This window comes from Felis catus, chromosome C2, assembly GCF_018350175.1.
Source record: "Felis catus isolate Fca126 chromosome C2, F.catus_Fca126_mat1.0, whole genome shotgun sequence".
In the NCBI taxonomy this organism is placed as follows: domain Eukaryota; kingdom Metazoa; phylum Chordata; class Mammalia; order Carnivora; family Felidae; genus Felis; species Felis catus.
In genome coordinates this window covers 46,201,907-46,273,995 of record NC_058376.1, presented here as the reverse complement: position 1 = coordinate 46,273,995, position 72,089 = coordinate 46,201,907, and the positions used below count along the sequence as shown (strand labels likewise).

Sequence of the window (72,089 nt, the reverse complement as noted above, 5' to 3'; positions counted from 1 at the left end):
AGAAACAACAATAAAAAGAAAGTCTAGACTAGAGAGTTGTTCACACATACATATTTCTTACCAAGATTCTACCCTAACTAGTCCACAACTCAGATTGAGAAATACTGTTCTAGATTTGATTGGTGTTTGTTTTTACCTACGTAAACATTGATTCTTTGAGCACAGTCTAGGATAATATTGTCAGTGACTTTATTAGCTAGGTATTATAAAATGATGAGAAAAAATTTATAAACATGTACAAGAGTGAGAATCTATGAATTCTTTAAATTAATATGTTCCTAATAAAGGGTATTTATATTATATTATTATATTATATTATATTATATTATATTATATTATATTATATTATATTATATTATATTAATTATTATATTATTATTATTTTTTTATTATTTTCAAAGTGTAGTTTAATCCATATTCAGGAGTGGTCCAGACAACTGGATTAACTTAGCATTGTGCTATCATCTTTTACCTATAAATATTCATTAAATAATACATAATGTAACTTCATAGTTTACTTTTTAAAACTTTGCAGAACATCTTGTCTAAAATGTGAGCTTTGCAGAGATGTGTATTTTAGGTCTTTCCCAACATGACACCGAAATGAGAAAAATGATGTACAAAAATAAAAAAAAAATGTGTAACAGAAATGAGAATGGGAACACATAATGGTTTCAGAATGGGAACAGGAGATTTTAGGGAATTTCTGGAGGGGATAAAGTAGTTGGAAGTTTAATGAAAGACACATCAGAGCAGGGGACTGTGTAGATGAAACATGTATGAGAGAAGGCTGCACAGGAAGTCTGAGTTTCTAAGACCCCCAAAGCTTGTCTGCACATACCCAACCTAAAGTAGGACCAGACAGTGTATATTCCGCACTCATATACTCACGGATTGATGCCAACGTTTTCATTCAAAGAAAAGCTCAGGAATGGAAACAAATCCTTATGATTACAGAAGAAACACACACCAGTTGTTGATATTACCAATATACCAGTCTTTGAATTGTAACATTGTATGAGTGAGCAAAAACTTATATATAATTTATAGAAATATCAGAATGATGAGAATATTATAAAGCAGCAAAAAATAACAGAGGAGTTATTTGACAGAGGATAAGGTGGATCCTAAGCTTGTCTCCTCCCTTGAATACAGCTAGATAGTTATCAAATCATTCTGAACACCCAAGAAATCAATTGTAGATCTGAGAGAACAAAAATTGTAAGTCTAGAATTAGAAAAGTGACCACTTTTGGAAGTTCAGAGAGTTGACTTGAGGGAGATAGGACTATGGATACAGCCGCGGGGAGGGAGGCTGCTTACTGAGGGCTACTGCAAAGTAGTATAAACAGCAGAGTACAAAATCTGAATTTTTAGAAGGGGGATGTGCCTGGCTTAAACATGCTTAGGTGGCCAAGTAGGGTGGAGTCCCAGGACTGACAGCATGGTCTGAGGATCCCCTGGGTCACAAGAAGAATGGATGGTGCCAACATGCTACACTGTTCCCAGGCATAGGAGCAGGGACTCCTACTGAGGAAGCAAGCTGGGGTGCTGGCATTCTTCTCTGTTGCACTGTAAACTTCCAACTGCTGTGGGGTTGTGTGACCAATTACTTTGCACAGGCTGGAAAATGGTAGAAGTGTGGTGAGACTCTACTCAAGAGGAATAGCACAGGTCTGCACTTCAGGAGTCCCTTAAATTTGGAGTTTTGAAGCTCAGTCAAGTGCATGAGAAAAAAAGCTCAGACACAGGCAGAGTGAACACAGGGTTCTGATGAAAACCAAGGACACAAGAGGGATGATTGATTGCTCTTCTTTGAGGTTCCTAGAAGAGTGGGGCGTGTACACTTTAAGCTCTCAAAGTCTTGGAGGTTGCAATCTCTGATGATCTCATGAGAGAAGGAGGCTCCAAAAACTCTAAAGATAGAGAAAGTCATCCCCAGTTTTTCAGCGATCTGGTGTAGTTTGTATCGTGTGGAAACTATAATTTCTCAGAAAGATTAAAGGAACCAACCTGGCATGTCAGCTGGACAAGGAATTCAAGTGCTTTCTCTTCATCTTAACACTGCTTTTCTTTCTGTTGGCTTTGCTCTGGGGCAGGCTTTCCTCACATGTTATCCCTAGGTGCTGGGAGCCTTGTGAAATGGGGAAATCACTCCTTCGTCACAAGGCTGTGGGGAAGACAATTAAATGAGATAATGTGTGGCAAGTGTTAATTCTTTCTGTTCAGATAAGGTGTGTCATTTCTGTCTCCTGCTGGGACCCTGATTGGTACAGTGAAGTAAATATTGTTGGGTCACGCCGCACCTCGGTCCTCGGACAATTCTGGGACCCGTGCGAGGTTTCCCAGACGGAGAACGGATTCTGCTGAGAGGAGATTGAAGCTGAGACAGCAGACAAGGGTATGGACCATGTCTTTTTCCTCTGGCTGCTTTGGAGATTTAATCTTTTTCAGTGGATTTGAGCAATTTAATGATGATGTCTCTGCAGATTTCTCGCCGTGCCTGCACGAAGTGCACGTGTATGACGGTCTTTGAGCCCCGTACTCTGGCCCGTGCTTTGTGTCTGAATTAAAGACTTTTAGGAGACAAAAATCAACAGGAAGATAGAATTCCTTTGTTCACATGAGAAAACAGAGAACCCGACACGAGCGAAGGCATGAAGACTGGAAAGTGGAGGGTGCTCATAGGAGGACAGCATATTAGGGCCAGGACACTCTCTCCCTGGGGCTGGCCCTGGGAAACCCACTTCAGAGCACGAGAGAGAGAAACAAACCAGGTGTTTCAGAAATTGTTTTATGTGTTTGTTAATAAAAGAATTTATTAATTCTTTATTAATAAGGAGGAAAAACCCTTTCCTGATTTCTGGCATCATAGGTTCATTTTGCCTGCTTTGGGACTCTATGTCCCATGTGGAATCACATGGCAGATAATCCTGTGTGTCCGGCTTCTTCCATGCAACATCAGGTGAGCAATCTATGCCGCCCATTTGGGGGAGGACCAAAGCTGGCTGTTGGGGGTGATGAACTGGCTTAGCCTGACTTTGTAGAGTAGAGGCAAAAAAACTGATTTAATGAGCCTGATCCAGTGATACAACACCTGGGCCAAACAGCCATCGACTAGAACATCGTGTTTCACCATGAGCTGTTTACCTGGTGAGTTCACAAATTAGAGGACGAAATAAAAGGATCTGAAAAACAACCTTACTGCAGCCAAAGGAAGAAGCGCTGTGGGTGTTCTGATCACCCAAGTGAACTATCTCTCCTTCCCTGTACCCTGGCGAGATGGGAGGGACCAGATCTGGGTGAAGGTCTGGATGGGGGGAGAGAGAGATGGAGGGAGGGAGGGAGAGATGCTGGAGCCAGGAACACCGGTGTCATAAGGGAGTCAGGGTGGAAGGAGCAGTGGACGATTCTCTCAATAGATGCTGAAAAAGCATTTGGCAAAATACAGCATCAATCCTTAATAAAAGCCCTCAACAAAGTAGGTTTAGAGGGAACATACCTCAGCATCACAAAGGTCATTTAAGAAAGATCCACAGCTAATATCATCCTCAATGGGGAAAAACTGAGAACCTTTCCCATACGGTCAGGAAAAAGGCAAGGATGTCCACTCTCACCATTACTATTTAACATAGTATTGGAAGTTCTAGCCTCAGCTATCAGAGAACAAAAAGAAAGAAAAAACATCCAAATCAGCAAGGAAGAATTCAGACTTTCACTGTTTGCAAATGACATGATATTCTATGTAAAAAATTCAGAAGACTCCAAGAAACAATTTCTAGAACTATTACATGAATTCATCAAAGTCACAGAATGTAAAATAAACATGCAGAAATCTGTTGTATTTCTATACACCAGTAGTGAAGCGGCAGAAAAAGAATCAAAGAATCAGTCCCATTTGGCGATTGTACCAAAAATAGTAAAACCCCTAGGAATAAAACTAAAGCGATAAAAGATATATACTCTGAAAACTATAGAAAACTTATGAAAGGAATTGAAGAGGACACAAGAAGTCGAAAAACATTCCATACTCATGGATTGGAAGAACAAATATTGTTAATATGTCTATACTACCCAAAGCATCTACACATGTAATGCATTCCTTATCAAAATACCACCAGCATTTTTCACAGAACTAGAAAAAACAATCCAAAAATTTGTATGAAACCACAAAAGACCCCACATAGCCAAAGCAATTCTGAAAAAGAACAACAGAAATGGAGGCATCATGATTCCAGATTTCAAGCTATATTACAAAGCTATTGTCATCATGACAATATGGCACTGACACAGAAACAGATAGATAGATCAATAGAACAGAAAACAAAACCTAGAAATGGACCCACTACTATATAGTGAACTAATCTTTGACAAAACAGGAAAGAATAGCCAATGGACAAAAGACAGTCTCTTAAACAAATGCTGTTGGGAAAACTGGACAGCAACATGCAGAAGTATGAAACTGGACCATTTTCTTACACCATACACAAAAATAAATTCCAAATGGATGAAAGACCTAACTGTGAAACAGGAAACCACCAAATCCTAGAGGAGGACATAGGCAGCAACCCCTTTGGCTTTGTCTATAGCAACTTACTAGACTCATTGCTGAAGGCAAGGGAAACAAAAGCATAAATGAACTATTGGGACTAAGATAAAAACCTTTAGCAGAGCAAAAGAAACAATTAACAAAACTAAAAGACAGGGTATGGAATGGGAAAAGATATTTGCAAATAACTTATCTGATAAAGTGTTAGTATCCAAAATCTGTAAAGAACTTATCAAACTCAACACCCCAAAAACAAATGACCAAATTAAAAAATGGGTGGAAGACATGAATAGTCATTTTTTCCCTGAAGACATCCAGATGGCTAAGAGACACATGAAAAGATTCTGAACATCACTTATCATTAGGGAAATACAAACCAAAACCATAATGAGATACCACCTCACATCTGTCAGAATGGTTAAAATTAACAATGCAAAAAACAACAGGTGTTGGTAAGGATGCAGAGAAAGGGGGACTCTCTTGCACTGTTGATGGGAATGCAATGTGGTGCAGCCAGTCTGGAGAACAGAATGGAGACTCCTCAAAAAATTAAAAATAGAAGTATCCGATGACTCAGGAATTGTACTAGTAGGTATTTACCCAAAGGATACAAAAATACAGGTTCAAAAGGGTACATGCACCATGATGTGCAGCATTATCAACAATAACCAAACTATGGAGAGTCCAAATGTCCATTAACTGATGAATGGATAAAGAAGTATATATATATATATATATATATACACACACACACACACACACACACACACACAATGGAATATTACTTGGCCATCAAGTAGAATGAAATCTTGCCATTTGCAATGATGTGTATGAGCTAGAATGTATTATGCTAAAGGAAGTAAGCCAATGACAGAAAGACAAATACCATATGACTTCACTCATATGTGGATTTTAATGAACAAAACAGATGAACACATGGAAAGGGTGTAAAGAGAAGAGAGGTAAACAAACAACAAGAGACTTAATGATAGAGAACAAACTGAGGGTTTATGGAGGATGGTGGGGGGGTGAATGGGCTAGATGGGTGATGGGTATTAAAGAGGACACTTTTTGTGATGAGCAGTGGGCGTTGCATGTAAGTGATGAATCACTGAATTCTCCTGAAACCAATATTGCACTCTATGTTAACTAAAATTTAAATAAAAAGTAAAAAAAAAAATAACAAACTACAGACCTAGGCAATAACATGGATTTTCAGAGAAAATCAGTATCTAGACTCTAATGTATTCAGTCCCTTTCCTGACCCTTGAGGGTATCCCTAAGGGAGGAAAAAATAGAGGACAGATGACTTGGTCTAATCTTGTGACCTGCACCTCCAGAAATACATAGTAATATTTGTTTTAAATACTTATGTGTTTTGTATCTTTAAACAAACATCTAATTAAAGGGCTTTTTTTCTGGTATTGTGCCATATAAGAATAATTTGCTTTAGGTGTATGATACTTGTGATTGTCTTGAAAGAAACAGGAAGGTGAACTGGCCAGCAGCAGACACCCCAGACCCAGTAATCTCTTGGGGCTCATTACAGGATTGAAAATGAGTGATGCACTCTCACTTCATTTGAAGTGTTTGTGCTGACGGATTCATTTCAAATGTATATATATTTCCTAAGTACTTATTTAGGACCTCATGTGTGTAAGCCACTGTGCTAACACTGCAAAAGATTGGAAGAGTACTAGGACTATTGAATTATGATCAAAAAAAATTTATGGGTCAAAAATAAGTACTAATGAAGGCCATTTGTGACCCCCAAAATAAATAAAATACAGTGTTTCAAACGAGTGAGCATTTCTACACTTTTCAAGGTAATTAGGAAATGCATCATAAAAATCTTTGAAGAAAGGGCACCATTTCAATTGTAATGAAGATGGGTGCACTTGGGGAAGCATTCTTTGTGGAGAGACCATATAAACAAAACTGTGTACCTGAGGAGGTGTTCACAGGCTTTCAGTAACTCATTTTGGTGATAACACTGAGTCGATAAGAATTGTGGAGGAAGAGAATGCAGAGATAAATCAAGATTTTCTTGGATGGACCTTAAATAATGCCATGGTGAGATACTGCAGGGATATATATACACACACACACATACACACACATACACATACACACACATTTAAGATGTTTATTTTTATTCCCACCTGAGGTCATTAATGTTAGGTCATATATAACTGCTAAAATTTTTGAATGCTGATCAACACATAGCAAATATGTAATCTGAACAAGAAAGATAAATAGATTTACATGTGTTTACATATCATGTAATATGTACATATAAAGAAGAAATAAACATGGATACGTGTATAGAGAGTTCGCTTCTTTTGAAATTCATAGTCTGTATTTATTTATTTAATGTTTATTTTTTAATATGAAATTTATTATCAAATTGGTTTCCATACAACACCCAATGCTTATCCCAACAAGTGCCCTCCTCAATACCCATCACCCACCCTCCCCTCCCTCCCACCCCCCATCAACCCTCAGTTTGTTCTCAGTTTTTAAGTTCTTATGTTTTGGCTCCCTCCCTCTCTAACCTTGTTTTTTTTTTCCTTCCCCTCCCCCATGGTCTTCTGTTAAGTTTCTCAGGATCCACATAAGAGTGAAACCATATGGTATCTGTCTTTCTCTGTATGACTTATTTCACTTAGCATCACACTCTCCAGTTCCATCCACGTTACTACAAAAGACCATATTTCATTCTTTCTCATTGCCACGTAGTATTCCATTGTGTATATAAACCACAATTTCTTTATTCATTCATCAGTTGATGGACATTCAGGCTCTTTCCATAATTTGGCTATTGTTGAAAGTGCTGCTATAAACATTGGGGTACAAGTGCCCTTATGCATCAGCATTCCTGTATCCCTTGGGTAAATTCCTAGCAGTGCTATTGCTGGGTCATAGGATAGGTCTATTTTTAATTTTTTGAGGAACCTCCACACTGTTTTCCAGAGTGGCTGCACCAGTTTGGATTCCCACCAACAGTGCAAGAGGGTTCCCATTTCTCCACATCCTCTCCAGCATCTATAGTCTCCTGATTTGTTCATTTTGGCTACTCTGACTGGCGTGAGGTGGTATCTGAGTGTGGTTTTGATTTGTATTTCCCTGATGAGGAGCGATGTTGAGCATCTTTTCATGTGCCTGTTGGCCATCTGGATGTCTTCTTTAGAGAAGTGTCTATTCATGTTTTCTGTCCATTTCTTCGCTGGATTATTTGCTTTTCAGGTGTAGAGTTTGGTGAAATCTTTATAGATTTTGAATACTAGCCCTTTGTCCGATATGTCATTTGCAAATATCTTTTCCCATTCCATTGGTTGCCTTTTAGTTTTGTTGGTTGTTTCCTTTGCTGTGCAGAAGCTTTTTATCTTCATAAGGTCCCAGTAGTTCATTTTTGCTTTTAATTCCCTTGCCTTTGGGGATGTGTCAAGTAGGAGATTGCTACGGCTGAGGTCAGAGAGGTCTTTTCCTGCTTTCTCCTCTAGGGTTTTGATGGTTTCCTGTCTCACATTCAGGTCCTTTATCCATTTTGAGTTTATTTTTGTGAATGGTGTAAGAAAGTGGTCTAGTTTCAATCTTCTGCATGTTGCTGTCCAGTTCTCCCAGCACCATTTGTTAAAGAGACTGTCTTTTTTCCATTGGATACTCTTTCCTGCTTTGTTAAAGATTAGTTAGCCATACTTTTGTGGGTCCAATTCTGGAGTCTCAGTTCTATTCCATTGGTCTATGTGTCTGTTTTGTGCCAATACCATGCTGTCTTGATGATGACAGCTTTGTAGTAGAGGCTAAAGTCTGGGATTATGATGCCTCCCACTTTGGTCTTCTTCTTCTTCAATATTACTTTGGCTATTAGGGATCTTTTGTGGTTCCATACAAATTTTAGGATTGCTTATTCTAGCTTCAAGAAGAATGCTGGTGCAATTTTGATTGGGATTGCATTGAATGTGCAGATAGCTTTGGGTAGTATTAACATTTTAACAATATTCTTCCAATCAATGAGCATGGAATGTTTTTCCATTTCCTTATATCTTCTTCAGTTTTCTTCATAAGCTTTCTATAGTTTTCAGCATACAGATCTTTTACATCTTTGGTTAGATTTATTCCTAGGTATTTTATGCTTCTTGGTGCAATTGTGAATGGGATCAGTTTCTTGTCTTTTTGTTGCTTCATTATTACTGTACAAGAATGCAACTGATTTCTGTACATTGATTTTGTATCCCACGACTTTGCTGAATTCTTGTATCAGTTCTAGTAGAATTCTAGTAGAATTCATGTATCAGTTCTACACTCTTTGGTGGAGTCTGTCAGGTTTTCCTTGTATAATATCATGTCATCTGTAAAAAGTGAAAGCTTGACTTAATCTTTGCCAATTTTGATGCCTTTGATTTCCTTTTGTTGTCTGATTGCTGATGCTAGAACTTTGAAGACTATGTTAAACAATAGCGGTGAGAGTGGACATCCCTGTCGTATTCCTGATCTCAGGGAGAAAGCTCTCAGTTTTTCCCCATTGAGGATGATATTAGCTGTGGGCTTTTCATAAATGGCTTTTGTGATGTTTAAGTATGTTCCTTCTTTCGCGACTTCCTTGAGAGTTTTTATTAAGGAAGGATGTTGAATTTTGTCAAATGCTTTTTCTTCATCAATTGACAGGATTATATGGTTCTTTTGTTTTATTTTATTAATGTGATGTATCACATTGATTTGTGAATGTAGAACCAACCCTGCATCCCAGGAATGAATCCCACTGGATCATGGTGAATAATTCCTTTTATATGCTGTTGAATTCACTTTGCTAGTATCTTACTGAGAATTTTTGCATCCATATTCATCAGGGATATTGGCCTGTAGTGTGTTCTCTCTCTCTCTCTCTCTCTCTCTCTCTCTCTCTCTCTCTCTCTCTCTCTTTTGCTGGGTCTCTGTCTGGTTTAGGAATCAAAGTAGTGCTGGCTTCATAGAATGAGTCTGGAAGTTTTCCTTCCCTTTCTATTTTTTGGAACAGCTTGAGAAGGCTAGGTATTGTCTCTGCTGTAAATGTCTGGTAGAATTCCCCAGGGAAGCCATCTGGTCCTGGACTCTTACTTGTTGGGAGATTTTTGATAACTGATTCAATTTCTTCACTGGTTATGGGTCTGTTCAAGTTTTCTATTTCTTTCTGTTTGAGTTTTGGAAGTGTGTGGGTGCTTAGGAATTTGTCCATTTCTTCAGGTTGTCCAATTTGTTGGCATATAATTTTTTATAGTATTTCCTGATAATTGTTTGTATTTCTGAGGGATTGGTTGTAATAATTTCATTTTCACTCATGATTTTATCTATTTGGGTCATCTCCCTTTTCTTTTTGAGAAGCCTGGCTAGAGGTTTATCAATTTTGTTTTTTTTTTTTTTTTAAAAACCATCTCTTGGTTTCATTGATCTGCTCTACAGTTTTTTTAGGTTCTATATTGTTTATTTCTGCTGTGATCTTTATTATTTCTCTTTTTCTGCTGGGTTTGGGGTGTCTTTGCTGTTATGCTTCTAGTTCCTTTAGGTGTGCTGTTAGATTTTGTATTTGGGATTTTTCTTGTTTCTTGAGATAAGCCTAGATTGCAATGAATTTTCCTCTCAGGACTGCCTTTGCTGCATCCCAAAGCATTTGGATTGTATTTTCATTTTCATTTGTTTCCATATATTTTTTTAATTTCTTCTCTAATTGCCTGGTTGACCCATTCATTCTTTAGTAGTGTGTTCTTTAACCTCCATGCTTTTGTGGGTTTTCCAGACTTTTTTCTGTGGTTGATTTCAAGTTTCCTAGCATTGTGGTCTGAAAGTGTGCATGGTATGATTTCAATTCTTGTATACTTATGAAGGGCTGTTTTGTGACCCAGTATGTGATCTATCTTGGAGAATGTTCCACGTGCACTTGAGAAGAAAGTATATTCTGTGGCTTTGGGATGTGGAGTTCTAAATATATCTGTCAAGTCCATCTGACACAATGTATCATTCAGGGCCCTTGTTTCTTTATTGATACTGTGTCTAGATGATCTGTGCATTTCTGTAAGTGGAATATTAAAGTCCCCTGCAATGACCACATTCTTATCAATAAGGTTGCTTATGTTTGTGATTAATTGTTTTATGTATTTGGGGGCTTCCGTATTCAGTGCATAGACATTTATAATTGTTAGGTCTTCCTGATGGATTGACCCTGTAATTATTATATAATGCCCATCCTCATCTCTTGTTACAGCCTTTAATTTAAAGTCTAGTTTGTCTTATATAAGTATGGCTACTCCAACTTTCTTTTGACTTCCAGTAGCATGATAGATAGTTCTCCATCCCCTGACTTTCAATCTGAACGTGTCCTCAGGTCTAAAATGATTCTCTTACAGACAGCAAATAGATGGGTCTTGTTTTTTTATCTCTCTGATACCCTATGTCTTTTGGTTGGAGCATTTAGTCCATTTATATTCAGTGTTATTATTGAAAGATATGGGTTTAGACAGCAAATAGGTGGGTCCTGTTTTTTTATCATTCTGATACCCTATGTCTTTTGGTTGGAGCATTTAGTCCATTTATATTCAGTGTTATTATTGAAAGATATGAGTTTAGATTCATTGTGATGTCTGTAGGTTTCATGCTTGTAGTGATGTCTCTGATAATGTCCTTGCAACATTTCACTCAGAGAATCCCCCTTAGGATCTCTTGTAGGGCTGGTTTAGTGGTGATGAATTCCTTCAGTTTTTGTTTGTTTGGGAAAACCTTTATCTCTCCTTCTATTCTGAATGACAGACTTGCTGGATAAAGGATTCTTCGCTGCATATTTTTTCTGTTCATCACATTGAAGATTTCCTGCCATTCCTTTCTGGCCTGCCAAGTTTCAGTAGATAGGTCTGCCACTAGTCTTATGGGTCTCCCTTTGTAAGTTAGAACCTGTTTATCCCTAGATGCTTTCAGAATTTTCTCTTTATCCTTGTATTTTGCTCATTTCACTATGATATGTCGTGCAGAAGATCGATTCAAGTTATGTCTGAAGGGAGTTCTCTGTGCCCCTTGGATTTCAATGCCTTTTTCCTTCCCCAGATCAGGGAAGTTCTCAGCTATGATTTGTTCAAGGACACCTTCAGCCACTTTCTCTCTCTCTTCCTCTTCTTCTGGAATTCCTACGATACGGATATTGTTCTGTTTGATTGCATCACTTAGTTGTCTAATTTTCCACTCATACTCCTGGATTTTTTTATCTCTCTTTTTCTCAGCTTCCTCTTTTTCCATAACTTTATCTTCTACTTCACCTCTTCTCTCTTCTGCCTCTTCAATCTGTGCTATGGCCACCTCCATTTTATTTTGCACCTCATTTATAGCATTTTTTAGCTCCTCATGACTGTTTCTTAGTCTCTTGATCTCTGTAGGAATAGATTCTCTGCTGTCCTCTATGATTTTTTCAAGCCCATGGATTACTTTTATGACTATTATTCTAAATTCTTGTTCCGTTATATTGCTTAAATCATTTTTGATCAATTCGTTAGCTGTTGCTACTTCCGGGAGTTTTTTTTGAGGAGAGTTCTTCCATTTCGTCATTTTGGGTAATCCCTTCAGTGGCTCCAAACTGCAGGGCACTTCCCCTGTGCTGTCCAGAGTAACTTGTGTTGGTGGGTGGGGCTGCAGTCAGACCCAATGTCTGTCCCCAGCCCACTGCTGGGGCCACAGTCAGACTGGTGTGTACCTTATCTTCCCCTCTTCCAGGGGCAGGACTCACTCTGGAGTGGTGTGGCCCCTGTCTGGACTACTTGCACACTGCCAGGCTTGTGGTGCTGCTTCGATGGGCTCTTGCCAAAGGTGTATTAGCCGGGGTGGATCCTCAAGTTGCACAGGGGCAGGAGGGGCAGGCTTAGCTCGCTTTGCAGTTGGTGGTCCCCTGGGGGAGGGGCCCTGCAGCACCAGGAGGGAGGCAGGCCCATCAGAGGGATGGATCCACAGAAGCACAACACTGGGCCTTTTGCAGTGCAAGCAAGTTTGGTGATGGAGAACTGGTTCCCTTTTGAATTTTGGCTGGGGGAGAATAGTACTTTCCAGGCCCTTTGTTTCCCTGCTGAGCTGGGCTCTGTCTTCTGGGGCTCAGCAACTCTCCCTCCCGGTGTCCTCTCACCCTCCCCTCTCTCTGAGAGCAGAGCTGTTGACTTTTAATATTCCAGATATTAAGTCCTGCTGGCTGTCAGAACTCACACAGTCTGGCCCCTCTGCTTTTGCAAGCCAGATTCGGGGGCTCTGCCTTGCCAAGCAGGCTGCCCCTCCACCACCCTGGTTCCCTCCCACCAGTCCATGTAGTGTGCACCTCCTCTCCACCCTTCCTACCCTCTTCCATGGGCTTCTTGTCTATGCTTGGCTCTGGAGAGTCTGTTCTACTAGTCTTCTGGCAGTTTTCTGGGTTATTTAGGCAGACGTGGGTGGAATCTAAGTGATCAGCAGAACAAGGTGGCCCAACTCCTCTTACGCTGCCATCTTCCCCTTTGTCCATCTGTGTATAGAAAGTTCTAGTCATGCCCGCCATATATACACATAATCTGGTAGCAGTGGCAATCCATTAGAAGTTATTGAAGAAGGATATTATTTAATCAGACTTCTGTGTATAAAGAATACTCTGACAGCAATGTTTTGGAAGTAAGAGAATATCAACAGGATGTAAGAAAAGAAACAAGACTGTAACAAATGACAGATATCAGTAGTTTTAGCGTGAGAACCTCAGTGGTATCAGTGGACTGTGTACAGAATCACTGGTGAGGGAGGAAGGGCATGGGTGTCCTGAAATTGGATGACTCATACGTTTTGGGCTTTGTTCACTCATATGCAACTGTGACTCTACTGTGGAGTAAATGTGATGTGAGTCTTCAGGCTGCATGACTGTAATGGCTGTCAAAGACATGATATTCAAATTCCTTTCAGAGGTGTTAAACTGTTACAGGGCTTAATGAATTTATGAAGCCACATTGAAAATATAAAAACGTGTAAAATAATTTGTTTTCCTCTTTAGTTTAGTATGACATGAACACTTGGTTAGAATTCTATTTTTGAATAATAGACATACATATTTAAGAAAGCAAATTGTATGCCTACCTTAGTCATTAAAATGCTAATGCAATTATACTTACAAAAGACTTTGATAGCTAATCAACACTTAATAACATCTAATCTGTAATTTTGTGTCATTTTAATGAAAGGAGAGTAGATATTATTATGACTTCTAAGTATTTCTCTTTAACATTTTTCTCAGTGAATCTATGACTTTCTTATTTCTCAAGCTATAGATAATTGGATTTAAGAAAGGAAATATGATAGTATAAAATACAGAGTCCATCATACCCTGATCATCTGATTGTGCACATACAGGGTGCACATACATTAAGATAAGAGAGCCATGGTACAAAGAGACAGATAAGAGATGGATCCACAGGTGGAGAAGGCTTTTCTTATGCCTTGTAGTGACTTCTTTTTTAAGATTGTAAAGAGTACTAGTGTATAGGAGACAAGAACTATCAGAATGGTGAACATCTGTATTGGCCCAGCAAAAATGAATACCATCAGAAAATTAATAGAAGGGTCAGTACAAGAAATCTTAAACAATGGCATAATGTCACAGTAAAAGTGATGTACTATGATGGAATCACAGAAGGTTAATCTGAATAACAAAGCATTATGAATTGTGGCATGAAGAAGGCCACCTGAAAATGACAAAACTAACAGCCGGATTCATAGTATATTGGACATAATCACTGGATAAAGTAATGGTTTGCATATGGCCACATAGCGATCATAAGCCATTGTTGCCAGCAGAAAACATTCCGTGGTTATACTGATTGCCAAGGAAAAAAACTGTATCATGCATTCAGGAAGAGATATCATTTTGCTCTTGGCAAAGAAGTTGACCAGCATCTTGGGGGTCACTGTAGATAATATCTAAGCTCCACAAATGCCAAACTTCCAAGGAAAAAGTACATGGGGATGTGAAGCTGAGGTTCATTCCATATGAGGGCAATCAGACCAAGGTTCCCCATAATGGTGAGAAGGTAGATAACCAAGAACACCAGGAATAGGGGGATTTGCCACTGTGGTTCATATGTGAGTCCTGTGAGAATTAACTCTGTCAGCAATGTTGCATTTTCCTTTCCCATGTCCTCAGTGGGTGTTGCCTGAAATGAAATGGAGTAAGTTTTTTAAATGTCAATAAGAATTTATATGTGAAAATATGGGGAGGAGATTTGAGATACAGTTGTGCACATCAGAATCGCCTCTTAATTTTATTACATATTTAGTGGAATCTATTTTGGAGCTAAGGAAAATAGTACAATTATTTAAATATTAAAATGCAGCAATAAGCAGATTTTGGAAAATGGAAGACATTATACATATGTGCTAAATTTATGGTACAGGATTCAGTATGAAACAGAAATTCTGTGTCTTGAATGTCTTGAAAGGGAAAGAAGCTTGAAGGGCCAGGTTAGTAAAGTTAATTAAATAGCTTATGAAAGATCTTGAATGTTATTTATCAAGGGATAAATATGCACTGAAAACAAGAGGAAGGAATAGCTCTCTAAGGCTCTCTTTTAAAGTGAATATATGGTAGTATAAAAAATAGGCTGAAGGGAGGAGAAACTGGGCTCAGTAATACCAGGCAAGAAGAAGTTACTACTGTCTAGCTGTTCTCAAATCAGAGTACACATCAGAATTGTCTGGGGAAACTTTTGTGTAAAATATAGATTGGAAACTTTACTGTAGAAATTAATTTAGTGTGTCAAGAACTAAAGCTAATAATCTGTATTTTAAACTTGCTCCACGGTGATCTACATACATGTGACTTGGCTAGTCCACTAGCAAATTGACATTGAAATTAACAAGAAGATTAAGACATGGATGCTGAAGAATTCGGAATGTAGAGGCACTTACTACCTCTGTGATATATTGGAGCTGAAGGGGTCTTCAGTGAGGAATAAAGAAGTACCTGGGTAATTGGGTAGATTTTCCTCAAAACTGATTAAGAACTAGAAGGCAGTGGCCAGTTTGTGGACATCTAGGTGATATATACTTTGTAGTATGAGTTACAAGAGCTTAATGGAAATAATGACTTGGAAATCATTGGAGTAGGGGGAGGCACACTTACGTATGATCTATCATTAGAGAATACACCCAATGTCAAGAGAAGGGCAAGGGACTTATCTGACAAAAGTATAGTAAAGTGGCACTGAAGATGTATGCCATTTTCAGAAGCCAGTCCAATCCTCTTTTCTCCCACATAATGTTGGTGACAGGCAAAGTCTACCACCCACTCTAGGAGCCAAAAGTTGTGCCACTAACAACTAGAGTGAGGGCACCTGATGTAAGTTTGGCAAATCTAACTTCCCCACACTGTTTTAGAATTTGGAGTGCGGGAGTAAAAGGGACAAGGACAAAAGAGAATTTGGGTTGCTAAGGCAGCCAAGCTATAAAATGAAGTTTCCAGAGGTGCCTGTGTGGCTCAGTTGGTTAAGTATCTGACTTCATCCCAGGTCATGATCTCGTGGTTCGTGACTTCGAACCCTGTGTCCACCTCTGTGCTGGCAGCTCAGAGCCTGCAGCCTGCTTCAGATTCTATGTCTCCCTTTCTCTCTGCCCCTCCCCGTCTCGTGCTCTGTCTCTCTCTCAAGAGTAAATAAACATTAAAAAAATTTAACAAAAAAAAAAAATAAAATGAAGATTCCAGCAAATACATCCTGCACCCACACCAATGACCCACCCTGTCAGTGTGAACAGTGGCATTCCCATACAGCCAGTGTGACAACAACCCTCGTGGAAACAGTGTTGGGACATGATTTTGGCTGTTCACAGATTGCCTTCCTTCCTTCTTTGCTATCTATTTTTTTCAAGCTGGTTCCTTCAATCTCCCTCACATTTCTATGTTAGAGAAAATCCATTCAAAAACACCATTTCTTGTTGAAGCTAATAGTTCTGACTGACAGCAATGAAAGACGGGCAGAGACTGGGAAACGATACTGAGCAGAATGATCAAGAAGAGAAGGGAAACAGGGCAGATGAGTGTCATGAGCATAAGGAAAGGAAGCTATTCAAGAAGGACAAAGAAAGTTATGGCGCCAGTCACTAAAATAAATGCTCTAGTAGGACAAGGAGTGAACAGATGTGATGGAGCATGGAAACTAAGAGATTTTCAGTGGCTTTAGTGAGAGCCATTTCTGTTATGTGATGCAGTGGAGGCCAGAGAATAATGAGAAGTGAATGGGAAACAAGTTACACAACAATGAACCCGCGAACAAAGTTGAGTCCTCCAGGAATGTGGAGGACAGTTATTGTATGTCTGCTGTGGTAGACAAATACAAAATATTTTTCCTATATATCATTTAATAAAAGTGTTCAGAAGAGAGAAGCAGAGAGGATGTCATCACAAAGAGGAAGAAGACAGTAGAAGGAGAAATTTGGGTGGGTGGAGATCACAAGATGTACAAAGAGTAATACACAGAGAATAATAGACATGTTGATGAATAAGTGTGGGAAAGACAAAGAAGGATTCAGAATATATCAGAGAAAGTTTATGGACAACAAAAGGGAAAAGCTCAGAATTAGGGAATACATATTTATCTTAACCTTTGTTTTACTTAAAGTTGTCAACTTTCAAGCTCCTGCATGGCTGTCAGTTAAACATCTGACTCTTGATTTCAGCTCAGGTCATGATCTCATGGTTCATGAGATCAAGCCCAACCTTGGACTCTATGCTGACAGTGCAGAGCCTGCTTGAGATTCTCTCTCTACCTCACTCTCTCAAAATAAATAAATAAACTTAAAAAATAATAATAAAGTTGTCAATTTGGGGAAACTTGTTTTATTCAAATTTCCTTGTTTAATTTTCTATGGAATATGTGTATGCAAGAGATTTTCATTTTAAATTTTACTTCACAAAGTTTGTGCTGTTCATAAACACACTAGCACTGCCTGAAAGTTCTTTTCATATTTAAAAGTGCCTTTACATTTGTTATTACAGTGATTAGAACTGACTTTTTCTAGAAATCCTTCTGGTTTTACTTGAGAGTATTTTTTTTTTTTTGCCACCAGTTATTTAGCAGAATAAAACTGAGCCAAAGACTGGAGTGGAATACAAGTGATGTAAGTAACCAAAGCCAATAATTGCAGTTTTTAAATGTACATTTATTTGAAAGAACTTCTTCCATGCAATCCCAAATCACTAACGAACTGAAGATACTCAAATTCAGTTTATGTGTGGGTACTTATTAAGCTATAAATACTAGAAAGAGCATGAAGGAGCACTTACTGCCTATTTCCTCCTACATGTATATAAATAGTCAATGAAATTCTTGTCAGAAGTTGGATAAAGGATAGAGGTAATATGCAAGTGACTTACTTTAAAAGTTTTATCAGAAAGTGTGATCAATTAAAGATAAGGGAGGTTTTAATCAGAGTAACCAGAAGATTTCTTATGTAGGAATTGTTATGAAATTATTTTTTTAAGATTATTTATTTATTTGAGAAAGAGAGAGAGACTGAGGGAGGGACATACAAAGAAGGAAGGAGAGAATCTCAAGTGGGCTCTGCACTGTCAATAAGGCACCTGATGTCTGGCTGAAACACACGAATGGTGAGATCATGACCAAGAGTCAGACACTTAACTGATTGAGCCACCCAGGTGTCCCTGAAATGATTTTTTTAAGGGAGAGTGCGTGAGCAGAGGTGAGGGGCATGGGGAGAAAGAGAGAATCCTAGGTAGGCTCCATGCTCAGCATGGAGCCCAATGTGGGACTTGATCACACAGCCCTGGAATCATGACCTGAGCCAAAATCAAGAGTCAGACACTCAACCTGCTGAGCCATCCAGGTGCCCCTGTTATGAAGTGATTTATAAATGCAGTTTAAATTATTTAACATTTTAGTTCACCAATACCTATAAGTTATTTTAGATATGTTGAGAGAAATAAAACATTGTTAAAGTGAATAATTAAGTCTCACAGCTATTTTGCTTATCTAGATTATAATCATTAAAATTAAATATATAAGTTATTCACTAGCATTTTTCTATTACTCACCTGGATTTTTTGGAATCTTGTAAACCCACAGGTTTCTACCACAGGTGACACTTCTAACAGGTTTATGCAAACTTCAGTTGCTCTATAAATTTTGATGTGCTGACTGCTTTAATTAGTGTGATCTTCTCTGAGCTAATCGACCATATATGATTTTATTGAGGCCAAAGTTTGGATTCCTTTTGGAAGCCAATCTCAAATACAGTTGTCAACCTTCATGCAAACTACAGTTGATGGAATTTATACCTTTCATCAACTCTTCTATTCTCATGCTTTAGAACTAGAGCATCATCTTTCCTGGGTCTCAAGCCTTATAGATAGCAGATCTTGGGACTTCTCAGCCTTCATATTCACACGAGCCAACATTTTATAAGAAATGTCTTCACATATACATATTTCACTTATAGACTGATATGTCTTATTGGCTCTGTACTCTGAAAAACTATGGCTGTTAGAACCACTAGTTGTACATTTAGTGACTTCTTCATATGAAAAAGAGGGAAATATAACTCACTTGTCAGCTATGGACCTCAAATAACTCTGTTTTAAAAGATAACTAGTGGGCGCCTGGGTGGCTTGGTCGGTTAAGCGTCCGACTTCAGCTCAGGTCATGGTCTCGCAGTCCATGAGTTCGAGCCCCTTATCGGGCTCTGTGCTGACAGCTCAGAGCCAGGAGCCTGTTTCGGATTCTGTGTCTCCCTCTCTCTCTGCTCCTCCCCTGTTCATGCTCTGTCTCTCTCTGTCTCAAAAATAAATAAATGTTAAAAAAAAATTTTAAAAAAAGGTAACTAGTAAGAAGAGGTTTATTTACATATTACATCATGAGTATTATCTTGTATATAAAATTAATTTGAGAAAGATGGTTCAAAGGCGAGCCAGCATGACATTAAATTTGAAGTCTGGAATTGTGATGTCTCCAGCTTTGCTTTGCTTTTTCAAGATTGCCTTGGCTATTCAGGGTTGTTTGTGGTTCCATACAAATTTTAGGACTGTTTGTTCTACCTCTGTGAAAAATGCTAGTGGTATTTTGATAGGGAGTACATTAAATATGTATATTAGTTTGGGTGCCATAAACATTTTAACAATATTTGTTCTTCCTATCCAGGAGGATGGAATGTTTTTCCATTTCTTTGTGTCTTCTTCAGTTTCTTTCATAAGTGTTCCATAGTTTACCAAAGTACAGATCTTTTACCTCTTTAGTTAGGCTTATTCCTAGGTATCTTACGGTTTTTGGTGCAATTGTAAATGGGATTGATTCATTGATTTCTCTTTCTGCTCCTTCATTATTGGTGCATAGAATTTCAACAGATTTCTGTATGTTGATTTTGCATCCTGTGACCTTGATTATTGATTTCTTGTATTATTGTATTTTTGTATCTTGTGTTATTGTATGTTGATTTTGTATCCTGTGACCTTAATGAATTTGTGTGTCAGTTCTAGCAATTTTTGGTGGAATATTTTGGGTTTTCTGCATAGAGGATCATGTCTTCTGAAAAGAGTGAAAGTTTGACTTATTCCTTGCTGATTTAGATGCCTTTTATTTCTTTTTCTTTTGTTTTCTTACTATCTTTTTCTCTGTTTTTGATTGCTGAGGCTAGGACTTCTATGTTAAATAACAGTGGTGACAGTGGGTGTTCCTGACCTTAGAAGAAAAGCTCTCTTTTTTCTCCATTAAGGATGATATTAGCTTGGGTTTTTCATTTATGGACTTTGTGATGTTGATGTGTGTTCCCTCTATTGTTACTTTGTTGAGGTTTTTTTTTTTTTTTATCAAGATTGTATGCTGTACTTTGCCAAATGCTTTTTCTGCAGCTATTGAAAGGATCATATGATTCTTATCCTTTCTTTTATTAATGTGGTATATCATATTGATTGATCATGATAATGAACCACCCCTTTAACCCAGGAATAAATCCCACTTGGTAGGGAGTGATTCTTCTAATGATCTGTTGGACTCAGTTTGCTAGTATTTTTGCTGAGAATTTTTGCATCCATGTTCATCAGGGATATTGGCCTGATGTCTTTGTCTCACTTTGGAATCAGGATAATGCTGGCATCATAGAATGAGTTTGGAAGTTTTCCTTCCATTTCTACTTTCCAGAATAGTTTGATAAGAATAGGTATTAACTCTTCTTTAAATGTTTGGTAGAATGCCCCCATGAAGCTGTCTGGCCCTGGACTTTTGTTTGTTGGGAGATTTTTTATTACTGATTTGGTTCCTTTGCTGATTATTGGTCTGTTCAAGTTTTCTGTTTCTTCCTGTTTTAGTTTTGGTGCTTATATGTTTCCAAGAATTTATCCATTTCTTCCAGATTTCCCAATTTGTTGGCATATAATTTTTCATGATATTCTCTTATAATTGTTTGTATTTCTGTGGTATTGGTTGCGATTTCCCCTCTCTCATTAGCGATTTTACTTATTTGGGTCCTTTCTCTTTTTGATAAATCTGGCTAGGAGGTTATCAATTTTATTAGTTCTTTCAGAGAATTGACTCCTGGTTTCATTGATCTGTTCTACTGAGGTTTTTTGTTGTTTCTATATCATTTATTTCTGCTCTAATCTTTATTACTTCCTTTCTTCTGGGAAGAAGGCTGACTTTAGGCTTCCATTTGTTCTTTTTCTAGCTATGTTAGGTGTAAAGTTAGGTTGTTTACTTGAGATTTTCTTGCTTTTTGAGGTAGACCTGTATTGTTATATCTGTATACTTCCCTCTTAGGGCCACTTTTGCTGCATCCCAAAGATTTTGGACCATAGTCTTTTCATTTTCATTTGTTTCCATGTACTTTTTAAATTTATTATTTAATTTCCTTGTTGACCCATTCACTCTTTAGTGGGATGTTCTTTAGCCTCCATGAATTTGTGTTCTTTCCAAATTTTCACTTCTGATTGACTTCAAGTTTTATAGTTTTGTGGTCTGAAAAGATGCATGGTAGGATCTCAATTTTTTTGTACTTGTTGAGTCCTGATTTATAACCCAGTATGTGATCCATTCTGTTAAGTCCATCTGGTCCAGTGCATCATTCAAAACCATTGTTTCCTTGTTGAATTTGTGCCTAGATGATCTGTCCATTGCTATAAGTGGGGGTATTAAAGTCCCTTACTATTATTGTATTATTATCAATGAGCTCCTTTATGTTTGTTATTAATTGTTTTATATATTTGGGTGCTCTCAAGTTGGGGACATAAATAATTACAATTGTTAGATTTTCTTGTTGGATAGATCCTTTTATTATGATGTAGTGCCCTTCTTCATCTCTTGTTACAGTTTTTGGTTTAAAATCTAGTTTGTCTGATATAAGTATGCTACTCTGGCTTTCTTTTGTATTTGTATGGTAAATATTTCTCCATCCCCTCACTTTTTTTTTTTTGTCTAAAATGAGTCTCTTGTAGGCAGCATATACATAAGTCTTGTTTTTTTATTCATTCTTACATTCTATGTCTTTTGATTGGAGAATTTAGTCTGTTTACTTTCAGAGTGATTATTGATAGATATGAATTCAGTGCCATTTTATTACTTGTTTGTCATGGTTTTGGAAGATTTTCTTATTTCTTTTCTAGTCTTTGTCACTTTAAAATTTTTTTTCTTAATGTTTATTATTTTTGAGAGAGAGAGAGAGAGAGAGAGAGAGCCAGAGAGCAAGCAGGAAAGGGGCAGAGAGAGAGGGAGACACAGAATTGGAAGCAGTCTCCAGGCTCTGAGCTTTCAGCCCAGAGCCCAACATAGGGCTTGAACTCACAGACAGCAAGATCATGATCTGAGCTGAAGTCGGCTGCTTAACCAACTGAGCCACCCAGGCACCCCCCTAGTCTTTGTCACTTTTGATCTTTCTGTACCACTCAAAGAGTATCTAATATTTATTGCAGGGTTGGTTTAGTGGTCATGAAACCCTTTAGTTTTTGTTTGGGAAATTCTTTATCTCTGGTTCTATTTTGAGTGATAGCCTTGCTGGATAGAGTATTCTTGGCTGCATATTTTTCCCATTCAACATGTTGAATATATTATACCACTCCCTTCTGGCCTGCCAAATTTCTGTGGAGATCTGCTGCCAACCTTATTTGTCTTACTTTATAAGTTTGGGACTTCTTTTGTCTTGCTGCTTTTTGGATTTTTTCTTTATGTCTTTATTTTGCAAATTTAATATTTGCAAATTTGATATTTCTTGATGTTGGCCTGCTTTAGCTGATTTTGAATGGAGTTCTCTGTCCTCCTGGGTTTGGGTATCTGTTTTCTCCCCCAGATTAGGGTTGTTTTGGTATAATTTGCTCAAATAAACCTTCTGCCCCATAGGATTCCTATGATATGAATGTTATTACTGAATTCCCTAAATCTATTTTTGTGATCCAGGATTTTCCTTTCCCTCTTTTGTGCAGTTTCATTATTTTTCATGATTTTATCTTCTATATCACTTATTTATTCTTCTGCTTCTTCCATGCTGTGGCCATAACTTCCGGTAGGTTTCAAGATTTCATTATTCCATTTTTCACTTTGGCCTGGTTAGTTTTTAGCTCTTCTGTCTTTGTGGTAAGAGGCTCCCAGCTGTCTTCTATGCTTTTCTCAAGTACAGTATCCTTATGATTGTGGCTTTAAATTCTGGATCAGGCATATTACTTATATCTTTTTCCATTAGATCCCTGGCCATGACCTTTTCTTGTTCTTTCTTTTGGGATGAATTCTATCTTGGCATTTTGTCTAGGTCTTTGTCTGTGTATTAGGAAAGACTGTTATATATTTCCTGCTCCTGAGAGCAATGGCTTTATGAAGAAGAAGTCATATACTATAGTGTTTCTGGTGTATGCTTTGTGTATTCTGCGGCTGTGTTTTGGCTGCTCTTTCCCTCAGGTCACTCTTATGCAGAATTTTTCCTTGCCTATAGTGGGGAGTGTCCAGATTTTGGCCAGAGTGTGGTGAGTTTTAGCTAGGTGCGCTCTGGTTTCCTCTTTAAAATAGACCTGATTCTATTTCTACTGGAGCTGAAGTTTTGCAGAACTCTATGGTCAGTAGACATGGTGTGTTTGGGCATTTGTGCTGGTCCTCTGGGGGATGGCACCACTGCTCTGTGTGCCAGGGACACTTGCCTGAGAAAAGCAATACTGGCAGAGCACAGGGGTTGAGCCTTTGTGTAAGTGGTTTAGGCTACCAATGTTAGCACTGTGCTGTTTACTGAATTAGTTTATACTGAGGGGTGGGGAAGAGAAATGGTGTCAGCCAACTCCCTCGTCCCCAGAGAGGGAAGTTCATGCTTGCTGCTGTCCAGTGAGCCCTCCCAGAAGAGCAAATAATCTCCCCTCCTGTGTTCCAGATCACTGCTTTCACACTGTGTTAGGGTCTTCTGCCTGCCTAGCAGCACAGTGCACCTTGGGCTCTATTGTAGGCAGGCTCACTGTATTAAACCCCCAAACTTTATGTGCCTGGCATGGTGTAGACCCACTCTGGTTCTCTGGGGGAGGGTCTTGCCATGCTGGGACTGATGCAGGTTTGACCCAGGAGGGAAGTCACACCAAAGCACAGGAGTCTAGGTTTTGGGGGAAAGCACAGCAAATAGTCTGTGTCCAGGTTAACCACCCTCAGTAAGTGTCTCTGTGCAGAGAGGTGGGAGAGGGAAACAGCACCCCTGCCAGGTCTTTTGTCTCTGGAGACACAATGCCACCTATCCCAGATGCACTATAACAAGGGGGAATACCTCTCCCAGCTTATCCTAGGGGATCCTCAGATTGCACTACCCACCCTCAAACTATATGCCCACCTTCTCCATAGGACTGCTGTGGAGCCCTCAGGGCTCCACACTAGCCACACTGAGGATGTCTAAAACTTCAGTCTTTGAGCCCTGCTGGTTATAAAACCCATGCAAATCATCTCTTCTCATTTTCCCAGTCATTGGCTTTGGGGAAGTATTTTCCTTGTGTTTCCCTGTGAACGCCTCAATCTCTCTCCCTCTCTCTCTTTCCCTCTCTCTCCTCTGTCCATGACCAGGCTTCCCTCTCCTCTGCAGCACTCATGATCTGTCTCTCCCCTAACCCATGTCTCTGCACTTCCTACCTTTGATGATATGGCCTCTTCTCTCCCTCTAGTTGTGCAGTTTGTTCTGTCAGTCCTCAGATCAATTTCTTGTGTAGTCAGAGTGATTTGATTTTTATCTAGCTGTGTTTGAGGGTCAAGGCAATTTTAGGGTTCTCCTACTACTCCACTATCTTAGCCCCCACAGTTGGTGTTTGTTTTTAACTAACTCCTAAGTGTGTTGATTCCTTGAATACAGTCTAGGATAATGTCAGCAACTTCTCAATAGGTATTACAAAGTGATGAGGAAAAAACGTATATACATATACATTGAAGGAGGAACTATGAATTATTTTAAAGTAAGAAAATCAATATGTTTATAGTAAAGGGTATTTATATTATTATTATTAATATTAATTATTATTATTATTTTAAAGATAATCACATTTAGCCATGTTCCAGACAACTGGATGAACTTAGCATTGTGATCTCATCCTTTACATCTAAATATTCAACAAATAATACTATGTAACTTCATAGTTTACTTTTTAAAACTTTGCAGAACATCTTGTCTAAAATGTGGACTTTGCAGAGATGTATGTTTTAGGTCTTTCCCTACATGACACTGAAATGACGAAAATGATGTACAAAAAAGAAAAATTTTGTAACAGAAGTGAGAATAGGGACACATCAGTGGACAGGAGACTTTTTAAATTTAAATTTTAATTTTAATTCCAGTGTAGCTAACATACAGTGTTATAATTCTCTCAGGTGTACAATATAATGATTCACCAATTCTATGTATTACTCAGTCTTCAACAAGATGAGTGTACTCTTAATACTCTTCACCTATGGATCCCCCTACCTACCTCCCCTCTGGTAACCCTCTGTTAGCCCACTAAAGTAATAGTCTGTTTTTTTGGTTTATCTCTTTTTCTCCCCTTTGTTTCTTAAATTCCACATATGAGTGAAATCATATGGTATTTATTTGTCTTTCCCTGATTGACTTATTTTGCTTAGCATTATACTTTCTAGACCCATTCATATTTTGCAAATGGCAAAATTTCATTCTTTTTATGGCTGAATAATATTCATTATATATATATACATATATGTATATATATAGCCACATCTTCTTTATCCATTCATCTATCTATGCACACTTGACTGCTTCCATAATTTGCCTGTTGTAAAATAATGCTGCAATAAACATAGATGTTCATGTATCTTTTCAAATTAATCGTTTTGTATTCTTTGGATAAATACCCAGTAGTGCAACCACTACATTGTAGAGTATTTCTGTTTTTAATCATTTGAGGAACTTCCATACTGTTTTCCACAGCGACGGCAAGAATTTGCATCCCACCAACAATACACAGGGTTCCTTTTTGTTCACATCCTTGCCAACACTTGCTGTTTGTTATGTTTTTTTTTAAATTATTATTGTTATTTTAACCATTCTGACAGGTGTGAGGTGATATCTCTCATTGTGGTTTTGATTTACATTTCCCTGATGCTTAGTGATGTTGAGCATCTTTTTATGTGTCTGTTTTCCATCTGTATGTCTTCTTTGGAGAAATGTTTTGTCAGGACATTCTGGTCATTTTCTGAAAGGCATAAATTAGTTGACATTTTAATGAAAGACACATCAGATCAGCGGAATCTGTAGATGAGAGATGAGACATGTACAAGAGAATGTTGCTAGAAAGTCTGAGTTTCTGAGACGCCCAAAGCCTGTCCACACCTGCCCAATCTAGAGTAGAACCAGACAGTGTATACACCACACTCATATACTCATGGATTGATGCCAACCTTTTCATTAAAAAAGAACCAATTTGTGAAATAAATCTTTATGATAGCAGAAGAAAGACCCACCAATTGCTTTTATTGTAATACAGTCTTTGGGTCATAACATCATGTGAATGAGCACAAGTGTAGATAATTTACAGAAAAAAATCAGAACAGTGGGAATGTTATACAGTAACAAACTACAGATTAATGCAATAACATGGATTCTCTAGTGGAAAGTAATAACAATGTCTGGACTCTGATGTATTCACTTCCTTTCCTGGGCCTTAGAGGTACCCTCAGAGAAACAAAAAGAGGGCAGATGACCTGGTCTAATTTTGTGATCTGCACTTCCAGAAATACATAGTAATATTTGTTTCAAATGCTTACATGTTTTGTATTTTTAAACAAGCGTCTAATTAAATGGCTCCTCCTTGTCCCCAGGAGCTAATCTTAATGATAAGAAGAATAAGAATAATTTACTTTAGGTGTATGATACTTGTGATTGTCTTGAAAGAAACAGGAAGTTGAGCTGGCTTGCAGCAGACACCCCAGGCCCAGTAATCTCTTGGGGCTCATTACAGGATTGAAAATGAGTGATTCACTCTCACTTCATTTGAAGTATTTGTGCTGCCAGATTCATTTCAAATGTGTGTATATATATAATATATATATATATATATAATATATATATAATATATATATATATATATGTATATATTTCCTAAGTACTTACGTAGGACCTCATGTGTGTAAGCCACTGTACTGACACTGCAAACGATTGGAAAAGTACTAAGACTTCTAAATTATAATCTAAAAGAGCTTGTAAGCTAAAACCAAGTATTACACAAGGCCATTTGTGACTTAAAAGAATAAATAAAATATGTAATAGATCAAACAAATGAACATTCCTGTCTTCTTTTGGTAATCTGGAAATGCATCAAGGAAGCTGTAACATTTAAGATAGATCTTAAAGAAGCAACACTATTTCAAGTGTAAGTGAAGATGGGTGCACTTGGGGAAGCATCCTCTGTGGAGAGACCTGTATAAACAAAAGTATGTACCTAAGAAGGTGTCCAGAAGGCTTTCAGTAACTCATTGTGGTAATAACACTGAATCTATTAGAAGAATTCGGAGGACAAGACTTCAGAGTTAAATCAAGATTTTTTTAGAGATAAACCTCAAATAATGCAGGGAGAACAAATGCAGAACAAATGTATGTGTGTACACACATACATATTTAAGATGTTTATTTGTAAAAAAAAATTGTTTATTTGTACTCCCACCTAAAGTCATTAACACTAGGGCAATTATAACTGAAAAAAATGTTTAAAACTAATTAACACATAGCAAATAAATAATCTGAAGAGCAAATATACAATCTACATGATATGTATATAGATATCCTTCTATATCATTCATTTCATACATATACATATATGAATAGACTTATGCATATGTGTTATACAGCTCTAGAAATGTGTACCATTTATAATAATCTGGTAGCAAAATCCATGAAATTTATTGAAGTGGGATATTACTTAGACATCTGTTTCTTAAAAATAATCTAACAGCATTGTTTGGGAAGTAAAAGTATCAGCAGGATATAGGAACAATAACAAGTTTATAGCAAATGATGGAAGTGAGTAGTTTTACTCTGAGGACCTTATTTATATAAGTAGAACTGTGTATATTATCAATGGTGAGAGATGAAAGGCAGAAGTGAACCTAAATCTGATCACTCATTATGCTTTTCTGTCTCTGTTCACTCAAACACAACCCTGACTCCACTGTGGAGTAACGTGATATGAGTCTTCAGGCTGCATAGCTGTATGGCTGTCAAATATATCATATCCAAATTCTTTTTAGAGCAGTTACCATATTGCAGCACTTAATGCATTTATGAAGCCACATTGAAACATGCAAACATGCAAAAATTTTTGTTTTCCTTTTCAATTATTCTTATGTCATGAACACTTGATTAAAATTCCTTCTATGTTTTACATATACACCTTTATTTTTACTCTCAACCCAAGTCATTTAAACATTAGGGCAATTATAACTGCAAAAGGTAAACACTAATCAACACATAGCAATATGTAATCTGTATAAGTTTGTGTCATTTTAATGAGAAGAGAACAGATTTTTTTTTTAATTTTTTTTTTCAACGTTTATTTATTTTGGGGACAGAGAGAGACAGAGCATGAACGGGGGAGGGGCAGAGAGAGAGGGAGACACAGAATCGGAAACAGGCTCCAGGCTCTGAGCCATCAGCCCAGAGCCTGACGCGGGGCTTGAACTCACGGACCGCGAGATCGTGACCTGGCTGAAGTCAGACGCTTAACCGACTGCGCCACCCAGGCGCCCCTAGAGAACAGATATTAATGTGTGTCCTAAGAAATTCTCTTTAATACTTTTCTCAATGTATCTATGACTTTCTTATTTCTCAAGCTGTAGATAATTGGATTTAATAAAGGAATTATGATAGTATAAAATAGAGAGTCCATCATATCTTGATCATCTGATTGTGCAGATACAGGGCGCATATACATTAAGACAAGAGGGCCATAGTACAAACAGACAGATAAGAGATGGGCTCCACAGGTGGAGAAGGCTTTTCTTATGCCTTGTAGTGACTTCTTTTTAAGATTGAAAAGAGAACTAGTGTATAGGAGACAAGAACTATCAGAATGGTGAACATCTGTATTGACCCAGCAAAAATAAATACTATCAGAAAATTAATAGAAGGGTCAGTACAAGAAATCTTAAACAATGGCATAATGTCACAGTAAAAGTGATGTACTATGATGGAATTGCAGAAGGTTAATCTGAATAACAAAGCATTGTGAATTATGGCATGAAGAAGGCCACCTGAAAATGACAAAACTAACAGCTGGATGCATAGTGTATTGGACATAATCACTGGATAAAGTAATGGTTTGCATATGGCCACATAGCGATCATAAGCCATTGTTGCCAGCAGAAAACATTCCGTGGTTATACTGATTGCCAAGGAAAAAAACTGTATCATGCATTCAGGAAGAGATATCATTTTGCTCTTGGCAAAGAAGTTGACCAGCATCTTGGGGGTCACTGTGGATGATACCCAAGCATCCACAAATGCCAAACTTCCAAGGAAAAAGTACATGGGGATATGAAGCTGAGGTTCATTCCATATGAGGGCAATCAGACCAAGGTTCCCCATAATGGTGAGAAGATAGATAACCAAGAACACCAGGAATAGGGGGATTTGCCACTGTGGTTCATATGTGAGTCCTGTGAGAATTAACTCTGTCAGTAGTGTTGCATTATCTTTTTCCATGTCCTCACTGGGTGTTGCCTGAAATGAAATGGAGTAAGTTTTTTAAATGTCAATAAGAATTTATATGTGAAAATATAGGAAGGAGATTTGAGATACAGTTATGCACATCAGAATGTCCTCTCAATTTTATGTGTTACCTAGGTAATAGATAGGATCTATTTCAGGGGCATGGAAATAAATGGAATTATTTCAAATTTTTAAATGTGCAGCAAAGAACAGATTTGAAAAATGAAAGAATTGTAATATGTCCTAAATTTATGGGATAGGATGGGTATGATATGGAAATTCTATGTTTGGGATGTGGGTGTATGGTGAAGGGAAAAGAAGATTGAAGAGCCTTGGTAATGAAATGAATTGAATTGCATATGAAGGATCTTGAACATTATCCATCATGGAATAAGAATACACTAAAACTTAAGAGGAGGGAGTGGCACTGAAAGATTATTTTTTAATTGAATATATGGTAGTGTAGAAAATAGACTGCAGAGTGGGGTAATTGGGGTCAGGAGTACTAGTCAGTAGAGGTTACTACTATTTAGTGTTCTTAAACCAGATTACACGTTGGAATTGTCAGAGGAATGTTTTGTTCAAAATATAGATCTGAGATATTACTGTAGACATTGATTTAGTGGGTCAATAATTAAAGCTAATAATCTGTATTCTGTTTACTCCATGAGTGATTCAAATACATGTGGCATGCCTAGTACATGTGTGCAGTGACATTGAGATTGATGGGAAGATGAAGAGACAGATAGAAAAGAGTTCAGAATGTAGATGCAGTACTTCTCTGATACATTGAAGGTGAATGGGTAGTCAATGAAGAATAGAGGAGTCACTTGATGACTGTGTAGATTCCCATCAAAAATTGATTGAGAACTCAGAGGCGGTGGCCCATCTGTGGACATCCCATTGATATATTCTTTGTAGTATGAATCTACTACAAATAATGACTCGGAAGTCCTTGGGGTAGTTGAAGGCATACTTATCTATGATCTATCCCTTGGAGAAAACATCAAGTGTGAAGAGATGGTGAGAAACTAAACTGACAGAGTATATTAAAGTGACAGTGAAGATGTATGCCATTTTCAGATAGCCAATCTGAGCCTCTTTTCTCCCACTAGATATTGGTGGCCCGCAAAGTCTATCACCCACTCTAGGAGCCAAAAGAGCTGCAAACTGACTTTCCTATCCCTCCAACAACTAGAGTGAGGGCACCTGATGCAAGTGTGGCAAATCTAACTTCCCCACACTGGATTTGGAATTTGAAGTGAGGCATTAAAAGGGGCAAGGCCAAAAAAAAAAAAAAAAGGGACATGGACAAAAGAGAATTTGGGTTGCTAAGGCAACCAAGCTATAATATGAAGGTTCCAGCAAATGCATCCTGCACCCACACCAATGACCCACTCTGTCAGTGTGAAAAGTGGCATTCCCATATAGCCGGTGTGACAACAACCCTCGTGGATACAGTGTTGGGACATGATTTTGGCTGTTCACAGATTGCCTTCCTTCCTTCTTTGCTATCTATTTTTTTCAAGCTGGTTCCTTCAATCTCCCTCACATTTCTATGTTAGAGAAAATCCATTCAAAAACACCATTTCTTGTTGAAGCTAATAGTTCTGACTGACAGCAATGAAAGATGGGCAGAGACTGGGAAACGATACTGAGCAGAATGATCAAGAAGAGAAGGGAAACAGGGCAGATGAGTGTCACGAGCATAAGGAAAGGAAGCTATTCAAGAAGGACAAAGAAAGTTATGGCACCAGTCACTAAAATAAATGCTCTAATAGGACAAGGAGTGAACAGATGTGATGGAGCATGGAAGCTAAGAGATTTTCAGTGGCTTAGTGAGAGCCATTTCTGTTATGTGATGCAGTGGAGGCCAGAGAATAATGAGAAGTGAATGGGAAACAAGTTACACAACAGTGAACCGGGAAACAAAGTTGAGCCCTCCAGGAATGTGGAGGACAGTTATTGTTTGTCTGCTGTGGTGGACAAATACAAAATATTTTTCCTATATATCATTTAATAAAAGTGTTCAGAAGAGAGAAACAGAGAGGGAGGCATTAAGAGAAAAAAGCAGAAGCAGAAGGAGAAATTTGGGTGGATGGAGATCACAAGATGCGCAAAGAGCAATTGGCTGAGAATAACAGACACAACAATGGAAAAGTGTGGGAAAGACAAGCAAAGAAAGATTAAGAATATATCAGAGAAAGTTTATGGACAACACAAAGGGAAAAGCTTAGAATTTGGAGGTAAATGTTTATGTTAAACCTGGTTTTCATGTAATGTGAGCATTGGGAATCTTTTCTTTCTTTTTTTGTTCAAATTTCCACAATTTGCTTTTCTGTAGAATATGTGTGGGCCAGAATTTTTCATTTAAAATTTTACTTCACACACTTTGTGCTGTTCATAAATATATTAGCACTGCATGAATTTTTTTAAATATTTAAAAGTTGCTTTAGATTTGTTATTAAAGTGATTTGAGATGACTCTTTAGAGATCCTGCTGGTTTTACTTGAGAGCAGCTTTTTTCTACCAGTTTTTTTAGCAGAATGAAATTGACCCAAAGAGTGGAGTGGAATGCAGGTGATAAAAATAACCAAAGGCAATAACTGCACCTGTTAAATGTGTTTTATTCAGAAAATACTTCCAGACAATTCCAAATACTAAATAATTGAAAATTCTCAAATTCTGTTTGTCTGTGGGTACTTACTAAGCTATATATAAATGCTTTAAAGAGCAGTGATGGAACACTTATTGCCTATTTCCTGCTACATGTATATAAATAGTCAATGAAATTCTTGTCAGAAGTGGGAGAAAGGATGGAGATAATATGCAAACGATTTACCTAAAAGTTTTAATCAGAACATGTGGTCAGTTAAACATGATAGAGTTTTAAATCAGAATAACTAGAAAGATTGCTTATGTGGGTAGGAATCATTATGAAATCATTTTAAGCTGTTTAAAATTTTAGTTCACCAATACTTGCAAAGTCATTATAGGTGTGTTAAGAGGTGGTAAAGCATTGTTAAAGGGAGCAATTCAGTCACATAGCTATTTTGCTTATCTAGATTATTACCACCAACATAAAATATATAACTTATTCACTATTTGTTTTCTCTTTCTTATTGGCTTTATGACCTCTTATAAACCCAATGTACAATTGTTATAAATCTAACAGTATTTCAATTTTATATACAAATAATAATGAATATGGCAGAAATCATTTCTTACCCATATCTTGTAAGAAATTGTGGAAATCTCTTCAAAGTGTTAGGCTTTCTAAAATAGAAAAAAATACACTAGCACTGGAATGACAAAACATAAGTAGCAACATTGATTCACTTTGAAGACATCATTTAGCAAGCTTATATGAAGTTGTTTCAAATACAAGAGTCAACCAATGATATGACTATGTGCTTTTGCCAGAAGAAGGAGTGAAGAACATGAATTCCCCTAATAACACCCAAGGATTCCCTTTAGGACAAAACTAAGCTGTTCTTCTGGGTATTGTAGTTTTGAACATGTATGAAGTCCTGCTGTCCTGTAGGGGATTCACACTTTGACATCATAAACATCAAGTCATCATAGATATTGCAGTTTATGGCCCTATTTTCCACCATTAATGACACTCTGACATAATTATTGAAACTTCAATTTTTCTATAAATTTTGATGTTCTGAGTGCTTTTATTCATCTGATCTTATCTGAGCTAATCATACATGATTTTAATGAGGCCAAAGTTCTGGAGTCCCTTCAGGAGCCAACCCCAAATACAGTTGTCTTCCCCATGCCAACTGCAGCTGACATTCTAGACCTGCACCTAACTTCCCACTGTAATTTGTAAGCAGATGAGAAACCTACTTGGCAAAGGGCAAGGGAAGAACAAAGGGAAAACAAAACAAAGGACCACATTGGGAGGTGGTATATATCAGTGTTTCTCGAACATTAATGTCTGTGAAGCTCCTGGAGATTTTATTAAATTGCAGATTCTCCTTCAATAGGTCAGGAAAGATGCCTGAGAGTCTTCATGTCTAACAAGCTGATGACCTGGACATTTACATTTTTATGGTCTTCCTTCATTAGAGGGTCTAGATGATCTCAGAGCTAGATCTTTGGATGAACAAAAAAACCAAAAGTGGCAAATGTAGCTGGAATACAAAGAAGCAAGAAGGAGCCAGATGGGACAAAAAAGGCCAGCATGGTTTGGCTCACACAGGGTCTGGAGGTTAGTCAGGCAATTGTTCTTTAACTCACTTTCATTTTTTATTTTTTTAAAACATTTATTTATTTTTGAGACAGACAGAGACAGAGCATGAACGGGGGGAGGGTCAGAGAGAGAGGGAGACACAGAGTCTGAAGCAGGCTCCAGGCTCTGAGCTGTCAGCACAGAGCCCAACACGGGGCTCGAACTCACAGACTGTGAGATCATGACCTGAGCCAGAGTTGGATGCTTAACCGACTGAGCCACCCAGGCGCCCCTGTTCTTTATCTCACTTTTAAGGACAACTAGTTAGATATTTTGAGCAAGGTGGTAAGGTGTTCATGTTTGCCTTTCAGCATTAGGAGGGAAATGAAAATGAATGTTCATTCAGAAAATAATGACATTATACATGTCAAAATATGACAATGAAGAAATAGCAATATTTTGATGTGATGTGTGAAGAGTAGAAAAAAATGCTTAACCTCCACATGGGACTTGATTGGCAGCTAGGGGGAAAGCAAAGGGTCTATATTTTGGTAGAGTCATTAATCAGTTATCCTTTGTCCTTAGAATTTGTGAAAGCCAAAAAAGACGAGAAATAAACTACATAGATGAAAAGAAAAGCCTCAGCAGGAGGGTGAGTAAGCAATAGGAGCATGTTACACTTCACACAACCCAAACTTGAGTTAAATTTAATTCCCCCTTCAACTTTGTATATTTATCTCTCACCTCATTTTGTGCCAGATCTGTGAGTACAAAAGTCTGCATGGCTGTTTTTCCATTATGAGTAGTCTCAATTTTAGTTATTTTCAATGGTGGGTCATGGTACTTCACTATGGTCATCATTTTCATTTCCCCAGTGATGAATTATATTGAATGTATTTTTGTGTCTCTATCTGACATTTACTGAAGTGTCCAAGTATTTCTCTTTTTTTAAATTGAGGTGTATATTTCTTATTCAGTTTTGAGATTCTTTGTACATTCTGGATACATAGCTCTTATCAGATGTATAATTTACAAATATTCACTCAAGGATCTTGATCTTCTTTCCCTTCCATAAGATATCACACATGTTTCTTATACTGATTGGACCTAGTGAGCAAAATCAGCAACTACTGTAGACTTATTGGTAGGCATTTGCATACCAGGAGTTCAGAAATAAATTCAACAAAATTCAGGGCTCATTTATCTTAGTGAAATTTTTAGAGGTCCAATTGGTGGGTCATGTGGAGATATATCTTCTAAGGTAAAAGATAAATTGTTGCATCTCTCCCTCCTGCAGCCAAAAATAAAGTACAAGAGCTAGTGGGACCCTGTGTATTTTGGAAGTAATGTCTTCTTCATTTGGGTATATTATTTCAACCCATTTACCAAGTGTCCAGAAAAGCTGTTAGTTGTTTTTTTTTTAACTTTTATTTATTAATGAGAGACAGAGAGAGACAGCATGAGCACGGGAGGGGCAGAGAGAGGGGGAGACACAGAATCTTAAGCAGGCTCCAGGCTCTTAGCGGTTAGCACAGAGCCCGACACGGGGCTTAAACTCACAAACTGCGAGATCATGACCTGAGCCGAAGTCAGACACTTAACCGGCTGAGCCACCCAGGTGCCCCCAAAAAGCTGTTACTTTTAAGTGTGACTCTGAACAGAAGAAGAATTTGCAAAGGTGTGAGAGGCTATGCAAGCTCCTCTGCCACTTGGGTCATATGATCCAGCAAAACCAATGGTGGTTGGAGTTCCAGTGGCAGATAGGGATGCTCTTTGGAGCCTTAGGCAGGTCTGTATATGTAAATTGCAGCACAGGCCTTTAGGTTTGGAGCTAAGCCATGCCATCACTACAGACAACTCTTCCCCATTTGAGAAACAGCTATTGGTTTGCTACTAGGCCTTAGTAGAGATTGAACGCTTAACCATGGGCCACCAAATTCCCATGAGACCAGAGCTGCCCTTCCTGCACTGGGTGTTGTCTGACCCACCAAGCCATTAATATGAGAGTACATGGCCACACATGACATGGTATATACATGATGTAGCCTTCCCAGGCCTCCCAGTAAGTTACATGAAGAGGTGGTCCAAATGCCCATGTTTCCCACACCTTACAGGCTAGCTTTTCTATTCTAGCCATACTTTTGGCCTTACAGAGTGTTCTCACAGTAGACAGAGGGATGACCTGGATCTGGTTTACTGCTAGTTCTGCAGGATATACAGACACCATTTGAAAGTAGACAATTGTAGCACTACTGATAGTCTCTGGGACATCCCTGAAGGACAGTAATTAAGGAAAATCCTCTCAATGGGCAGAAGTGTGAGCATTTACCTGATTGTTCATTTACCTGCTAGGAATCTTAGCCATGTATTTGGCTATGTAATGATGCAAGGGCTTTGAGAAATGGTTTGGGTGAATGGTCAGGGACATTGAAAGATGATGACTGGAAAATGACAAGGAAATTTGTGGAAAGGGTATTTGGATAGATCCCTCTAAATGAACAAAACACATAAATATATTTGTGTTCGGTATAAATGCTCAACAAAGGGAGAGCTCTACAGTGGAAGATTTTAATCAGGTGGGTAGGATGACCCATTCAATAGATACCAATCAACATATTTCTCCTGCCAACTCTGTAATTACCAAATGAGCTCATGAAAAAGGGGGCTATGGTGGCACAAATGGAGGTTATATGTGGGCTCCATAATAGGTAATTTTATTTATCATGGCTGACCCAGCTATGGACATTGTTGAGTGCTCAGTCTGCCAGCAGCATAGATTAACACTAAGTCTCTTCATTGGGGTAATCAGGCACCTACCTCATGGCAGGTTGATTACATTGGCCTAATTACAATAATGGATTGGGAAGTGTTGTTTTTTTTTTTTTTTTAATTTTTTTTAAGTTTATTTATTTTTGAGACAGAGAGAGACAGAGCATGAACGGGGGAGGGTCAGAGAGAGAGGGAGACACAGAATCGGAAGCAGGCTCCGAGCCATCAGCCCAGAGCCCGACGCGGGGCTCGAACTCACGGACCACGAGATCGTGACCTTAGCCGAAGTCAGACGCTCAACCGACTGAGCCACCCAGGCGACCCCGGGAAGTGTTTGTTTTTAGTAGAATAGATACTTATTCTGGATGCAGATTTTCTGTCTTGCATGCGATGCTTCTACCAACACTCTGTGAATTTATAGAATTCCTAATCTACTGTCATGGTAATTCACCCACACTGCTTCTAATCGAGCACTTCATTTCACTGTAAATAAAGTGTGGCTCCTTGATAATAGTATTCACTTTTCTTACCATTTCCCAGCCAACCTGATACAGGTAGTTTGCTAGAACAATGGAATCATCTTTTGAAACTCAGTTACTGCACCACCTAGATGGCATGACCAGCAGGGCTTGGCGTTGTTCTCCAGAAGGCTGTATATTTTCTGAATCAGTGTCCAATATTCAGTACTGTTTCTCCTCTAGCTAGAAGTCATGAATCTACAAATCAGGTAGTAGAAATGGAAGTGGCACCACTCACTATTACCTCTAATGATAAACTAGCATGATTTTTACTTCTTGTACCCATGCTTTTCTGCTCTTCTGTTCTAATTGCCTTACAGCCAAAGGAAGGAATGCTTTCACCAGCACACAATGATTCTGCTGAGCAGGAAGTTAAGATTGGAATTAGGCTACTTAAGCTCTTCCTTCCGTTAAACCATCATGCAATGAAGTGAGTTACTCTGCTAGGTGATGAGACTACCAAGGAGAAATTGGACTACTTCTCCACAATGGAAATGAGGACAAGCATATCTGAAATTCACATTATTAGGGCATCTATTAGTAGTGCTATTCCTTATAATTAAGGTCAATGGAAAACTGCCAACAAACCAATCCAAACAGGATTTCTATTGGCCAGACACTTAAGGAATGAAGGTAAAGAAGAATGACCAGGTTAAAAAAAACCTGACCAGCTGAGGTGCTTGCTATAGAAAAAGGGATTATAGAATAGGTAGTGGAGGAAGTAATTATAAATACCAGCTATTCCCACATGACTTTTTACAGAAATGAGGACTGTAATTTCCATAAGTATTTACTCCTCAGTTTGGTAAGGATATATTTGTGTGTATTTATTTATACAGACCCATATATTTCTGTATGTATATATGTATGTGTATATAAATAGCAAATATCTTCATTTTCTTTCTACTCATATTCTCTTATTATGTAATATAAAATGTATTCAATTTATTGAATAGTAATTAATTACAATTAATTTGACATCATAGTGTTTAAGTTACCAGATATCAAGGAGAAGAGTAAACATCACGCAGAGACTTCACCCTCTTTTCTGGGGAAAGGGTTAGTGCATTTTCAGTTTTATACAGCACAGTTGTATAATGCTAGGTGGAATTGTGACCTTGCTATCATCTTTACTTGGAGTTACGTATGGTTAAGGAATTGTGGATGAGTGTTAAGTTGACAGTGGGTGGATGTATGATGGTTCATTGTATGTGCCACCTTGACTTGTCCATAGGATGTCCAGATATCTGGTTAAATATTATTTCTGGTTATATCTGTGAGGGTGTGTCCAGTAGAGATTACATCAGTGAACTGAATAAAGTAGATGTCCCTCCCTGGTGCTGGTGGGCATCATGTAATCCATTGAGGGGCTGAATACAACAAAACAGCAGAATAAGGTTGAATTCACTGTGCCTGACTAGTTGATTTGTGAAATTGATGCACTTGGTGCTCTTGGTTCTGAGACCTTCAGACTTGATGGATTGAATTTATAACCTTCCATCAGCTTTCCTTGTCTCAGGTAGAGAATTCCATTAACTTAGAAATATACCATTGTCTTTCCTGGGTCTCTACCTTGCAGACTACAAATCGTGGGATGTGTCATCCTCCATAATTATGTGAGCCAATGTCTTATAATAAATATCTTCAGATATATGATATCAGTATAGATAAATACATCTTACTGTTTCTGATGCTGATTGGCTATCATTATTGGTAAGCATGTTTTCAAGAAAAAGTAATAAAAACACCCACAATACTTCATCTTTTGGAGCAGATGCTCCATTGAAATCTGCGTCCATCTGCCCAGACAGGAAGAAAAGTACAAAACTGACAGTGATAAAAATATGAAGATTTTTAGAATACTTGCGTAGTGCTGTTTAAGTAGGAAATGGGGGATGTAAAAAAACTGCATTTTGACATATCTTGATTTAAAATTTATATATATATATGTATATATATATGTATATATATATATATATACATATATATATATAATTTATTGTCAAATTGGTTTCCATACAACACACAGTGCTGCCCTCCTCGATGGCCATCACCCACTTTTAAAATTTTTACTTCACTGATTATTTAAAAGAGTAGTTAGCTATCTAATGTGGTCCCAATCCAACAGCATAAACTTGCTGAAGTCGAAACTGGTGATGAAGCCCATCAGTCTTTGTTCCACAAACCCTCCAAGTGATCTGAGGCTCACTGAAGTCTGAGAACCATGATTTTAAAAGAAAAACAACAGCAACAAAAAGAAATCTTAGACTAGGGAGGTGTTCACACCTACCTAATATATTTACTAATATTCTACCCTATGTAGTCCATAACCAAGAGTAGGAAATATTGTTCTAGATTTGATTGGTGTTTGTTTTTACATAACTCCCAAATGTGTTGACTTTTTTTAACATTTCAAAAAATTTTTCCTTTTTGTTTAAACATAAAACACACTTACAGAATGCAGTTAACTTAAAACTTATCATTTAGCATCTTCCTAAACCAGTTATCTTTAAATATATCTTCAAGCAATAAAAAGAAACTAACATATTTCACAGGTATTCTCAGACTCTTTTCTGTCACCTCATTTGAAATTGATAGTTACAGACAGTAGTTTGCTTAAGCTAGGCAAATAATTTAATTGATCACCATGAATAAGTATTACTCTTTTACTTCATTAAATTTCTTTTCTGAACCATTAATCAATACCCCTCAGAGGAATGTTAATAGTCAGTCAAAAAGATGGAGAGAGAGAGAGAGAGAGAGAGAGAGAGAGAGACATCTCAAATTGATATAATTGTCAGTGTTTCAGATGATCAGAAATTTTCATTTATAAGAGTAAATACTGTTTTTAAGAACCTACCATAGTAAAAAGAGCAGTTCACTGAAAGCTAATTTGTGAAATTCTTTGTAAACGTTGTGGAAGTTTGAAATTATAAATATAAAAGAGCAGTTTAGATATTTTTAAAAATGTGTATTCTGGACCACATGCTAGTTATAGTTGTTACACAGCATCAATACCTATGATATATCTTACAAGAATGAAACTACCATATTCAAATAAAAGAGAAAAAAATTCTGCTTCATTTAAGAATACTAAAGAGGCAAGAAAGAAGCAAGCTTTCTTTTAAAAACAAAATATAGATGTCTATGTGAATGCAGCCACACATTTCTTTTTTTTTTCAATTTTTAATTTTAGAGAGAGAGATCCCACAACCTTGGAATCATGACCTGAGCTGAAATCAAGAGTCAGATGCTCAACCGACTGACCCACCCAGGTGCCCCCCCCTTTTTAAACATATTTCTCCATTTAGAAAACTATCATCATAAATAAGATAGAGCACATTGTTAAGTTGTGTTTTACTTCAATCTTGCTGCACACCCAAGTTACATCTCAGTTTTCAGAGTGTTTCTTTTGATCAATCCTAAGAACAACACAATCATTTAAAGGTTGTATACTACAACAACAAGGATCTTTGTTAAAAAAATAAATTTATCTTTTAAATCAAATTTGGAAATTATAATAGTTAAGGAAATTGGAGAAAATTGAATGAATAGCAGGCTGGAAGAAGCAGGGGAACAAATTAATGACCTAGAAGACAGAGTAATGGAAAGTAATTAAGCTGAACAAAAGAGAAAAAAAAAGAATTATGCACAATGAAAATAAACTTAAGGAACTCAGTGACTCCATCAAACATAATAACATTCACATTATTAAAGTCCTAGAAGAAGAAGAAGAAGAAGAAGAAGAAGAAGAAGAAGAAGAAGAAGAAGAAGAAAGAGGGGGAGGAGGGGGAGGGGGAGGAGCAGGGGGGGAGGAGGAGAGAGAAAAGGGAAAAGAGAACTTATTTGAAGAAATAGTAACTGAAACTTTCTCTGATCTGGGAAGGAAACATATCCAAATCCATGAGCATAGAAAACCCCCAACAAAATCAACAAAAGCAGATCCACATGAAGGCATATTGTAATTAAAATGGCAAAATGTAGTGATAAAGAAAAAAAATATTAAAAGCAGAAATACAAAAGAAGATAGTTACATACAAAGAAAACACCATAAGGCCATCATTGAATTTTTCAGCAGAAACTTTTGAAAGCAGGAAGAAGTGGCATGATATATTCAGTGTGCTGAGTGGGGAAAATCTGCAGCCAATAATACCCTATAAGTAAGGCTTTCATTCAGAATACAAGGAGACAAATAAAAACTAAAGAAGTTCATGACCAGGTAAGCCAGCCCAGCAAGAAATATTAAACGGAACTCTTTGAGTGAGAAGGAAAGACCAAAAATGACAGTATGAAGGTAGGAAATATAAAAGCAGTTAAAAAAAAAAAAAAAGAATGTTTCTTTTAAAAGTCATTCAAGGAACCCACAAAATAAAAGAATGTAAAATCAGACACCTAAAATGTGGGGAGAAGTAAAGAATGGGTTCAAACTTAATATAGACTGCTATATGTAGGAGATGTTACATACCAACCTAATAGTAACCACAAGTCAAAAACCACTAATAAATATACAAAGAATAAAGAGAAATAAATCCAATATTATCACTGAAGAAAACCAGCAAACTGTGAAAGAGAGAAAGATAAGAAAGAATCAGAGAAAATCTTCCAGAACAACCACAAACAAATAATAAAATGGTACTGAATTCATATCTATCAATAATTACCTTGAATGTAAATGGACTAACTGTTCCAATTGAAACATACGGTGACAGAATGCATAAAAAAACAAGACCTGGGGCACCTGGGTGGTTCAGTCAAACATCTGACTTTAGCTCAGGTCACAATCTCCTGGTTTGTGGGTTCAGGCCCTGCATCAGGTTCTGCACTGGCAGTCTCTCTTTCTTTCTCTCTGCCCCTCTCCCATGCTCCTCTCTCTCTGTTTTCCTCTCTCTCCCTTACACTCACTCTCTCTAAATAAACTTAAAAAAATAAAAATTAAAAATTAAAAAAATAAAAAACAAGACCCATCTATATTCTCTATGCAAGAGACTCATTTTAGGCCTAAAGACACCTGAAGATTAAAAGTGAGGGGATGGAGAAATTTTTATCATGCAGATGGATGTCAAAAGAAAGCTGGAGTAGCAATACTTACATCACAAAAAAATTGACTTTAAAATAAAGATTGTAAGAAGATACAAAAAAGAACACCATACAATAATAGAAGGGACAATCCAACAAGAAGACATAACAATTGCAAATATTTATGCACCCAACATGGAAGTGCCCAAATACAAAAAACAGTTAATAATAAACATTAAGGAACTAATCAATAATAATACAATAATAGTAGGGGACTTTAACACCCCACTTACATCAACGGACAGATCATCTGAACAGAAAGTAAAAAAGGAAACAATGGCTTCAAACAACACACTGGACCACATGGACTTAACAGATACATTCAGAACATTCCATCCTAAAACAGCACAATACACATTCTTTTCTTTCTTTTATTTCATTTTCTTTATTTATTTTGAGAGAGAGAGCAAGCAGGAGAAAGGCAGAGGGAGAGAGTGAATCCAAAGCAGGCTCCATGCTGTCAGCACAGAGCTCAACATAGAGCTTGATCCCACTAACCATGAGACCATGACTGAGCCAAACCAAGTCAGATGCTCAGCCAACTGAGCCATTCAGGTTCCCCAGAATACGCATTCTTTTAAGTGCACATGGAACATTTTACAGGCTCACATATTAGGCCACAAAATAAGCCTCAATAATTAAAAAAGTTGATATCATACTATGTATCTTTTCTAACCACAATGCTATGAAAGTAGAAGTCAACCACAAGAAAAAAATCTGGAAATACCACAAATACATGGAGGTTAAATAACATGCTACTAAACAATGACTGGGTTAACCAGGAAATAAAAGAAATAAATTATAAAGTACATGGAAGCAAATGAAAATGAAAACACAACCATTCAAAACCTTTGGAATGCAGCAAATCCATTCTAAGGGAGAAGTTTATAGCAATACAGGCCTACTTCAAGAAGCAAGAAAAATCTCAAATAAACCACCTAATCTTACACCTACAGATGCTAAAAAATACAACAAAAGATAAAATTAAAAACCAGCAGAAGGAAAGAAATAATAAAGATTAGAAGATAAAGAAATGATATAGAAACAAAATGAACAAACAAACAAAAAACACCCAGCAGAACAGATTGATGAAACCAAGAGCTGGTTCTTTGAAAAAGCAATAAAATTGATAAATCTCTAGCCAGACTTATCAAGAAAAAAACAGAAAGGACCAAAATAAATAAATCACAAATGAGAGAGAAAAAATAAGAAACACCACTGAAATACAATTATAAGAGAATATTATGAAAAATTATATGCCAACAAATTGGGCAACCTAGAGGAAATGGATAGATTCCTGGAGGCATATAACCTACCAAAACTGAAGTAGGAAAAACTAGAAAAGTTGAACAGACTGATTATCAATAATGAAATTGAATCAGTAATCAAAACACTTCCAACAAACAAAAGTCCAGGACCAGAGAGCTTTACATGCGAATTCTACCAGACATAAAGAAGAGTTAATACCTATTCTTCTCAAACTGTACCAAAATATAGAAAATGAAGGAATACTTCTAAAGTCATTCTATGAATTGAATAAATTGATTTGAATTGATCACCATGAACAAATATTACTCCTTTATTCCATTTAATTTCTCTTCTGAACCATTTATCAATACATTCAGAGGAATGTTAACATTCAGTCAAAAAAAGAGAGACACCTCAAATTGAAATAAGTGTCAGTGTTCTACATGATCTATGAGGCCAGCATTACCCTGATACCAAAACCAGATAAAGACACCACAAAAAAAAAAAAAAAAAAGAGAGAGAGAGAGAGAGAGAGAGAACTACAGGCCAATATCTCTAACTGATGAACATAGATGTTTAAATCCTCAACAAAATACTAGCAAACCAAGTAAAAAAATACATTAACAAAGTGATTCACCACGATCAAGTGACATTTAATCCTGGTTTGAAAGGATTGTTCAATATTCCCGAATCAATCAATGTGATACATCGCATCTAATAAGGAAAAGGTTAAGAATTATATGTTCATTCAATAGACATAGAAAAGAATTTGACAAACTGCAATATCCATTCATGATAAAAACCCTCAACATGCCTCAACATAATAAAGGACATCTATGAAAATCCCACCGCTAACATCATCCTCAGTGGTAAAACCTGAGAGCTTTTCCTCTATGGTCAGGAATAAGAAAAGGATGTCCACTCTCACCATTTTTATTAAACATAGTACTGAAAGTCCTAGCCATGAAATCAAACAATAACAACAAAATAAAAGGCATCCAAGTTGGTAAGAAGTAAAAAATTCACTATTTATAGATGACATGATTCTACATATAGGAAATCCAAAAGACTCCACCAAAAACCTGCTAGAACTGATAAATTTAGTAAAGTTGCAGGATACAGAATCAGTGTAAAGAAATATGTTTCATTTCTATATACCAATAATGAAGCAGCAGAAAGAAATTGAGAAAATAATTCCATTTACAACTGCACCCAGAATAACCTACCTAGGAATAAATTTAGGCAAAGAGATGAAAGACCTGGTCTCTGAAAACTATAAAACACTGATGAAAGACATTGAAGAAGACACAAAGAAATGGAAAGATATTCCATTGTCTATGCTACCCAAAGTAATCTACACATTTAATGCAATCACCATCAAAATACCAACAACATTTCTCACAGAACTAGAAGAAACAATTCTAAAATTTGTATGGAAACACAAAAGACCCTGGATAGCCAGAGAAATTTTGAAAAAGAAAAGCAAAGCTGGAGGCATCACAGTTCTGGCCTTCAAGTTATATTACAAAGCTGTAGTCATCAAAACAGTATGATATAAAAATGGAACAGAATAGAAAATCAATGGAACAGAATAGAAAATCTAGAAATAAAACCACAATTAGGGGTGCATGGTATCTCAGTTGGTTAAGCATCTGACTCTTGATTTTGGCTCAGGCCATGATCTCACCATCATGAGCTTGAGCTCTGCACCGTCGGGCTCTGCGCTGGCTGTGGAAGCTGCTTTAGATTCTCTCTCTCCCTTTCCCTCTGCCTCTCCCCTGTTTGCAGGTGTAATATTTCTCTCTCTCTCTCTCTCTCTCTCTCTCGCTCTTTCTCTCTCTCTCTCTCTCTCTCTCTCAAAAAATAAATAAAAACCACAATTACATGGTCAATTAATCTTCAACAAAGGAGGCAAGAATATGCAATGGGAAAAAGACAGTCTCTTCAACAGATGAAGTTGAGAAACTGGAAAGCAACATGCAAAAGAATGAAACTGGGTCACTTTCTTATACCATACATAAAAATAAATTCAAAATGGATTAAAGACCTAAATATGAGACCTGAAACCATAAAATTCCTAGAAGAAAACACAGGCAGACGTTGGCCATACCAACTTTTTTCTAGATATGTCCCCAGAGGCAAGGAAACAAAAGCAAGAATAAACTATAGGGACTACATCAAAATGAAAATCTTCTGCATAGCAGAGAAAACAGTCAACAAAACTAAAAGGCAGTCTGTGGAATGGGAGAAGATTATTTGCAAATGATATATCTGATAAAGGATTAGTATCCAAAATATATAATGAACTTACACAACTCAACACCCCCAAAACAAATAATCTGATTAAAATATGAGAAGACGTGAACAACCATTTCTCCAGACATACAGATGCTCATCACCACTTATCATAAAGGAAATGCATATCAAAACCGCAATGAGATACCACCTCACTCCTGTCAGAATGGCTAACATAAAAAACACAGGAAACAATAGGTGTTGCTGAGGCTGTGGAGAAAAAGTAACTCTTACACTGTTGGGAGCAATGCAAACTGGTGTAGCCACTGTGAAAAACAGTATGGAGGATTCTCAAAAAGTTAAAATAGAAATCCCCTATGATCCATCAGTTGCACTACTGGGTATTTACCCAAAGAATACAAAAACACTAATTCAAAGGGACACATGCATCCCTATGTTTATAGCAACATTATTTACAATAACCAAGATATGGAAGCAGCGCAAGTGTCTATTGACTGATAAATGGATAAAGAAGTTGTAGTGTACATATAATATATGTATAATATGTAATATATAATATATATAATATATATATTACAATGGAATATGATTCAGCCATAAATAAGAATGAAATCTTGCTTTTCAGTGAGATGGATGGAGCTAGAGAGTATTTTGCTAAGAGAAACAAATCAATCAGAGGAAGATAAATACCATATGATTTCACTCATATGTGGAATTTAAGAAACAAAACAAACAAGCAAAGGGGGAAAAAAAAGAGTGAGAGGTACAAACCAAGAAACAGACTCTTAACTGTAAAGAACAAACGGATGGTTACCATTGGAGGGGGTGTTGGGGGATGGGAGACATAGGTGATGAAGATTAAGGAGTGCACTTTATTTTTTTTTTTAATTTTTTTCAACTTTTTAAATTTATTTTTGGGACAGAGAGAGACAGAGCATGAACGGGGGAGGGGCAGAGAGAGAGGGAGACACAGAATCGGAAACAGGCTCCAGGCTCTGAGCCATCAGCCCAGAGTCTGACGCGGGGCTCGAACCCACGGACCGCGAGATCGTGACCTGGCTGAAGTCGGACGCTTAACCGACTGCGCCACCCAGGCGCCCCAAGGAGTGCACTTTAATGATGTGCACTGGCTGATTAAAATAAAACTGTAAAAAAATAAAAATAAATAAATAAAAGATCTTATAAAAAATAAGTAATTACATTGGTGGCCTAAAAGAATAAATAAAATATGCATTGTTTCAAACAAGTGAGCATTTCTGTCTCCTTGGATGTAATCTGGAAATGCACCAAAGAACTGTAATATTAAGAATGACCTTGAAGAAAGGACATAATTTCAATTGTATGTGAACATGGGCACACTTGAGGAAGGATTCTCTGTAGAGAGACCATATGAATAAAAACATATATTAGGAGGAAGTATGCGGAAGGCTTTTAGTAACTTAGAAGTTCAATAGAATTGTGAGGAAAGAGACTTCAGAATCAAATCAAGATTTTATTGGGAAGTACCTCAAATACTGCCATGGTCACAAATGCAGAATAATATATAGAGAGAGGTATACATGTTTATATACCAACTGTATATCATGTCATCTGTACATACATGTCAACATAAAATATATACATATGCATATATAGAGTTCTCTATATGTATGCTATATATACACATAAACTGGTAGATACGACCATCCTTGAAAAGTTATTCAAGAGGGATATTACTGATCAGACTTCTGCTTATGAAGAATAATCTGACAGCATTGTTTGGGAAATAAGAGGATATCAACAGGATGTATGAGAAGTAATAAGACTATGACAAAAGGCAGATGTGAGTAGTTTTAGTGTGTGAGCCTCAGTGGTTTCAATAGGGTTGTATATGGAATTAGTGGTGAGAGAGGAAGGGTAGACTGAAATTGGATCACTCATTATACTTTTTTGCCTGTGTTCACACACTGTGTTCACAACACTGACTCCACTATGGAGTGAAATGTGATATGAGTCTTCGGGCTACACAGCTGTATGACTGTCAAAAATATTATATTTAAATTATTTTCAGAAAAATTACACTATTACAGTGCTTACTGCATTTCTGAAGCCACATTGAAAACATACAAACATACAAAATATTTTTTTTCTTAATTATTATAGTATGACAGGAATACTTGATTAAAATTCTTTCTATATTTTGAATAAAATACACACATATTTAGATGGTTATTAGTATTCTCACCTTAAGTCATTTGAATGCTAAGGCAATTATAACTGCAAAAAACTTTAAACACCAATCAACACATAGCAACATCTAGTCTGCACAATTTTGTGTAATTTTAATGGAAGAAGGACAGATACTAGTATGAGTACTAAGCATTTCTCTTTAACATTTTACTCAATGAATCTATGACTTTCTTATTTCTCAGGCTATAGATAATTGGATTTAACACAGGAATTATGACAGTATAAAATAGAGAGTCCATCATATCTTGATCATCTGCCTGTGCAGATCCAGGGCGCACGTACATGAAGAGAAGGGGGCCATAGTATAAAGATACGGATAAAAGATGGGCTCCACAAGTGGAGAAAGCTTTCCTTATGCCTTGTAGAGACTTCTTTTTTAATATTGTAAAAAGAACTAGTGTGTAAGAGACAAGAACAGTCAAAATGGTGAATACTTGTATTGACCCAGAGAAAATAAATACCATCAGAAAATTAATAGAAGGGTCAGTACAAGAAATCTTAAACAATGGCATAATGTCACAGTAAAAGTGATGTACTATGATGGAATCACAGAAGGTTAATCTGAATAACAAAGCATTATGAATTATGGCATGAAGAAGGCCACCTGAAAATGACAAAACTAACAGCCGGATGCATAGTGTATTGGACATAATCACTGGGTAAAGTAATGGTTTGCATATGGCCACATAGCGATCATAAGCCATTGTTGCCAGCAGAAAACATTCTGTGGTTGCACTGATTGCAAAGGAAAAAAATTGTACCATGCATTCAGAGAGAGAGATCATCTTACTCTTGGCAAAGAAGTTGACCAGCATCTTGGGGGTCACTGTAGATGATATCCAAGCATCCACAAATGCCAAACTTCCAAGGAAAAAGTACATGGGGATGTGAAGCTGAGGTTCATTCCATATGAGAGCAATCAGACCAAGGTTCCCCACAATGGTGAGAAGATAGATAACCAAGAACACCAGGAATAGGGGGATTTGCCACTGTGGTTCATATGTGAGTCCTGTGAGAATTAACTCTGTCAGCAATGTTGTATTTTCCTTTCCCATGTCCTCACTGGGTGTTGCCTGAAATGAAATGGAATAAGTTTTTTAAATGTCAGTAAGAATTTATATGTGAAAATATAGGGAGGAGATTTGAGATACAATTATGCATATCATAATGTCCTCTCAATTTTATGTGTTACCTATGTAATAGATGGAATCTGTTTTGGGGACTAGGAAATAAATGCAATTACTCACATTTTTTAAATGTGGCATGGTTAACAGAATTAGGAAAATGAAAGGCATTGCGCATATGTGCTAAATTTATGGGATAGGATTGCATATGAAAAGCAAAGTTTATGTCTGGGATGTGGATATTGGGTGAAGGGAAAGAAGCTTGAAGAGCCTGGGATAGAAAATGAATTGAATAGCCCAGGAAGGACCTTGAACATTATTCATCATTGAATAAGCATTCACTGAAAATGTAAGAGAAGGGAGTGGCATTGTAAGATTCTTTTTTTAGTGAATATATGGTAGTGTAGAAAACAGACTGTAGGGAGAAGAAATTGAGGTCAGGAATACTAGTCAGGAAGATGTTACTGCTATCCACTGGTTCTCAACCCAGTTTACACATTGGAATTCCCTGAGCAACTTTTTGTGCAGAATATAGATTGTGAAGTTTTATTTTGGAATTAGATTTAGTGAGTCAAGAATGAAATCTAATAATATGCATTTTAGACTTGCTCCTCAAGTGATTCAAATACATATGATATGGCTAGTTCATGGGTGAAATCACATTGATAATGATGGGGAAGATGAAGAAAGAGATGGAAAAGAGTTTAGAATGTAGAAACACTACTTCTGTGACATATTGGAGGTGAAGGGGTGGTCAGTGAAGAATAGAGGAGTCACTCAGTGACTAGATTTCGTGTACCCAAAGAAAATGAAAACACTAATTTGAAAAGGTACATGCACCGCTATGTTTATTGCATCATTCATTATTTAGAATGGCCAAGATATGGAAGCAACCTAAGTGTCCATCTATAGACAAATGAATAAGCAAGATGTGGTGTGATACACACACACACACACACACACACACACACACACAATGGATATGCACAATGGATATATATGTATATGTATATATTAATATCATATCTGTATCTATATCTACCTATGTATGTATGTATGTATGTATGTATCTATCTATCTATCTATCTATCTATCTATACACACACACACAATGGAATATTACCAGTCCTAAAAATAGGATAAGATCAGGACATTTGATACAACAGCAATGGACCCAGAGACTATTACACTAAGTGAAATAAGTCATACTGAGAAAGACAAATATCATATTATTTCACTCATATTGGAGTTTAAAATAATGAATAAACAAAGAGCAGAATAAGACCTATAAATATAGAGAAGAACTTGTTTGCCAGAGGAGTGGGGGAGTGGGCAAAATGGGTGAGTGGGCTTCCAGGTATGGAATGAATAAGTCAGGGAATAAGTCACAGTATAAGGAATATAGTCAATGATTGTAATAGCAATGTATGGTGACAGATGGTAGCTATGCTTGTGGTGAACATAGCACAAGGTATAAACTTTTCCAATTACTGTTTTACACCTGAAACTAATGTAACATTGTGTGTTAACTATACTCAAATTTTAAAAAATTCATTGAAATTAGGATGCATTGCCAGTGTGTAGAGAGAATGTCCTCTGAACAGCGAGGTAATAAATACTTTGTTCTATGAATCTACTACAAATAATGACTTGAAAGTCATTGGGGTAGCTGAAGGCATACCTATGTATGCGTCTATCCATTGGAGAATACACAAAGTGAAGAGAAGGGTGAGGAACTAAACTGACAAAGTACATTAAGGTGATTATAGAGCATATATATCATTTTTAGATAGCAATCTGATCCTCTTTCTGCTGCATAATCTTAGTGGCAGGCAAAGTTTATGATCCACCCTAGGAGCCAAAGGAGCTACAACTGACTTTCCTGTCCCTCTAACAACTAGAGTGAGGGGACATGAGATGTGGATGAGACAACTGAAAACCACCAACACTGGATTTGGAATTTGGAATGAGGGAGAAAAGGGACAAGGAAAAGAGAATTTGAGTTGCTAAGGCAGCCAAGGCACAATATGAAGACTCCAGTAAACGCATCCTGCACTCACACCAATGACCCTGTCAGTGGCATTTCCACATAGCAAGGGAACACAGCCCTCATGGAGCCAATGGTGGGGCACGATTTTTGTTGTTGACAGACTGCCTTGCTTCTTCTGTTGCTGCCCATTTTTTTCCATCTGATTCCTTCTATCTCCCTAGCATTTCTATGTTAGAGAAAATCCATTCATAAGCATCATTTCTTGTTGAAACTAATTGCTCTGACTGACAGAGATGAAAGTCAGGGAGAGACCGGGAAAGGATACTGAGCAGAATGATCAAGAAGAGACGGGAAACAGGACAGATGTGTGTCATGAGCATAAGGAAAGGAAGATATTTGGAAGGACAAAGAAAGTTATGGTACCAATTGCTAAAATACATGCTGTATTAGGACAAGGTGTGAACAGATATAACTGAGAATGGAAATTAAGAGATTTTTAGTGGCTTTAGTGCAAAATTTCCATTATGTGATGCAGTGGAAGACAGAGACTAATGAAAAGTGAATGGGAAACAAATTGCACAGCAGTGAACAGGGAAATTAAATTGAACATCCCAACATGTGGAGGACAGTTGTTGTATGTATGCTGTGGGTGAACAAATAGAACATTTTTCCCCTGATATTGTCTTAATAAAAGTTTTCAAGAGAGAGAAATGGAGAGGAAGGCATTAAGAAGAGAAAGCAGGTAAAAGTAGGAGAAGGAGCAATTTTGGCTGGTGAAACAATCAGGAGATGGAAGAAAAACATTAAGTAGAGAATAATAGATGGATGGGTCCGTGTGGGAAAGACCACAAAGGAGGAGGAAGGACATATCAGAGATAAGCAATGGACAACAAAAAAGGAGAGGGTCAGAGTTTATCTTAAGCTTGGTTTTCATGTAAAGTTGTTGGCATGTCAATCTTTTCTTTTTCTCATAAAATTTCCAAATTTATTTTCCTATGGAGTATGTGTATGCAAGAGATTTTAAGTTTAACTTTATAAACTTTGTGCTATTCATATATATACTAACACTGTCTAAAAGTTCTATTTATATTAAAAGTGCTTTCTAATTTTTATTGCAGGAATTAGAACTTATTTTTTCTAGAAATCCTGCTGGTTTTACTTGAGAGCACTTTTTCTCCACCATTTATTTTCAGCACAATAAAACTGAGTCAAAAACCAGAGTGAAATACAGGTGACATAGATAACCAAAGCCAATGGTTGCAATTGTTGAATGCATATGTATTTGGAAAGGGCTTATTTCCATGTAATCTCAAATCATTAAATAATTGAAAATTCTGAAGTTCAACTTGTGTGTGGTACTTATCAAGCCGTAAAAGCTGGAGCTGCAAAGGGACACTTACTGCCTATTTCCTGCTACATATATAAAAAATAATCAATGAAATTATTGCCAGAAGTGGGAGAAAGGATAGAGTTGATATGCAAGTGACTTTTAAAGTATTAATCAGAAAATGTGATCACTTAAACAAATGGAGCTTTTAATCAGAATAACCAGAACCATTTCTTATGTAGGAATCATTAAGACCTGATACTTAAATGCAGTTTAAATTGTTTCACATTTTAGTTCACCACACTTATCTTATAAAGTCATTATAGCTATGTTAAGAGATAATAAAGCATTGTTAAAGGGAGTAATTCAGCCTCACAGTTATTTTGCTTATCTAGATTATAGCCATCAAAATAAAACATACAACTTACACACTTTTTTTTTTCCATTATATACCTGGCTTTTTGGCACCTGTAAACCCAATGTGAAATTTTTATAAATGTAATAGTATATCAACTTTGTATAGAAAAGAATAATGAATATTATAGAAATCATTCTCTCTTACCCATATCTTATAAGAATTTGAGGAAATTGCTTCAAATTGTTAGGCTTTCTAAAGTAGATAAAAATATATAGCAATGGAATGACCATAACATAGGTAGCAACTCTTTGTACACTGATTCACTTTGGAGGCTTCACAAGCTCAGGTAAATGTTGCTTATACCAGTTTGCTTTGGATATGAGTTGGCCAATTGTCATAAAACTATGTGCTTCTGCCAAAAAAAAAGGAAGGCATGAAGAACTAAAATTCCCCTAATAGTGCCCAAGGATTCCCCTCAGGACAAAAGTAAGCTGCTCTTTTGAGCATTGTAGATTTGAATTTGTGTGAAAAGTACAGGTATCCCATAGGGCAACATGTTCTGTAGAATACAGACTCTAAAATCGTAAACATCAGGTCATGGTGTACATTTCTAATTTTAACAGTTGAAATTGCACTTTATGACACTACTGTCTCCCACAAATGACACTTCTGACATGTTTACACAAACTTCAGTTTGTCTATATATTTTGATGCTCTGAGTACTTTGATTAATATGGTCTTCTCTAAGCTAAGCATACATGATTTTATTGAGGCCAAAGTTCTAGATTCCTTTCAAGAGCCAACCTCAAGGAAAGTTCCTCCTCAAACAATCTACAGCTCACAACCCAGACCTACACCTAACTCCACATTTTAAGATGAAGTATGATCAGAAATCTTAGGCAAAGTTCAGGGGAGGTCAAAGGGAGAACAAAGATGACGAACCACAGTGAGAGGTGCCATAGATCAGTGCTTCTCAAGCTTTAATGCTTGTGAATCTCCTGGAGACCTTGTTAAACTATAGATTCTGTACCAGTAAGTCTGAGTGGGGTCTAAGGGTCTTCATTTCTAACATGGTTATTGTTGCCTGTGGACATATGTCATCCACAAGGCCTTCATCATTGGAAGGCCTAGATTATCAGAGCGCCTAGGTCATGGGAGAAGCACAACGTGGCACATTACAAATGGAGAAGCTAGGAGTAACCAAATGAGGCAAGGAAGGCCAGCGTGGGTGGGATCACACACGCCCATAGAGGCTAGTTCAGAGACTTTGTTTTTACCCCAATTTAAAAGACATGAAGTAACTTGAACATGGTGGTAATGGACTCAGGTTTGCCTTTTGTGCATTAGCAATGTTGTCAGTGAACTTTCATTCAGAAAAATAAAATTTAATTTGCTTATTTGTGACATTTTTACTTGACATTTGAAGAGGAGGAAAAAATGTTCAACCTACACATGAGACTTGATTGGTAAGATAAGGAAAAGCAGACAGCATCTTTTTTGGCAGACCAATTAATCAGTTATCTCACTTCCTTATAATTTGGCCTGTGAAGGCCAAATTAGAGAAAAATAAAACAGCTTTAACATAAAGCAAGCTTGACTTACATTTACTGACTCCTTCAATTCTGTATAATTATCTCTTAATTCATTCTGCTGCCTATCTGTGAGTACAGAAGATCTGTAATGCTACTTCCAGTAAGAGTTGTTTTTTCAATTTTAGTCATTTATACAAGTGGGTTGTGGTATCCCTTTGTGGTTTTCACATGTATTTCCCTGATGACACATGATATAAACTATCTTTTGTGTCCTTTTTTGGTGTCTTTTTATCTTGTTTGTGTCTATTGTTTGTGTCTGATAAGCTGTCACACTGGCTCATTGCACAGGTGACATTATGATGTTCAATCCCAGTGAACAAGAAGTAGCAACTATGCTATGCTTCTTGATAAGACAGGTGCATGACAGAGGGTGAGAAACTGACAAAAATTAAGAGGCCTACTTCAGTGAAATTCCTAGGGAGCCAGTGATACAGGGCATGTGGACATACCCCTTCCAAGGTGAAGGAGAAGTTGTTGCATAAGTCCCCTCCTACAACCAAAGGGGAGTCACAACACCTAGTGAGCCCCTGTGGGTTTGGGACAGAGTATAATCCTCATTTTGGTGTGCTACACTGGCCCATTTACCAAGTGACCAGATAAAATGCTAGTTTTGAGCAGGCTCAGAACAGGAAAAATCTTTGTCATAAGTGTTGGTTGCTGTGGAAGCTGCTCTGTCGCTGTGCCGTGTGATTCAGCAGATCCAATGGTGCTTTAAGTGGCAGATCAGGCAGAGAGGCTGTTTGGAGCCTTTGGTAGGCTTCTGTAGTGAGCCTCATCTGTGGCCCTTAGAATTTTGGGGCAAAGCCCTGCCATCCTTGGTGGATAACTACTCTTCTTTTAAGAAACAGTCCTTGGGAGAGAGTCAAGATGGCGGCGTAGGAGGACGCTGGGCTCACCGCGCGTCCTGCTGATCACTTAGATTCCACCTACACCTGCCTAAATAACCCAGAAAACCGCCAGTGGATTAGCAGAACGGAGTCGCCGGAGCCAAGCGCAGACAAGAGGCCCACGGAAGAGGGTAGGAAGGGCGGCGAGGCGGTGCGCACTCCACGGACTGGCGGGACGGAGCCGGGGCGGAGGGGCAGCTCGCTGGCCAAGCAGAGCCCCTGAGTCTGCCTTGCAAAAGCGGAGGGGCTGGGCGGACTGTGTTCCGACAGCAAGCGCAACTTAGCGTCTGGGAGGTCATAAGTTAACAGCTCTGCTCGGAAAGCGGGAAGGCTGGAGGACAAAGGGAGGGAGAGCTGCTGAGCCCCCTGACGACAGAGCTCAGTTTGGTGGGGAACAAAGGCGCTCGCCAGCGCCATCTCCCCCGCCCATCCCCCAGCCAAAATCCCAAAGAGAACCAGTTCCTGCCAGGGAACTTGCTCGCTCCGCGCAAACACCCAACTCTGTGCTGCTGCAGAGCCAAACCTCCGGCAGCAGATCTGACTCCCTCCCGCTGCCACAGGGCCCCTCCTGAAGTGGATCACCTAAGGAGAAGCGAGCTAAGCCTGCCCCTCCTGCCCCCGTGCACCTCGCCTACCCACCCCAGCTAATATGCCAGATCCCCAGCATCACAAGCCTGGCAGTGTGCAAGTAGCCCAGATGGGCCACGCCACCCCACAGTGAATCCTGCCCCTAGGAGAGGGGAAGAGAAGGCACACATCAGTCTGACTGTGGCCCCAGTGGTGGGCTGGGGGCAGACATCAGGTCTGACTGCAGCCCCGCCCACCAACTCCAGTTATACACCACAGCACAGGGGAAGTGCCCTGCAGGTCCTCACCACGCCAGGGACTATCCAAAATGACCAAGCGGAAGAATTTCCCCTCAGAAGAATCTCCAGGAAATAACAACAGCTAATGAGCTGATCAAAAAGGATTTAAATAATATAACAGAAAGTGAATTTAGAATAATAGTCATAAAATTAATCGCTGGGCTTGAAAACAGTATAGAGGACAGCAGAGAATCTCTTGCTACAGAGATCAAGGGACTAAGGAACAGTCACGAGGAGCTGAAAAACGCTTTAAATGAAATGCAAAACAAAATGGAAACCACCACGGCTCAGATTGAAGAGGCAGAGGAGAGAATAGGTGAACTAGAAGATAAAGTTATGGAAAAAGAGGAAGCTGAGAAAAAGAGAGATAAAAAAATCCAGGAGTATGAGGGGAAAATTAGAGAACTAAGTGATACACTAAAAAGAAATAATCTACGCATAATTGGTATCCCAGAGGAGGAAGAGAGAGGGAAAGGTGCTGAAGGGGTACTTGAAGAAATAATAGCTGAGAACTTCCCTGAACTGGGGAAGGAAAAAGGCATTGAAATCCAAGAGGCACAGAGAACTCCCTTCAGACGTAACTTGAATCGATCTTCTGCACGACATATCATAGTGAAACTGGCAAAATACAAGGATAAAGAGAAAATTCTGAAAGCAGCAAGGGGTAAACGTGCCCTCACATATAAAGGGAGACCTATAAGACTCGTGACTGATCTCTCTTTTGAAACTTGGCAGGCCAGAAAGGATTGGCACGAGATTTTCAGTATGCTAAACAGCAAAAATATGCAGCCGAGAATCCTTTATCCAGCAAGTCTGTCATTTAGAATAGAAGGAGAGATAAAGGTCTTCCCAAACAAACAAAAACTGAAGGAATTTGTCACCACTAAACCAGCCCTACAAGAGATCCTAAGGGGGACCCTGTGAGACAAAGTACCAGAGGCATCACTACAAGCATAAAACCTACAGACATCACAATGACTCTAAACCCGTATCTTTCTATAATAACACTGAATGTAAATGGATTAAATGCGCCAACCAAAAGACATAGGGTATCAGAATGGATAAAAAAACAAGACCCATCTATTTGCTGTCTACAAGAGACTCATTTTAGACCTGAGGACACCTTTAGATTGAGAGTGAGGGGATGGAGAACTATTTATCATGCTACTGGAAGCCAAAAGAAAGCTGGAGTAGCCATACTTATATCAGACAAACTAGACTTTAAATTAAAGGCTGTAACAAGAGATGAAGAAGGACATTATATAATAGTTACAGGGTCTATCCATCAGGAAGAGCTAACAATTATAAATGTCTATGCGCCGAATACCAGAGCCCCCAAATATATAAAACAATTACTCATAAACATAAGCAACCTTATTGATAAGAATGTGGTAATTGCAGGGGACTTTAACACCCCACTTACAGAAATGGATAGATCATCTAGACACACGGTCAATAAAGAAACAAGGGCCCTGAATGAGACATTGGATCAGATGGACTTGACAGATATATTTAGAACTCTGCATCCCAAAGCAACAGAATATACTTTCTTCTCGAGTACACATGGAACATTCTCCAAGATAGATCATATACTGGGTCACAAAACAGCCCTTCATAAGTTTACAAGAATTGAAATTATACCATGCATACTTTCAGACCACAATGCTATGAAGCTTGAAATCAACCACAGAAAAAAGTCTGGAAAACCTCCAAAAGCATGGAGGTTAAAGAACACCCTACTAACGAATGAGTGGGTCAACCAGGCAATTAGAGAAGAAATTAAAAAATATATGGAAACAAACGAAAATGAAAATACAACAATCCAAATGCTTTGGGACGCAGCGAAGGCAGTCCTGAGAGGAAAATTCATTGCAATCCAGGCCTATCTCAAGAAACAAGAAAAATCCCAAATACAAAATCTAACAGCACACCTAAAGGAACTAGAAGCAGAACAGCAAAGGCAGCCTAAACCCAGCAGAAGAAGAGAAATAATAAAGATCAGAGCAGAAATAAACAATATAGAATCTAAAAAAACTGTAGAGCAGATCAACGAAACCAAGAGTTGGTTTTTTGAAAAAATAAACAAAATTGACAAACCTCTAGCCAGGCTTCTCAAAAAGAAAAGAGAGATGACCCAAATAGATAAAATCATGAATGAAAATGGAATTATTACAACCAATCCCTCAGAGATACAACCAATTATCAGGGAATACTATGAAAAACTATATGCCAACAAGTTGGACAACGTGGAAGAAATGGACAAATTCCTGAACACCCACACACTTCCAAAACTCAATCAGGAGGAAATAGAAAGCTTGAACAGACCCATAACCAGCGAAGAAATTGAATCGGTTATCAAAAATCTCCCAACAAATAAGAGTCCAGGACCAGATGGCTTCCCAGGGGAGTTCTACCAGACGTTTAAAGCAGAGATAATACCTATTCTTCTCAAGCTATTCCAAGAAATAGAAATGGAAGGAAAACTTCCAGACTCATTCTATGAAGCCAGTATTACTTTGATTCCTAAACCAGACAGAGACCCAGTAAAAAAATAGAACTACAGGCCAATATCCCTGATGAATATGGATGCAAAAATTCTCAATAAGATACTAGCAAATCGAATTCAACGGCATATAAAAAGAATTATTCACCATGATCAAGTGGGATTCATTCCTGGGATGCAGGGCTGGTTCAACATTTGCAAATCAATCAACGTGATACATCACATTAACAAAAAAAAAGAGAAGAACCATATGATCCTGTCAATCGATGCAGAAAAGGCCTTTGACAAAATTCAGCACCCTTTCTTAATAAAAACCCTTGAGAAAATCGGGATGGAAGGAACATACTTAAAGATCATAAAAGCCGTTTATGAAAAGCCCACAGCTAACATCATCCTCAACGGGGAAAAACTGAGAGCTTTTTCCCTGAGATCAGGAACACGACAGGGATGCCCACTCTCACCGCTGTTGTTTAACATAGTGCTGGAAGTTCTAGCATCAGCAATCAGACAACAAAAGGATTTCAAAGGCATCAAAATTGGCAAAGATGAAGTCAAGCTTTCGCTTTTTGCAGATGACATGATATTATACATGGAAAATCCGATAGACTCCACCAAAAGTCTGCTAGAACTGATACAGGAATTCAGCAAAGTTGCAGGATACAAAATCAATGTACAGAAATCAGTTGCATTCTTATACACTAACAATGAAGCAACAGAAAGACAAATAAAGAAACTGATCCCATTCACAATTGCACCAAGAAGCATAAAATACCTAGGAATAAATCTAACCAAAGATGTAAAGGATCTGTATGCTGAAAACTATAGAAAGCTTATGAAGGAAATTGAAGAAGATTTAAAGAAATGGAAAGACATTCCCTGCTCATGGATTGGAAAAATAAATATTGTCAAAATATCAATACTACCCAAAGCTATCTACACATTCAATGCAATCCCAATCAAAATTGTATCAGCATTCTTCTCAAAACTAGAACAAGCAATCCTAAAATTCATATGGAACCACAAAAGGCCCCGAATAGCCAAAGGAATTTTGAAGAAGAAGAAGCAGGAGGCATCACAATCCCAGACTTTAGCCTCTACTACAAAGCTGTCATCATCAAGACAGCATGGTATTGGCACAAAAACAGACACATAGACCAATGGAATAGAATAGAAACCCCAGAACTAGACCCACAAACGTATGGCCAACTCATCTTTGACAAAGCAGGAAAGAACATCCAATGGAAAAAAGACAGCCTCTTTAACAAATGGTGCTGGGAGAACTGGACAGCAACATGTAGAAGGTTGAAACTAGACCACTTTCTCACACCATTCACAAAAATAAACTCAAAATGGATAAAGGACCTAAATGTGAGACAGGAAACCATCAAAACACTAGAGGAGAAAGCAGGAAAAGACCTCTCTGACCTCAGCTGTAGCAATCTCTTACTCGACACATCCCCAAAGGCAAGGGAATTAAAAGCAAAAGTGAATTACTGGGACCTTATGAAGATAAAAAGCTTCTGCACAGCAAAGGAAACAACCAACAAAACTAAAAGGCAACCAATGGAATGGGAAAAGATATTTGCAAATGACATATCGGACAAAGGGCTAGTATCCAAAATCTATAAAGAGCTCACCAAACTCCACACCCGAAAAACAAATAACCCAGTGAAGAAATGGGCAGAAAACATGAATAGACACTTCTCTAAAGAAGACATTCGGATGGCCAACAGGCACATGAAAAGATGTTCAGCGTTGCTCCTTATCAGGGAAATACAAATCAAAACCACACTCAGATATCACCTCACGCCAGTCAGAGTGGCCAAAATGAACAAATCAGGAGACTATAGATGCTGGAGAGGATGTGGAGAAACGGGAACCCTCTTGCACTGTTGGTGGGAATGCAAATTGGTGCAGCCGCTCTGGAAAGCAGTGTGGAGGTTCCTCAGAAAATTAAAAATAGACCTACCCTATGACCCAGCGCTAGCATTGCTAGGAATTTATTCAAGGGATACAGGAGTACTGATGCATAGGGCCACTTGTACCCCAATGTTCATAGCAGCACTCTCAACAATAGCCAAATTATGGAAAGAGCCTAAATGTCCATCAACTGATGAATGGATAAAGAAATTGTGGTTTATATACACAATGGAATTCTACGTGGCAATGAGAGAAAATGAAATATGGCCTTTTGTAGCAACGTGGATGGAACTGGAGAGTGTGGTGCTAAGTGAAATAAGCCATACAGAGAAAGACAGATACCATATGGTTTCACTCTTATGTGGATCCTGAGAAACTTAATAGGAACCCATGGGGGAGGGGAAGGAAAAAAAAAACAAAGAGGTTAGAGTGCGAGAGAGCCAAAGCATAAGAGACTGTTAAAAAACTGAGAACAAACTGAGGGTTGATGGGGGGTGGGAGGGAAGAGAGGGTGGGTGATGGATATTGAGGAGGGCACCTTTTGGGATGAGCACTGGGTGTTGTATGGAAACCAATTTGTCAATAAATTTCATATAAAAAAAAAAAAGAAAGAAACAGCCATTGGCCTGCTATAGGCTCTTAGTTTAGACTGGATGCTTAACTATGGGCCACTAATTTGATATGCATCCAAAGTCGCCCTTACAAGCTGGATGTTCTTTGATCCACCAGGACATTAAGTTAGGCATTCACAGGCTCATGCTATTGTGAGATGGAACTGGTATATATATATATATATATATATATATATATATATATATATACACACACACACACACATATACACATATTATATATATATGTATATATATATATATTCATATATATATATATATATATATATATATATATATATATATACACATATATGTAGGGCCAGAGCAGGCCCTGAAGGCAACAGCAGTTACATGAAGAAGAGGCTTAGCAGTAGGCTGCTACACTAGCCTCTCTCCCAGAATGCATCTATGGGGAATTCTCTAGGATCAGTTGACAGAGGAAGAAACAAAATTGGGGCCTAGTTTATAGATCTTTCTGCACAAAATGCAGACATCATCCAAAAGTGGACTGCTACAACATTACAACCCTTCTCTGTGACATTCCTGAAGTACAGAGGTGAATGGAAAGTGGCAGAATTTGATGCAGTGCACCTGGTTGTTCACTTTGGAGGACAAATGTCCAGATGTATGATTGTATTACAATTCATGAGCTATGACTAAGGAAATTTGTAGAACAGGTATGTGAACAGATCTCTCTGCAAGGGTGAAAAACAGAAAGATATCTGTGTCTCATAAGAACAATCATTAAAGGGTGACGTCAGCAGATAAAAATTTAAATAATAAAGTGGATAGAATAACCTATTTTGGACAATAGTCAGCTTTTTTCTTCAAACATTTTTTTGTCATCATCCAATGGGCTCATGAATAAAGTGACCCAATGGCAAGGAAGGAAGATATGCATGTGTACACATCATGGACTTCCATTTACTAAGGACATCTTGGCTGTAGCCATTGCTGAGTGCTCAGTCTACCAGGAACTAAAACATGAGTCTCTTATATACCACTGTTTACTAGAGTGATCAGCCAGCTGCCTGGTGGCAGGTTGATTACATTGGACAGTTTCAATCATAGAAAGGAAGTGTTTTGCTCTTACTATAAAAGACATTTACTAGATATAGATTTCGGCCACCCCCATGAATTTGGTTCTACCAAAACCGTTGTCTTGGACTTAACAGAATTCCTTACCCATGTCATAGTATTATACACAACATTTCTTCTGACCAAGGAATTTACTTCACAAAGAAGTGCAGCAATGGGTCTGTGATCATAGAAGTCACTGCTCTTGCACTGTTCCCTACCATTCTGAAGAAACTTGTTCAGCAAAATAATGGAATGGCCTTTCTGAAGACTCATTTGTAGCAGAACTAGATGCCAATACCTTGCAAGGTTAGAGTACTAAATACTGATTGGCATCAGTATTTAATATGTGGTGATGGTTCCCCTATAACCAGATTCCACGGGTCCAGGAATCAAAGGGTAGAAATGGGAGTTGCACCACTCATTGTTACTCCCTAGTAAACCCCTGGCATAATTTTTGCTTCAGGTTCCCTTGATCTTATGTTCTGATAGCCTAGAGGTCTTGGAGCCAGAAGGAGGAATACTTTCATCAGGACACACAACAGTGATCCATTGAGCTGGAAATTAAGATAGTAAAAAGTTGCTATGGCCAAAGTCAAAGAGGTTGCTGCCTGTGTTCTCCTCTAGGAATTTGATGATTTACTGTTTGACATTTAGGTCCTTCATCCATTCTGAATTTATTTTTGTGTATGGTGCAAGAAAGTGGTCCAGTTTCATTCTTCTGCATGTTCCTGTCCAGTTTTCCCAACAGTATTTGTTGAAGAGACTCTCTTTTTTCCATTGGATATTCTTTCCTGTTTTGTCGAAGATTAGTTCACCGTATTATTGTGAGTCCATTTCTGGGTTTTCTATTCTGTTCCATTGGTCTATGTGTCTGTTTTTGTGCTAGTATCCTACTGTCTTGATTATTACAGCTTTGTAATAGAGCTTGAAGTCTGGAATTGTGATGCCTCCAGCTATGCTTTTCTTTTTCAACATTACTTTGGCTATTGAGGGTCCTTTTTCCTTCCATACAATTTTTAGAATTGCTTATTCTAGCTCTGTGAAAAATGCTGATGTTATTTTGATAGGGATTTCATTAATGTGGAGATTGCTTTGGGTAGTACAGACATTTTAACAGTGTTCATTCTTCCAATCTAATGAGCATGGAATGTTTTTTCATTTCTTTGTGTCCTCTTCAATTTCTTTCATTAAGTGTTCTATAGTTTGTCAGAATACAGATCTTTTACCTCTTTGGTTAGGTTTATTCCTAGGTATTTTATGGTTTTTGTGCAATTGGAAATGTGATTGATTTCTTGATTTCTCTTTCTGCTGCTTTATTATTGGTGTATAGAAATGCCACCAATTTCTGTACACTGATTTTATATCCTGTGACTTTGCTGAATTCATGTATCAGTTCTAGCAGTGTTTTGGTGGAGTCTCTCAGGTTTTCCATGCAGAATATCCTGTCATCTGAGAAGAGTGAAAAGTTGACCTCTTCCTTGCTGATTAGGATGCCTTTTATTTCTTTTTATTCTCTGATTGCTGAAGCTAGGACTTCTAGTACTATGTTGAACAACAGTGGTGAGAATGGACATCCCTTTCTTGTTCCTGACCCTAGGGGAAAAGCTCTCAGTTTTTCCCATAAAGGTGTGGATTTTTTGCATATGGCCTTTACGATGTTGAGGTGTGTTCCTTGTTTGTTTGTTTTTTTAATTTTTATTTATTTATTTTGACAGAGACAGAGAGAAAGGGAGAGAGAGAATCGTAAGCAGACTCTGAGCTGTCAGCACAGAGCCCAATACAGGACCCAGTCTCACAGACTACAAGATTATGACCTGAGCCAAAATCAAGAATCAGACAATTAACTGACTGAGCCACCCTGGTGCCCTGAGGTATGTTCCTCTATCCCTACTTTCTTCAGAGTTTTTATCAAGAAAGGGTGCTATATTTTGTCAAATGCTTTTTCTGCATCTGTTGAGGGAATTATAAGGTTCTTATCCTTTCTTTTATTAATGTCGTGTATCACATTTATTGATTCTTGGATATTGAACCACCTTTACAGCCCAGGAATAAATCTCACTTGATTGTAGTGAATAATTCTTTTAATGTACTGTTGGATTTGATTTGTTAGTAACTTGTTGAGAATTTTTGCATCCATGTTCATCGGGGATATTGGGCTATAATTCTCCTTTTTAGTGTGGTCTTTGGTTTTTGAATAAAGGTTGTGCTGGCTTCATAGAATGAGTTTGGAAGTTTTACTTCCATTTCTCTTTTTTTGGAACAGTTTCAGAAAACTAGGTATTAATTATTCTTTAAATATCTGGTAAAATTCCCCTGGGAAGCCATCTGGCCCTGGACTCTTGTTCGTTAGAATATTTTTAATTACCGATTCCATTTCTTTGCTGGCTATGGGTCTGTTCACATTTTCTACTTTTCCTGTCTCAGTTTTGGTAGTTTATATGTTTCTAGAAATTTATCCATTTCTTCAAGATTGGCCAATTTGTTGGCATATAATTCTCATAATACTCTCTTTTTATAGTTTGTATTTTTGCAGTGTTGTTTGTGATCTCTCTTGTTTCATGCATGATTTTATTTATTTGAGTCCTTTTTCTTTTCTTTTTGATAAGTCTGGCTAGGATTTTATCAGTTTTGTTAATTGTTTTCCAGGAATCAGTTCTTAGTTTTGTTGATCTGTTCTGTGTTTTTAATTTCTATATCATTTATTTCTCCTCTAATCTTTATTATTTCCCTTCTTCTGCTGGTTTTGGGTGAGGATGTGTTTTCTGCTGCTTTAAAGTGAAATGATCTGAATATATATGTAAAGTTCACCTGATCCAGTGTGTCATTCAAAGTCATTGTTTCCCTGTTGATCATCTGCTTAGATGATGTGTTCATTGCTACAAGTGGGGTATTAAAGTCCCCTACTATTATTGTATTATTATCAATGAGTTTCTCTAAGTTTTTTATTAATTGATTTATATTTTTTACTTCTTTCAAGTCGGGGACATAAATATTTATAATTGTTAGATCTTTTTGTTGGATAGACCCCTTTATTATGATATAGTGCTTTTCTTCATTTCTTATTGTATTCTTTAGTTTAAAATATAGTTTGTCTGATATAAGTATGGCTATTCAAGCTTTCTTTTGATATCCATTAGCATGATAAATGGTTCTCCACCCCCTCACTTTCAATCTGGAGGTGTCTTTGGATCTAAAATCAGTCTCTTATAAGCAGTATAGCAATGGGTATTGGGTTTTTTTTATCCATTCTGATACCTTGTGTGTTTTGATTGGAACATTTAGTGCATTTACATTAAGAATAAATATTAATATATATGAATTTAGTGTCATTGAATTAGCTGTAAAATTGCTGTTCCTGTAGATTGCCTTTGTTCCTTTCTAGTCTATATTGCTTTTGGTCTCTCTTTCCCACTCAAACGGTCCCCTTTAATAATTCTTGCAAAGCTTTTAGTATTGGATAAAGGGCAAGTTTCCAAAATATATTAAGAGCTTATCAAACTCAACTCCCCAACAATAAATAATTCAATTAAGAAATAGGCAGGACACATGGACAGACATTTCTCCAAAGAAGACATAAAGATGGCTAATAGACACATGAAAAAAATGCTCAACATCACTCATCATCAGGGAAATACAAATCAAAATAACAAGATACCACCTCATGCCTATCAGAATAGTTAAAATGAACTCAAGAAACAACAGATGTTGGTGAGGATGTGGAGAATGGGGAACCCTCTTACACTGTTGGGGGGATGTAAACTGGTTCAGCCACTCTGGAAAACAGTGAAGAATTTCCTCAAAAAGTTAAAGATAGAGCTACCCTACTACCCAGCCATTGCCCTAGCAGGAATTTATCTATAGGATACAAAAATATTGATTCGAAAGGGAATATGCACCCCAATGTTTATAGCAGCACTATCAACAACAGCCAAATTATGGAAAGAGCCTGAATGTCGATCAACTGATGAGTGGATAAGCCAGAGGGTATATACACACAATGGAATATTACTCAGCCATCAAAAAGAATGAATTTTTGCCTTTTCCATGTGGATGGAACTAGAGTATAATATGGTAAGCCAAATAACTCAGTCAGAGAAAGACAAATACCATATGATTTCATTCATATGTGGAATTTAAGAAGCAAAACTGATGAACATAAGGGAAGGGAAGGAAAAATAAAATAATATAAAAACAGAGAGGGAGGCAAACCATAAGAGACTCTTAACTGTAGAGAATAAACTGAGGGTTGCTGGATGGGAAGCATGTGGGGGGATGGGATAAATGGGTGATGGGCATTAAGGAGGCCACTTATTGTGATAAGCACTGGGTGTTATATGGAATGATAAATCACTGAATTCTACTCCTGAAGCCAATATGACACTATATATTAAATAACTTGAATTTAAATAAAATCTTGAAGAAAGAAAAAAAAATATAAGCATGGTTTCTTTGAGTTCTACATTCCTTGAATGGTCAGAAAAAAATGAAGTTACTGTGTTGGCTCTGGTGGTTGATGCTGATTATCAAGGGAAAATGGGACTAGTCCACCGTGGAGGTAAGGATGAATGTATCTGGAATACAGATCATTTAGGGTGTCTCTCAGTATATCATTCCTTGTGATTATGGTCAATAGAAAACTTCAAAAAATTAATGTAGGAAGGACTTCTATTGGCCCAGACTCTTTAGGAATAAAAGTTTGTGTTACCCCATCAGATAAAGGACCTGATCAGCTGAGGTACTTACTGAAGGCAGAGGGAATATGCAATGGGTAATAGAGGACTGTAGTTATAAATTCTAACTATATATACATAATCAGTTACAGAAATGAGGACAGCAATTGCCATGAGTATTTGCCTCCTTAATTTTATGAGTACGTTTTTGCGTACCTGTATGTGTACATGTACCAAATGTCTTTGTTTTCTTTTCACTATTATTCCTTTATCCATGTAATATAAGATGTATTGCCTATATCTTATAGTAATTAAGCATTGTTAACTTGACATCATAATATTTAAGTTACCAGATATCAAAAAGATGAGTAAATATTACTCAAAGAATTCACCTCCTCCTCTGGGGAAGGGTTTAGTGCATTTTCGATGTACATGGCATACTTTAATCATGTGAGGCAGAATTATCACCATGCTGTTGTCCTAATTTGGGGATTAAATATAATTTAAGGAATTGCGTGCGTGTGTGTGTGTGTGTGTGTGCGCAAAGTGACATCGGGTGGACTTATGATGTTTCATTTTATGTGTCAATTTCACTAGACTGCAGGATGTCCAGATATCTTATTAAACATTTTTTCTGGTTGTGTTTGTGAGAGTATTTCCAAAAGTTATTAGTATTGAATTGGTGAACTAAGTAAAGCAGATAGAGCTCACCACTATGGTGAGCACCTGAATTAAACAAAAAAGACAGAGGATGGCTGAATGTATCTCTGCCTGGCTGGTTGACATTGATCTTTCCCTGCCCTTGGTGATCCTGATTTGAGGACTCAGACTTGGCCTGGAATCTATACCATAGTTCTCCTGGGTCAGGCCTTTGAGCTACAACAAAGGCTCTCCCTGTCTCTAGCTTGCAAACGACAGTTTCTCAGACAATAATTATATGAGCCAATATTGTATTAAAAATCTTTATATTATAAAGATTTCTTCTTATAGATCTATATCTATATAATCATATTGATTCTGCTACACTGGAAAATCCTATACTAATAAAACAATTCATTGTGATTTATTCAATTTCTTGCTTTATATTGAAAATAGAAGAAAATGTCATGATGCTACTGTTAGCTGTTTCCCACAAATAAGTCTTTTAGTTAGGTAGGTAGGTAGGTAGGTAGGTAGGTAGGTAGGTAGGTAATTAAGTGGGCTTCACACCCAGCATGGAGGCAAACACAGGGCTTGAACTCATGACCCTGAGTTCAAGAGCTGAGATGCAGAATCAGACACTTAACTGACTGAGCCATGCATGCACTCCAAATAAGTCTCATTTAGAAAGTACCTTCTCAGAAGAGGTAAACATCACTTTATTATAACATCTGGAACATCTTGTTTGTGAATTTTCATTGATAATGATGAACCTAAAGTTGATCCAGTTTGAAATTTCTTTTTTTCTTCATTTTCTTAAATTAAATTTTAGTTAACATACAGTGCAATATTGGTTTCAGGAGTAGAATTCAGTGATTCATCACTTACATACAACACCCAGTGCTCATCACAAGTGCCCTCCTTAATACCCATCACCCATCTAGCCCAACTCCAACTCTCCTCCATCAACCCTCAGTTTGTTCTCTATTGTTAAGAGTCTCTTGTGGTTTATTTCCCTCTTTTCTCTTTCCTCCCCCTTTCCCATATGTTCATCTGCTTTGTTTCTTAAATAAGCTTGAAAATTCTTTTTTTTTTTTTTAATTAACTGAGGTCCTATCCATTAACCTTACTCAAATGAGGCAATGGAGTTTTGATTTGCTATCATCACTTTCAATCATGGCACCCAAAAGAAAGTTATAAAATGGTCCACAATTCTTCATCCTTTGAAACAGAAGCCCAAATGAAATCTGGACCCACCCTCCCATAATAGGGAGGAAAGTACAAACCAGAAGGTAGAAACCTTTAGAATATTTGTATATTGTGTTTTAAGTAGGAGATAGAGAATGTGTAGAAACTCTATTTTGACTGGTCTCTAAATATTACAAAAATTTTGCTACTGATTATTTTAAAACAGTGTTTTCTAAGTATGGTTTCAAACCAACAGAATTAACATTGCTGACTCAGAAACACTAATGGTGGAGCCTGTCAATATGTTTTCACAAACTCTCCACATGATCTTAATGTTCACTAAAGTTTAAAGTCCACCATTTTAAAAGAACAACAACATGAAAGCCTATACCAGAGAGATTGTGACATACACCTAATACACATACTCAGTAAGATTTTACCAAAGCTAGTCTACAACCTAGATGTTGAGAAATACTGTTCTAGTGTTGATTAGTGTTTATTTTTTTTTCTTAACCTAGTTCTTTGAATACAATCTAAGATACTTTTTTCAACAATCTTCTGAACAATAGAAAGTGTTGGAAAGTGATGAAAAAAAATGTATATACTATATGTGTTTGAAGAGGTAGGAACTATAAGTTATTTTATTTTTAAATTTTTGTTCAAGTATAATTAACATACAGTGTTATATTTCAGACGTACAATACAGTGATTCAACAATTCTATACATTTCTCACAGTTCATCATGGTAAGTGTACTCTTAATCTCTTTTATCTGTTTTACCCATCCTCCCCTCTGATAACCACCAGTTTGTTCTCTGTATTTGTCTGCTTTTTATATTTGTCTTTTTTTTCTTTATTTTGTTCATTTGTTTTATTTCTTAAATTCCACATCTGAGTAAAATCATATGGCATATTTTTTTCTACAACTTACATTTCACTTAACATAGTCCTCTCTAGGTCCTTCCATGTTTTTGCAAATGGCAAGATTTCATTCTTTTTTACAGCTAATATTCCACTATTACAAGTTCTTCTTCATGCATTCATTTATGGATAGGCACTTAGGTCACTCCCACATCTTGGCTATTGTAAACAATGCTGCAATAAACATAGGGTTGCATATATCATTCTGAATTAGTTTTTTCATTTTCTTCAGGTAAATACTCAGTAGGAGAATTACTGTATGATATGATAATTCTGTTTACATTTTTGAGGAACCTCCGTACTGTTTTTTACAGTGGCTACATCAGTTTGCATTCCCACCAAATGCATGAGAGTTCCCTTTTGTCCTTTGTTATTTCTTTTGTCTTTTTTTATTTAATTTTTTTAATGTTTGTTTATTTTTGAGAGAACAGAGTGTGAGCAGGGGAGGGACAGAGAGAGAGAGGGAGACACAGAATCTGAAGGAAGCTCTAGGCTCTTGGCTGTCAGCCCAGAGCCCGATGCAGGCCTAAACTCATGGACCGCAAGATCATGACCTGAGCCAAAGTTGGATGCTGAACCTACTGAGCTACCCAGGCACCCCTGTCCTTTGTTATTTCTTGCAGCTTGATTTTAGACACTTTGACAGGTATAAGGTGGTGTCTAATTGTCATTTTTATTTGCATTTCCCTGATAATTAGTAACATTGAGCATCTTTTCATTGTCTGTTGGCCATCTGTATGTCTTCTTTGGAGAAATGTCTATTTAGGTCCACTACCCATTTTTAATCAGATGGTTTGGGTTTCCTGGTGTTCAGTTGTATAAATTCTTTATGTATTTTGGATATTAACCACTTATTAGATATATCATTTGCAAGTATCTTCTCCCTTTCAGTAGGTTGCCTTTTTGTTTTGTTGGTGGTTTTCTTCACTGTGCAGAAGCTTTTTATAGGAACTGTGAGTTCTTTTAATCTCCAGATTAAGAAAACGAATGCACCTTGATAATAAAGAGCATTTCAAGTATGTTATCTATATTTCTAAGGGATGGTTTAATCCCACATCAGCAGTGGTCATTCCAGACAACTAGGTGAATTTAGCATTGTGATATCCTTTACATCTAAATATCTATTAAATAATACATATATAATTTCATAATTTCTTTTCAAAGGAATCAGCAGAATTAAAATATGGGCTTTACACAGATGTATATTTTACCTCTTTCCAAACATGCTACTTAGATGACAAAAATAATGTATAAAATGAATAGATCTATAACAGAAATGATAATAAGATTACACCAATGAACAAAGCTTTTTGGTGAATTTCTAGAAGGAATAAAGTAGTTGGTATTTTCCTGAAGTTCAAACTGGAACAAAGGAATCTATAGACCTGACATACACAACAGGTGGCTGCAGAGGAAATCTGAGCTCCTGAGAGGCCCCCAACTGTCCGTCCCATACTCATCCAGCCTAAAGTAAGACTTGACAGGTAACACATCATGCTCACAGAGTCACAGCTGGATGTAAAACTTCTCATTCAAAGAAAAAAACAGGAAAACAGACCTTTCTGATGGCTAAAGAAATACACAGTAGTAGTTCATATTATTATTTTAGCTTTGGTGTCATAACAACAAATGAATGAAAAAAATCTAGACAATTGACAAGAAAAAGCAGAACAAAAGGAATATTATATAGCAACAAAAATCAATGTAGCTACAGATATACGAAATAACATGAATTCTTCAGGTTTTAAGAGTAAAAGCAGTTGGACTGTGATCCATTCATTTCCTTTACTGGGTCTTGAGGGCATCTCCTCAGAGAAACAAAAAGAGGGCAGATTACCTGTTTTAATCTTGTGACTTGTACTTCCAGAAATACATAATAATGACTTTAGTTTTAAATATTTATATGTTTTATATCTTTAAACAAGTATCTAATTAAAGGGCTTCTCCTTGATATTTTGTTATGCTTTCCCAGGTGCTAAATCTAGTGTTAAGAAGAAGAATTCACTATTGGGGGCACCTGGGTGGCTCAGTTGGTTGAGCATCCGACTTCAGCTCAAGTCATGATCTCACAGTTCATGAGTTTGAGCCCCTCATGGGGCTCTGTGCTGACAGCTCGGAGCCTGGAGCCTGCTTCAAATTCTGTGTCTCCCTCTCTCTGCCCTTTCCCCACTCATGCTCTGTCTCTCTCTGTCTCTCAAAAAATGAATAAATGTTAAAATTTTTTTTTAAATGAAGAATTCACTATTGGTTTATGATAGTTGAGATTATCATGAAAGAAACAGGAAGGGGAGCTGGCCTGCAGCAGCCATACCATACCTAGTAATCTCTCTGAGCTCATGGCAGTCTACTGTATTCCACGTATTTAGGCTGTAAGATTTTTAAATTTTATAAGTATTTCACAAATACTTACT

At 37.4% G+C, this 72,089-nt stretch overlaps 2 protein-coding genes, 1 non-coding gene and 1 pseudogene across 3 annotated transcripts; 1 reads left to right on the top strand and 3 right to left on the bottom strand.

Moving 5' to 3' along the window:
• Positions 1 to 3,011: 3,011 nt before the first annotated feature.
• LOC111556446 lies at positions 3,012 to 3,083 on the top strand. The gene has a single exon (XR_002735918.2). It is a non-coding gene; the product is annotated as a small nucleolar RNA SNORD57 (small nucleolar RNA).
• Positions 3,084 to 13,774: 10,691 nt separating this feature from the next.
• On the bottom strand, positions 13,775 to 14,720 carry LOC101089886 (annotated as a pseudogene).
• A 14,066-nt stretch (positions 14,721 to 28,786) lies between these two features.
• Positions 28,787 to 29,718, bottom strand: LOC101089637 (olfactory receptor 5H2-like). The gene is given in 2 exon segments (XM_006935982.4): positions 28,787 to 29,043; positions 29,046 to 29,718. Coding segments are annotated over 2 exon segments (927 nt in total). The 5' UTR covers positions 29,716 to 29,718.
• An 18,407-nt stretch (positions 29,719 to 48,125) lies between these two features.
• On the bottom strand, positions 48,126 to 49,073 carry LOC101089384 (olfactory receptor 5H2). Its single transcript, XM_011286018.3, has one exon. The coding sequence runs from the start codon at positions 49,053 to 49,055 to the stop codon at positions 48,126 to 48,128; it is 930 nt and encodes a 309-aa protein (XP_011284320.1). The 5' UTR covers positions 49,056 to 49,073.
• Between the last annotated feature and the right edge of the window lie 23,016 nt (positions 49,074 to 72,089).

Excerpts from the sequence above, each read along its gene's own strand:
- LOC101089384 (XM_011286018.3), bottom strand. The coding sequence starts at position 49,055 with ATGGGAAAGGAAAATACAACATTGCTGACAGAGTTAATTCTCACAGGA.